The sequence below is a fragment of the Siphateles boraxobius genome, unplaced genomic scaffold, assembly GCF_051911475.1.
Source record: "Siphateles boraxobius isolate OS27281-9 unplaced genomic scaffold, OSU_SipBor_1 3, whole genome shotgun sequence".
In the NCBI taxonomy this organism is placed as follows: Eukaryota; Metazoa; Chordata; class Actinopteri; order Cypriniformes; family Leuciscidae; genus Siphateles; species Siphateles boraxobius.
Window position 1 is genome coordinate 6356138 of NW_027508919.1, and position 72089 is coordinate 6428226.

General features: G+C 39.3%; 1 long non-coding RNA gene and 1 pseudogene across 1 annotated transcript; one reads left to right on the forward strand and one right to left on the reverse strand.

The window, feature by feature from the left end:
* The first annotated feature begins 30598 nt into the window (after positions 1–30598).
* Positions 30599–49101, forward strand: LOC143757087 (uncharacterized). Its single transcript, XR_013210389.1, has 3 exons — positions 30599–30674; positions 36150–36220; positions 48999–49101. It is a non-coding gene; the product is annotated as an uncharacterized LOC143757087 (long non-coding RNA).
* Positions 38191–45497, reverse strand: LOC143756613 (uncharacterized; annotated as a pseudogene).
* Positions 49102–72089: the final 22988 nt, after the last annotated feature.

Sequence of the window (72089 nt, forward strand, 5' to 3'; positions counted from 1 at the left end):
TGAATCTTCACCTAACATTATAGCCCACCTAACACCTGGACTTTTGCCAATGGCAGTTTATTGATAGCCGTAGTTGTTCTGTCCAATCTATGTTTCTGCTTCATTCAAATTTTAAAAGAAATGTCTTTTAATTATATAGTATATTTTGTCTGTATATTGTTTTACAAAGTAAGGAAAATAATGTTTAAGTCAAGCTTTGATGCCTTTAACAAAATAACAATCACAGTCTCTTCCCCACAGTGAGGCATAAAGATACAGTTTATTAGGTAATTCAGCACTGTTTTTTTAATTATTATTTTAGTAGGCTATTGGATCGGATCGGTACTCGGTATCGGCCGATACTGAGTCGCAGGTATCGGAATCGCAAAAGAGGTGGATCGTGCCTCCCCTAATCACAGCATCTCTATAAGGTCCATTCAGTATTATTCATCTGCTTTATTGCATTGGCTTTATTGCTTATGTTTAGCTAGCTAAATAACATTATGTTGACAAATCAAAAACGATGTTGAATACATAAAAAACAAATGTTTAAGTTCGCAAGGCATAAAAACATGCACAAAATCAGTGAATGTAAAAAACATGTAGCACTGTGTCAGGAAAAATACTTAGCTAAATTAAGTGTATTTGTCTTTTACAGGCAGAGAATACTTCAATTTAAGTCTGAAGCCTGGTGAAGCGAGGAAGATGATGAGGACTGAAGAAGGTAATTATTCAAAAGATGGTTAAGCAGTCAGGTAAGTCCAAACACACGGTAGTGAGTGATGAGACCAGACAAAGGATGTGTGGAAACGGGTGAGTATTTAACAGAGTTAGTAATGAGCGTGAACAAGTGCAGCAGGTTATTATTTAGGTGAGATTTGACGAGTGGTTGGAGCTGTAGTGACTGGCACTGATGTTGTGACTAAATCCGTGACACATTGCTGCCCTATTCCATCAACTGGACCATAACGCTCATACTGGCTTCGGAATTTGGACCTTTGGGCTCATGGTGTAAGGACACTACATGAACTTCATCTCCAGATCTGCTCTGAGAGCATTCACTGTATCATTTAATAATAAACCTTATTTTATATAGAGCCTTTAAAGCAGCTTCTCAAGGCACTTTAAATAAAAATACAAAGAGAAAAATAAATAATAATAAAAAAGTAAAAAATACACAGGTAGAAATAGTACAAAGCGTACAAAAAACAAAAGAACACACTGGAATATAAAATAATAAAAAACCATTAGGAAAAAGCTAACCAAAAAATTGAGTTTTTAGGTTGCATTTAAAAATGCTTAGATTTTGTGCATCTTTAAAATGAGAAGGAAGTGCGTTCCAGAGTCTAGGAGCATAGGACGAGAAAGCCCTGTCCCCTACAGATCGCAAAAGTGTCTGTGGAAAAGCCAAAAGACCAGCTTGAGAGGAGTGGAAATGACGTTTAGGAATATATACAGTTAAGACCGCAGACAGATACTGAGGGGCCAGACCATGCAGTGCCTTATATGTGAGCATAAGGATTTTAAAATCAACGCAGAACTTGACCGGGAGCCAGACCAAGGAATTGGAGAAATGTGTTCATTTCTTTTTACTCCAGTCAGAATTTTGCACACATTGCAATTTGTCAAGTGAGTTTTAGGAACCCCAGCAAGAAGTGCTTTGCAGTAGTCAATGTGGGGGGGACCAAACCAAAAGTATTGATAAACCTTTCAGTCACAGGAAAGGATAGCATAGGGCGAAGTCTAACAATATTTTGGAGATGAAAAAAAAGGAATTCTTAACAGTATATTGCACATGTGGGTCAAAAGACAAACTCGAATCAAATATAACCCCTAAATCTTTTTATTTTGTTTGGAACTTCAAAACAGAGCCATCAACGTTTAACGTTAGTGAACCAGCTTTACGAAGCTGATGAGGAGAGCCAATAAGCAAGACCTCTGTCTTATCACTGTAAGACACAAAACATCTTTTATCTCAGAAATACAATGTGAGAGAAAATAAACATCCAAGTTTTGACCAGGCTTAGATTGAATAAAAATCTAGTATCATCTGCATAAAAGTGATAATTAAGCCCAAGTGATCTTAAGAGCAATCCAAGAGGAAATATATAAATGCTAAAAAGTAAGGGGCCTAAAATTGAGCCCTGAGGGACACCAGTATAGTGGCAGAGCCAATCTCAGACCTGAAACCACTGCTTTTTTTTACACATTTAAGAATATCATCAGATACACACAGAAGATCAAATGTCTTCACTGCAACCCACCAAAATAAACGTTTGTGACTGTATCATTTATGAATATAATTATATATTACTATTGTACAGTAGAATGTATTCCTCAAAGTATATAATAGCAACAATAATAATAATAGCTAATGTGCAGCACTTTGTTTGCCAAAAAATTAAAGGAATTGTTATTACATTTTAAACGATTAATTCAATTGCTAAATATTTATGCATTTACTTGATTAACACCGTTTTTGATAATAAATTTGTATTACATAATAAAACACAGAATCCAGAAAAATTTGAACAAAAAACACAATTTCTAGAAAAATAATAATAATAATAAAAACATTCCATAGGGCACTATTATTGTTAACATTTTAATTTCAAAAGTTGTATGAATTGAATTTCTTTTTTATTATTACAATTTAATTAAACCATTAAAACAGAAGAACGGATTTCATAGGATGCAGTAATTGAACCCTGGACATGCACGTGGTCTTCCAGCCTGTCCAGGTAGCAACATGAGAGTAGAAAGGTGACAGAAATAAACCAAACCACAGGCACACTGTAATTGGCTAGCTGAGACTGGTGAAAAGAGTCTTAAACAAAGGTGCTGTGACATTTAGAGGAGACCTTTGGTTACATTCAGCGCAATATTTTCAGCTGGAAAATGGACTCTGTGAAGTGGGAACAACAGACGGAATATTGAAATACAGACTGTAATGTGATGCCTCATTCGTGAGAGGCCTTTTACGTGGTGGGGAACACGAGTAATGCCGGTGCGCCATACAACACTGATTAAAGTCAAAGTGTCCATCGATGACTTCAAAGACACAGAGAGGGACAAGAACGAAGACTGAGTAATAGGAGCTGTACTACTGTACATCTGCCACGCCACCCCTAATGGCTCTAAGATTCCTTGTCATTTGGCTGCATAAAAACAACATCAACATTTTTCACAATTAATGCAGGACAGTTCTCAATATAGAAGGTAAACGGCGACAGCATGGCTGCGTTCGAGCCAAACAGAGTGAAAGATGCAGGGCGAGCGAAATGGAAAGCCTGTTGAAAGCCTCTCATGCTGGGGTGAATAAACACTCTCCCGCGTGCTCAGAGCCCTAAAGAGTCTGGTCCTATGAATAACCCATCTTGCTTCTTAGCTGCTCTGAAATTGCCTGGGATGAGCTAGTAGCATGTCTGTTTTTCTCAGGTCGGGTTTTCTATTTTGTCTTCTCCCAAAGGCACCTCGATGATCACGGCCGAAGAGACGCATCAAAAATTCCACCAACTCACACAGGGCCGTTGGCAGCAGGAGGGGAGATTCTTTTTCTCTTTAGAAATCCCTCGACCAGCAGCACACGCCTGCCTGAGTGCAGGATATGAAATGAAACAACCCACCACAGAAACATTGTACGGACCATTTCAACACAATATTCGCAATTCTACAAGCCTGCTGTGAAAACCTATGAGCTACAGCACCAAGGCCTCTAATGAAGAGGATGTGGACAGCCATTGTGATATTTTTCCATCAATCGCAACTCCAACGCTCTCTCTCCCCAATCTCTCGTTTCAACATCAGGACACAACAATAATAACCCACTATGGTCTAGAGCCAGTGTGAAAGAGTTTCAGGCCAGTTGACAGAATTGCATGTACATCCATCAATCTTGAACACCCATTTTTACACCTTGCAAATAAAAATAAAACATTTTAACAAAAAAAAAATTATAATTTTAGAGAACAAAAAAATTCAACATTTAATTTAATCAAATAGTTCTAGCAATTATAAAAACACATTGCTAAAGCAAAAATTTTATTTTTGTGAACTTCTGGACAGTGAGCACTAATTTTACTGGTTTATTGGATGCAAGATACGTGATCAATCCTGCTTCCAGAGATTTACATTTCTGCAAAGTTTAGATCCAACCTTAGTCCAACACACCTGAACCATGGAGGTCATTAAAAAAAAAAATACAGAAAATGTCAGAGTTTGTTGGAACTACATTTTGCAGAAAGATTATGCAGATCAGAAGGACTGAGATATTAAGATGTCCTGATAACAGAATATAGATGAATATATTGTACAATGATTTGGTTGTTTAGTATGTGGCGGAAGACAGAATTTGCTCGGATTTTAAACTGTTGTTTTTTGGGGGTTTTTTGTTACTGAAGTCAAACCTCTATCAGAGAGGTACAGGCAATTACAACAAAAGCTTCCATGCATAAAATCCTAGCTGGCTCTTATTGATAAATTTCCGAACACTTCCAAAGACTTTTCAAATTACCTCTCCCCTTATTAAAACTTCTCTCATACATTTTAATTTCAGTCAGAGTTCACTGAATGGGAGCCTATGCACTTGAGAGGATAGCGGATGCCCAAATGCACAGACAGGTTTCATTTATCTCTCACAGAGGAGATGGAAGGTGCTTCATTATACAGACAGAGAGAGAGAGAGAGAGAGAGAGAGAGAGAGAGAGAGAGAGAGGCTAACACACACATTTTGAAAGCCTAAATCCGCTCTCCCCCTCTCACAAGCCATTTCTCCCACCATGGATGAGTGCCATTCTCTTTCAACCCTCTGAAGGTCAGATAAAAACTGTTTTTGAAGAGCGGGAGACTGCAGAAATCTTCCTCAGAACATCCTCTAAGGGATAGGTTTCATTCCTAATCAAGTCGTAATGAGATCTTCTGTCTGAGGGAATAAATATTTTCCTCAAAACTAGGCCATTGCCCTCAGAACACATTTATTAAAGACATGGAGGATCTCAGAATGAGTGACATGCATAGCCAGGGGTGCGTTTCCCAAAAGCATTTCCATTCGCAATTTCCATTGAACTCTATTGGTAACGACGAAACTTGCGACCATAGTTGGCTTTGGGAAACGCACCACAGATTTGGTGGGGTTTTAGGGCCACATGAACCACATGATTCCCCTTGAACAGGTGGTTCTCAAACATTTCAGGCCAAGTATTAACTTCTATCCAATAAAAGCACCCAAGTACCACTAAAACACGCATCTAAAAGCACACATTTAGACATTTTGTAATCCAATTTAAAGAAGTTATATTGAGAGAGAACATTTATTTATATTGTGTTTAGATCACACACACACACACACACACACAAAAACACACACACACACACACACACACACACACACACACACACACACACACACACACATATATTTATATATATATATATATTAACAAATTTAAACAAAATAATTCAGTAAACAAAATTGCAGTAATTTCTTCTTTTAAATCTGCTACCATCTGTTTAAAAGTGTTTGAACTGCTGTCTGTGCTTGAAACTGAGTACTGAATCAGAGTCAAAAACAAACTACTCTATAAGCTTGCCTACAGAAATTCAAGTTCACATACTTCACATACCTCAGGCAAACAGAATATTTTGTCCATTTTGTTAATTGTCAATTTTTGAGAATGTTACCTATTTCAATTCTGTGTTCAAATGAGACTTTCAAATTGTAGTTAAATTGTAGTTTTATTTTGTAATCACATTCCAAATAAAAACAAATATTCATTTGAAAACAATAATACTCTGAATGAAATATGTTCTCATAATGCTCATTTTATGAAATCTTTCCGCAAACCATGGTTTGAAAACAACTGGTCTACACTTTTCAAGTGAATATTTATAAGCGGTTTTATGTGTATGCAAAGCAGGAAATGCAGACAAACGTCTTCCCCTGGCATCATCACCATCTTATAAATTAATTCAGAGCAACTCTGAACATATTTACATGAAAATGCATTTCCACAAAGGAGCATTTTAGGAGTGTGTAAGCTCCCCTTGTACGACTCTTCAGAGGCTCTTATTGTGTGATCATTTTTCATCAGAAAAAAAAGAGAAATTTAAGGCATGTTAAAATGCACCAAAGATTTTTTTTTTTTAAATCTGCAGATTAACTACAATTATATGAGGCTGTGATTTAAATATTTAGGGCTAAAAGGCTGCACAGATGATTCTTCTAAACTCTACAGAGTAACAAAGTATCATTATTGTGACAAATTAAGTCTAGAAATTAATGCGTGTGTGTGTGTGTGTGTGTGTGTGTGTGTGTGTGTGTGTGTGTGTGTGTGTGTGTGTGTGTGTGTGTGTGTGTGTGTGTGTGTGTGTGGTTGTGGTTGTGTGTGTGTGTGTGTGTGTGTGTGTGTGTGTGTGTGTGTGTGTGTGTGTGTGTGTGTGTGAGAGATAGAAAAGATTGGGCAGGGAGTCATGAATTAAAAATGACCCCTGTGAAATCTCAAACTAAATAAATATATAAACAAATGCATCTCACATAGTTCTTTCCCGTCAGCACTGGAGGCCGGCGGTGGTCCCGGGTCTTCCAACACGGGACGGGTTAAGTGATTCCAGCACCGTGCGGGTGCATGTCGAGAGCAAACCACTTCCTGCAAAGCAGAGAGAGGCAAAGCTCTGCGATAAGGGGGGGATAATAACTTGTGTGCATTGAGTCTAGGAGACAGACTGCCTCCTGTGCATCTGGGCAGGAAAAACAGGGATGAAAAGAGCAAACAAAAGCAGCTTTACTTTGATGTTGTCGCAGCATTCGGGCGAAATAAGTAACGTGTCACAAGAAGGGTAGTGTTTACCTGTGTGTTGGGACTCGTGTCACGGGTAATAAAGGAGATAATAAGAGATGCACAAGCTTCCAGAACAAATACAGCAGATGTGTTTTAGCAAGTAGCACCTGCTCGCAAAACAGCGTTGTACAAGTATGGTATACCATGAGTCATAGAGTGAATGACAACTGAATTTCCAAACCTTATTATGAATCCATCAAATGGTTTACTTCTCAAAGGACATGTTCACACCTTTGCTGCAGATGTTCTGTAACTACACCGCTGTGTTTAAAAGAAAACATAGCATGACTAACTAGAGACATTTTCAGTCAAACACAGGACCCAAAACAGATTGTGATTTGTTTTGTATACAGATCATTTGCAATTGAGGCTATTACCCTGCGAGCACTGTAGCGTTTATCTACTTAAGAGAGTTGCTCCCAATTTAAGCCGCTTTAACCTTGAAAGAATGTTTGATGCATCACATAGTTATTGGTAAAAACTAATTAAACATCAGTGTTGGTGGCCTTGCACACATTCTAGATGTGGCAGCTGTTTCAGAGGCATTACTTAACCTTCCTGCGTGTGAACGGTTATATTTTTATGTAATCTGTAATTCTTTATGTGAATGTAGTTCTTTCCCTCATAAAAATCATCAATACACATTTTTGTAATATTGTAATCCACTTTGTAGCTGGTTGGTTTGATTCATCACTCACTAACTCTATGTCGTTCTTAAGTTATACCTTAAGCTGTACCTTATCGTTAATATGTGTTTCCCGAAACGTTCTTAGTTAAGCATACCTTCTGTAAGTAATATGTTCATTGGGCTGGACCACTCTCAGCTATACCTTATCACTGTTGACAGTCTAGGAATATATTTCTGAAGTTGTAATTGTCACGGTTGATGAAATCGCTATTTCCTTCTTGTCTCGTGTATATGTTGTGGGTGTGTGTTTATGCGTGTGGGCGGCAGCGCTGATCACTACCTCTGATCTTCACCAGCTGCGGCTCATCAGCACGCCAGCTGTAGTCGATCAGCACGCCCTATTTAATCCCTCTGTTTTTACCTTGTCTTTGTCAGTTCGTTGTTGGATGTACCAGTGGTCCCGCCTGTCCCTTGTTCTCCGTGTTTCCGGATGTTCCAGTCCTGTTGGTTTTTCGCTCGTCTTGGCTCCCTGGTTGTCTCAGCGATTCCTCCATTCTTCCTGTCACTTGGATTCACCGCACGCTCTTCAATTCAACTCGTCTACCGTTTGTGGCGGACTCACCCACAGCGTCCCTGTGCTACCTTGTGCCTTCTACTAGAGACTTCCATTATCCTTCTGTGTTCCTTAATAAACCACTTTTACTTGCACTTGAATCCTTTGCCTATTTACCGTTACAGTAATAAAGTGTTCAATTAGGCTAATTCAAATGTTTTCATGCAAAGAATAAAATTGTCATTACACTGATTGTTGTTCGATTATAATTTTTTATTAATAATATTAGTCTATTTAAATGGAATGATTGTGCTGGAGAGTTTGGTCAAACTATGGCAGCGAAACAGCGAATAGTTGTGCTAAATGAAAGTCTGCGGAGCTATTTCACCCTCAAATGGCTCAGATGATATGGAGCATCTTTGGCGAGGCATAGGTCGACCTCCTAGCCTCAGAAGACAACGCTCATTGCCAAACATTTTTCTCCAAAGACAGGGACACGCTGGCCCAGAACTGGCCACGCCGCCTGCTGTACGCATTCCCGCCGGTCATGATGCTACCTTAGGTCATTGAACGGATCAGGGAGAGCAAGTGTGCAGTGCTCTTGATAGCCCCGCTCTGGAAGAACCAGTCATGGTTCTCCGAGTTGACTCAGCTGCTGGAATCAGCCCCATGGCCGATACCGCTGAGGAGAGACCTCCACATGGAGGCAAACGGGACGATCTGGCATCCCCATCCCGACCTGTGGGCCCTCCATGTATGGCCCATTAACGGGTATCCGGGAACCTTCCGGATAAGGTGCTAAATACCATTAATGAAGCGAGAGCACCTTCAAACAGGCGTCTTTATGGTCTAAAATGGTCAGTGTTCTGGAACCTGGACCCCTACTGATGTGAAGAAACAAGGTTACTTTCGTTTTTACAAGAGCTTTTGGACGTGGGTGGTACCCCTCCACGCTTAAAGTCGTGCGCTTCCTCAAGGGGGCCAGAAGGCTATATACCTATTTGGGACTTTTCCACTGTCCTGGAAGCCATGAAAGGGGCCTCTTTCGAGTCACTTCAGTCTGCTGGCCTGAAGCCGCTTTCACTCAAAACTGCCCTCTTGCTAGCATTAGCATCAGTCAAGCGAATGGGTGATTTGCAAGCAGTCCCAGTGAGCGCTTCCTGCCTTAAATGCAGGCCCAACGACTCCAGAGTCGTACTGAAGCCAAGGCACGGGTATGTTCCTAAAGTGCTCTCGACTCAGTTCAGAGCGCAGGTTATTTCGCTGTTAGCTCTTCCTTCGTCAGAAGACAAAGGAGACGCTAACCTTCTCTGTGCTGTGAGGGCTCTCAGAGTCTATTTGGAGTGTTCTGCCCCCTTCAGGCAGTCAGAACAGCTCTTCGTGTGCTTGGGAGGCCGCACCAGAGGTCGTGCGGTCACGAAGCAGAGACTGTCAAACTGGATAGTTGATGTTATCTCGCTGGCTTATGAGTCTAAGGGCCTCCGTTGTCCAATAGGCATCAAAGCTCATTCCACGAGAGGCATGGCCTCGTCGTGGGCATAGTCGAGTGGACCATCTTCAGTACCAATTGAAGATATTTGTGCGGCAACAGGCTGGGCCTCACCATCCACATTTATGAGGTTTTATAATATGGAAGTGCCCGCTTTGCAAGCGAGGGTTCTTTCTGTATGAATAAAGTGTTAAGTACATTTTCACAATTATAAGGCCCGACATCTGTCTGGTCCTGGATAAACATGAACTGTGGTTCGATATACCATAGGAAGGAGAAGGCCCATTCCTATTATTTTCCTATATAAGGCTCATTACTGATCTGGCCATATTAGGACTCTTAACTTTACTTTTCTACGTACGTACGATGTACACGTTTATTACTGAAATGCTGGAAAGTATTTACAAGAACAATATTTCATCACAGCTCCACCTCAGCAAACAAAAATGGGAAAGAGAAGAAAGCATGTTGTAAAGGTTCTTCCATAAAATTTTCAGCAGACATTCATGGAGTCAACAAAGTGTCGGTTTATTGACTGTAACACTAAAGTACTGACACACATTGAGCAAAGAAAGAAAGGGGAGAAAAAAATAACACTGATTAATTAGTGGGACATCAGCACATTACTGAGTTCTGGGTCTCAGATGTTTCTCAGGAATCCCTCACCAGAACTAACTAACTAAAGGAAGCCCTTTTAACACACCAGACCAAACCATTTTATAAATTACAGGGGTGTCACAAAATTCTAATTTTCTTACATCAAACACAAAAAGGGAAATATAAATACACAAACTCGAATAAACAAATCACCATAAAACAATAATAAAAATACACTTAAACATACACACATACAAAAACACATACTTTAAACACATTCAAATTAAACAGACGACCCCAACCCATATTGTCCACCAAAAACTACATTTCCCATAATTCCCCATCGGATATATAAAGGACACCAGGAAAGGCCGCACCCTTTTCAATTCCAAACCTTTGTTCCATGCTGCATTCCCAGATCCGGCGGAACCACGGGTAAGATATAAAAACAAACTTAAATAAAACATTAACCCCATATTTTGGTTGTGGTTTCATTTACTCTAGCGTGTACTCTAGAGATAAATGATTATTGACTTTGTGGCTCTATGAGATTTAAAACTCTAAAGAGACAACATAGCTTCTCCAGTTCCAAGGTTTGGGTAAATTATATTTAAAGAAACAAACTAATTATATAGATATTCATAGTAGACCAAAAACCCCATTAATTCCTTAGATCAAACGAAATATCAAATGTTGCATACAAAAAAAAAATTTAAAAGTAAACTAGAACCAATTCAAATGAAATGTGCCTTCAAGGGTGGCGTTAGCCATCACACATGTAAACATTTGAAATGGGCTGTTATTATGACAGCAATATATGATACAATTTTAAAATGTAGGCAAGCCTATAGGCTATAGTTTGGATTATTTTTTGTAATATCCCATAAGTCCTAATAAATGCAATTTCAACTATTTCTAAATGTGCTTCTTTTATAAAGAACACCGCTTTCTCACATAACGCAGTGAAGCAGCCCCTGCATAAGAGAATAATTGATTCTCGAGCCATCGACATCAATAAATTCAGCACCATCGCCACAGACAGCACCTGGTAACGTCGCATGTAAGAAGGTTTATCTTAAGCAGCTTCCTAAGGTATGGTTCAGGAAACACGTCTAAATGGTACACCTTTAGTTGAGTTATACCTTTATGGCTCGTTTCCACTGAGCGGTACGATACGGTACAGTTCGGTACGGTACGCAATTATTTCCGTTTCCACTGTCAAAAGTTGTGAATGGTACCAAAAAGCCGAACCGTACCACTTTTTGGGTACCCTTCCGTTTGGGTACCTAGCACAGTCGTACGGTTCTAAAGGGAGGAGCTAGACTCACTGCAGAACGCTGATTGGTTGACAGAGTATCGTCACTTGCGCGAGCTACAAGGGGAATGGCAACATAAGCGCCATTTTTTAATATACAGTGGAATATAATACTACGGTTATTCTTTCACGAAATGTAGTTTTAAGAGTTTTTGAGGTGAGAATGTAGTTGTTTAAAGCTCAAATCTGCGGTTTATTTATAATGATTTATGATAATTTGATCCATTCCAGGCGATCACCGGGCGCTCTGCGCTCATGTTCCCCACCTGGAACAGCCTTTCCTCGGCTAGTCGTTCTGACCTTTGCCGCTGACTCTGTAGTGGTAATTCGTCTTGTGTATATCTAACGGGTGATCTTTGGTCTCGTGAATCGATAATTCGTTCCCTGGCCAATCATTTTGGCTGAGGGCTAAGTGAAGTTTCATATATTTAGGCTATAACTTTTCCGTTGTAAAGTTAACGTTAGACTAGCGCTGAATTTGTATATTTGACTGAATTGTTTGCTTTATTTCTTATTGTATAGCTTCTTGTAACGTTACCTTTTACTTATACTTTTATAATGGCTATTATTGATAGAACTGAAATTTAACAAAAAGAGATAGGGTTGAGTTTTGTCATTTTTTTATTACAAGATTATCACTGTAATGTTGTTTATTGCAACATTTGTACAAATGCACATATTGCCTGGAATGTTTAATATTTTTTTTAAATTTAAACGAAAATATGCAGGGTTGTGTTTTATATTTCGTTTTGTTATAAATAGGCTAACGTTAAACATGTATATAATCAGGTCTATACATTGCCTGAACCACATTTGTGTGCCTATAATGTTTAAAATGTATTTAAATGAAAATGAAAAGAGGCAGAGTGGTGTTTTATAACATATTTCGTTTTATCGTTGCATAAAATGTACATGCAGAGCGAGCTGAGTGACGCTTTCACGAATGCACTGTTCCATTTGGAGAATTATCGGACTCGCGTCCTTGGGATCCTTCTGCTGAGAACTTTACATACTTGGTATTGAGAAATGCCTAATGTCGGCGCTTGTCGTCTTGTGACAAACATGCCGAGAAGCAAGGACAAGATCTTCTTCTTCGCGCGAAAATGACGATCGCTTCTTTCCGGCAAAGGCCACGCCTATCAAGTAGGGTACTGTTGGCGGTGGAAACGCTAGCTGGATCATGGTTTATTGACCCGAACCGTACTGTACCGTACCGTACTGCTCAGTGGAAACTAGCCATTAGAGTTTTCGTAGGGCGCTGAGAGGCAACGTTATCGTGAAACACAGCTCAGCTTTGAACAACTTAGAATTCCAGTGGAGAAAAGCATGTAGTTAATCATAACATTGTGATATACATCATGATATACATCATATACACACTTCACCCGCTAAATTTACCCAATTTTTCATATCAACAGAAAAAGACTAAGGTTGAGCTGAAAGAAAATACAATACACATGCAGAGACAGAACCTACACATTCATATACACACAACAATACAGATTTTCCAGACTAATTAGCATTTAGAGGACAAAAGTGCAAGGTTTTTATGCAGAAGTGGGTTTTTTCTGTGGATAAGTCTGGCTAATGTTAGGGACAAGAAGTTCAATGCACAGATAATGACTCTGTTCTTGTTTCAAAAGTACCTCTTGAAAAATAACCTTTATTTATGCATCCCACACACTGGTTTGTTCATGACATTTCTGCACACATTCATGTCATTTCTCCCTTGATTACTTTAAGGAGGTAACTAGTATTAGAACGAAACATTGCCCATCTACTTTTTCTCAGCAGCTTTGGTTCCAGAAGCATTTTTGCCATTCATTTCCCCATATGGATTTTAAGAAGGTTTCGGGAAACACAGCCCTGATTTTTAGAAGGCAGACTGAGATGGTGAACGAAAACAGTTTGTGTAACATTAGCAACAGATAATTAGCTGTTTGATAACACAGCCAAGCAAAAGGCTAATCATATTAATTACAGTTATGTGTCTGACGTTGTAGAGAGCAATACATAAAATGCATTAACATTCTGATACATCGATTTGTAGACGACCCTGTATAATTCACTCTTCCACTATTTCTGAATAAGTTTCTGGTTTAAATTTATATGGCTGAATTAAACCAGTATTTCCACTTGGCCAAATATAGTAAAGTTGACCAAGTGGATCAGCTATTCTGAGCTTGTGTGACTGAGTGGAGGCGGGAAGTGGGAAACTAATTGCACATAATAAATGAAACGAGTGTAGAGTTACATTCCAGCTTATGCCAACCTGTAAACATTTGAAATGGGCTGTTATTATGGCAGCAATATATCTTCCAGGTGATTCGTTCCATAATTCCACACAAAACTCAACATTCCAGAACCGTAAAGATCCCGGCTCCAGCTAGTATACAAAACGACTTTATGGCCCTGCAAGCTTCAAAGAGATGAGCCTAAATAGAGGAAGAACTGGTCAAAGTTAGTTTGTAAAAGAATGATTAGTTCAGAGATGGCACGGCTCGGAACCCACCAAGATAACGGCAGAGGTTGTTTGATCCCAAGACAAATAATTTAAAACAGACCTCCTTTTTAAGGAACTTTTGATGACCCCAGGGTGGAAATCTCTTAAAACCACAGAGACTGAGACTTTACATATAAAAATACACAAAATCATCCCAAAATAATTATTGACAGACTTCTAATCAAACATTGTTTAACTGCATAATCCTATATTGTATCTGCAACCTCTGTATGTGTCTATTATGCTTAGATCACATACAAGTCATGTAATTGTTATAACTATTAGATGTTTGAATGCAAGTGTGTCTTGTTTCCTATCAATACGATCATATGTTTCTTAATTCAGAAGATGTACTCTGCTAAAGCCGGAGAGTAAAGAGATCACAGATAACGCATGATTTACGATGAGAGGTGAAGAGAACACCACCTACCAAATAAAGACAGTGCCTAATTGGTCAGAACTCATCTAAGAGGCTGGACAAACAGCTGAGTTTAAAATCTTAGTACCCGAAAAGCCAGTGGAGTTTAGTTGAGATTTTGTTAAGTTGGGTTGAGGTTTAGTTTGTGAATTTGTTCGCTAGAGCATGACGAGTAACCGTACAGACGAGTAACCATGTAGACGAGCAGACAAAAGAACCCAAACCAAGATCAGAAGAACATGGGTTAAACAGCTTCATTCAAGCCATCTAACAACTATCGTCTCAATTTTCTTTGTCGTCTCACTTTTCTTTGATTCGACTGCAAAGCCCGCTTTCCAATTTCAAAGACTTTCATCCATCGTCAACACACCACGTGATTGGCTGCCCAGAGACATCTATTCAGGCACGAGGACCCACCAGTCAACGGACCCGGGGAAAACCCTTTGTGCATACCAGCCTCCTACAGTTCTGCAGCTCAAGACACAGTAGTCCAGCGCGGCGGCTACACATTTCCATGTTGTAAAATTTAAATAAGACAACATCTCTATTGCAAATGCAAACCCCTCCATCAACGTAACGTCATTGTCAAAGAGCTGTATGAACACAAATCGGATCTGAACAGTTGTGATACACAGTGTGGACATCATTTTAGATCAGATTCCAATTGGATACAAAGATAATAGGATTTGGACTGACAGTGTAAATGCAGTCATAAATAACTACTTTACGTCAACATTTTAGCCATAGTCAACGCTTCCTGTATTTATGGACGAGCCGCTAGATTTCATGTCATATTGAAGCCAAACGCTATCGATTCTCATGTGACGATGCTACTTTTTAAAATTACTCAGACAACAAGCCCAGGTAAGACACCGGAGAACAAGGAAATCAGTCAATCTGACTTAAATTTCAATCTTTTCTTCAGCATAACGTGAAATTTCAAAATAAATGTTGTTCTCTTTAGCACGGATTACATTAGGTATATTTTCTTGTTTCTTGCATTTAAAATCACCATCCACTATTGTAGCCTATGTTAAAGTTGCATAAGATTCTGCATAACATCACATTTTGTATTTCATGTAAGACATTTTTGTTAGAACAGCTTTATTATGTTGAGAATTGGTTAATTATTAGGCCTACAGCATTTTCATGTTGTTCAGGTCATGGATGAACTATTATGCACAATAACAGTAATTTCAATGCATTAGCATGTAAGAATTAGTTTGCATTAATTTGTAGGATAACTGCTTTACATTAGGATTCTGATCATCGTCTGTATCACCTGTGATTTTGAAGAAAATATTTTCCACAGTTTTAATATTTGCTCAAAACCCACTGAGATACAGGGCACGGTTTGAACTTCTGTTGTGGCTTCAACCATTCTGATCACAGCCTTGTGCCCATGTGGCAAATCTTTCAGACAGAGGGAGGTGTGCGATCAGAGCCCTGTTTCTTCGCCTTACACCCCAAACAGTGCAGGCTCTCCTATCTCAGCTGGATGTTTTCTCTTTTTGTCTGACTCTGATTTTGACCCTTACACAGGCAATCTTCTCCAGCTGGGACCCTCTGCTGTGCGTCCTAGGAGAGTGAGGTGTCTGTTTGTTTTGGGCCCGCTAAATTGTCGTCAGCATTCAGGGCTTTGGAGACTTGCTTTGCAGGTTCAAACATGGGACACTTGGACATCACTGATCAGAAGAACTGGTATGGTTTTTTTTAAGTTCTTGTTGTGGCTTTTTTTAATACATTTGACTGTATGAACATGCATTGTGTAATTTCTCCACCATCATCAAAGAACAAAGCTACAGTGGTGTTGTCTAGGCCTGTTGGTCCAATTGCACAAAATATTCGCAAGACTAAAGAACTTGTGACAATTTTTGACAGATTCTTGTTTTAATGCGACTAAAATGAATTTATAAAGTGTATGTTGCCATGTCATCATATAAAAAATGGTGTAAATAGCTTACTTCTTTGTGCATTAATATGGGATAGCAGAAAGTATCAACATCTTTATTAAAGAAAAAAAATGTATGTGTTCACTCTGTGACTCCCAAAACTTTAAGATAGGACATTAGCAATTCCTGGTGCAGTGAGATTTCCTGATCAGATTTTAGGACTATCTAATGAGACTTAATAACAGTAACAATCCTGAGCTTCAAGTATTTAATTAGATCATTCAACGTCCCCTAAAAAATTATCAAATATAATTAGTTATGCAATATAAATGCGAAGGACATGAAGGACCGAGTGGACTTTTGGTGGGCTTTGATGTGAGTTGTGTAAAGAGGACAGCATATACCTAGCTTGGTTAATCGTGCATTCAGTGGCACCGCTTGGGAAACTGGCAAGCCTCTCCTCTGTGAACACTCCCTGGGGTATCCTCTCGGCATGATGAAAGGGGAGCTGTCCAGAAGCAGACAGATGTCCGACCGAGTTTCTCAGCAAGGAATTGTTAGATAGCGCTCTCCGTTTAACATTTACATGGATCAAACGCAATCCAAAATGGTTTGCCAAAGTTCTGCTCTGCATCCCTTTGATGACTTCTTGTGGCTCACATCCAGTGAAAAACATCCAGGCATCGAAGTTCAAGGCTGAAACAGTGAGTTGTTCCGGTCTAGAAGTCAGCTTAATGAAATTAACATGGGAAACGGCTCTATTGAAATGAGTGGTTCTGAGGTAGAAAAAAAAGGGGGGGGGGGGGGGGGGGTTCTTGGAATGCCAGAACCAATTTACAATTAACAGATAAACAGCTTGATATAACAGAAAGCCCAGGATGTTTAGTTCATGTATTTTAGTGGATCTCACCTGGTTTTGTTTCAGAGCTTTTAAAGGGTTAGTTCACCCAAAAATGAAAATGATGTCATTAATGACTCACCCTCATGTCGCTCCAAGCCCGTAAGACCTCCGTTCATCTTCAGAACACAGTTCAAGATATTTTAGATTTAGTCCGAGAGCTTTCTGTCCCTCCATTGAAAATGTATGAACGGTATACTGTCCTTGTCCAGAAAGGAAATAAAGACATCATCAAAGTAGTCCATGTGACATCAGTGGGTTAGTTAGAATGTTTTGAAGAATCGGAAATACATTTTGGTCCAAAAATAACAAAAACTACGACTTTATTCAGCATTGTATTGTCTTCCGTTTCTGTTCGGGATCCGCGTTCACGAGTCCGCAGTGACGCTGATGACGTAAGATGCTGCTGACGTGTATCTGGTGCGTCCGTGTATTCGGGTTCAAATAAATATGGCTGGGCAAAAAAATGCAAGTCTTCCTCTGTGTGGAAATCCTTAGACATGTTTGTGAAGATTGTTTTGTTTCCAGCGTGCGTCTCCCTCAGACTGTAAACGAAGCTCGGGCGCACCAGACACACGTCAGCAGCGTCTTACGTCAGCAGCGTCACTGAACGCGGATCCCCAACAGAACCGGAAGACAATGCAATGCTGAATAAAGTCGTAGTTTTTGTTATTTTTGGACTAAAATAATAATAATAATAATAATAAATTTTATTTGTAATGCACTTTTCATTTGCGAACAAATCTCAAAGTGCTACAGCAAACCTATTTCAAAAGTAAAAACAGGGGCAAGAAAAGGAAAACGTAAAAACAGTTAAGTTCAGCATTAGTTGTAGCTATTTTTAAATAGAAAAGTCTTTAAGCCTTTTTTAAAATGGTCAACTGACTGTGGAACCCTCAGGTGGTCTGGCAATGAGTTCCACAGTTGCGGGGCAACAGAGGAGAAAGCACGGTCTCCCATGGTCCGGAGCTTGGTTCTGGGTGGACAGAGAAAATTACAATTTTGTGAGCGGAGGTTTCTGGTTGATGTTTGCTGGGTGAGAAGTTCCTTGAGGTATAGTGGTGCATTGCCATAGATGCATTGGTGGGTGAGGAGAGTGATTTTGTAGTGAATCCTGGCGGAGATGGGAAGCCAGTGAAGTGCTTGAAGGATGGGTGTTATGTGTTCATATTTACGCACTCTCATCAGGATCCTAGCAGCACTGTTCTGTATGTGTTGGAGTTTCTGCAGACTCTTGCTAGAGATCCCATAGAGAAGTGCGTTGCAGTAGTCCAGCCTGGAGGAGACAAAGGCATGGACAAGTTTTGTGGCATCGGAAAGGGTGAGGGTAAAATGTATTTCCGATGCTTCAAAACATTCTAACTAACCCACTGATGTCACCTGGACTACTTTGATGATGTCTTTATTTCCTTTCTGGACAAGGACACTATACCGTTCATACATTTTCAATGGAGGGACAGAAAGCTCTCGGACTAAATCTAAAATATCTTAAACTGTGTTCTGAAGATGAACGGAGGTCTTACGGGCTTGGAGCGACATGAGGGTGAGTCATTAATGACATCATTTTCATTTTTGGGTGAACTAACCCTTTAAGTTAGACTTCAAGTGGCAACCCAGCACAGTTAGAGAGTTTTCAAACATTGAAATTTATTAAAACGATAACAGACAGCATAGGACCAAAATATGCAAAAATGTTTGGTTTTTAAATGTCATTTCATGCTCTTGTCAGCCAATACGTGCTGCCTTCCACAAGCAACAACATCTGATGTAAACAGGGAACTTCAGAACATTCTGATGAAACATAAGACTGCAAATCGAATCATCATTCATGTGGGGAAGAATGATATTCATAAAGAGCAGGCGGAACTTCTTAAAAAGGATTTCAATCAACTTTTTGAAACACTTAAAAGACTGAAAGTTCAGACATTCATCAGTGGACCACTCCCAGCAAGAGGAACAAACAGGTTTTCACGGTTGCTTGGGTTTAATACATGGCTGCAAAAAACCTGCAATATAAAAGGAGTGAACTTTATTGATAACTTCAATCTTTTCTGGAGTCAGAGGCAACTGTTTCAACAGGATGGCCACCACCCAAACAAACTTGGTTCAAGAGTGCTAAAGGACAATATCTACTTTTCCCTCCGTCATCCTTCTGCAATGTGTGCCAATCCACTCAACCTGAATGGCACACACACACCTGGATACAGTATGAATGACCACAGGATTTCACTTCAGCACCTGAATGGACATGCGGTTGACACATCACACAAGGACAGTGATAACACCACTCAGCCACAACAACCTCTGCTCACGGACACAATCTCAGCTGAGCCCTGCCCACAGAGCTCACCACAGACAGACTGTGACATACTAGCACTGCTCCAAGATACAGCACCCAAGGACGACTTTCTGGTAAACAGCCAGGGAAACCAGGACAGCATATTACAGCCTCCAATAACCCCAGAGCAACAACCCCTCTCACCGGAAACGTTATCCCTCTCTCCAGCATCTCCACTTCTGTGCTTCTCAGAGAAAATGGAACAACTGGTGCATTCTGGAACTAGACTAACCCACTCTTTTGCTGCGAGCCCCCAGATACCAACCAAAAAACGCCAGGCCCCACAACCACCAAAGCCTGCGGGCCCAGCTCGCCCTCTCCCTCCCCCTGTGAGAGCTCTTCGGCCTCTGCCACAGCGCCAGGGCCCACACCCTCCTCCAGCGGCTCGAGGTGAACCAAAAACAACTGATACCAGCTCTCAGTGATATGTGTCGGGTCCCCGCTATGATAACAATAACTCTCTCAAATGTTTACAGAACAAGCGGGAACACAGTGTGCCTGTATTTTTTTCTATTGCTGTTCGATTACATGATAGAAAGTCTAAGGCCTTCAAAAGCCGTACAGCAAACCCATCTAATCTGGTGCCTATTACACGACATACTAAGATTGCTGTGGGGACAAAAAGTAAGACTGTTAAGTTAGCACTTTTAAACATCCGCTCACTTAAAAATAAATCACTTTTAGTCAACGACTTAATAACCACATACAACCTGGATTTTATGTTGCTAAATGAAACTTGGCTAGAAGACAGCTGCAGTGCAACAGTCCTCAATGAAACAGCCCCTCCTAACTTTACTTTTATGAGTGTCTGCAGAGCTGTCAGAAGAGGCGGAGGTTTAGCTGCTCTTTATAAAGATGTCTATCAATGTAAGCAAATATCATTTGGGAATTACCCGTCTTTCGAATATCTGGGTATTGTGTTAAAAGGTGTTCCACGCATTTTACTTATCATTGTTTACAGGCCTCCAAAATACTCTCCAGCTTTTGCTGAGAACTTAACAGAACTGTTATCAAAAATTTCCTCAGAGTTTGACTGCTTTGCCATTGCTGGAGATTTTAACATTCACATAGATAATGCAGAAACCAATATGGCAAAAGAAATCAAAACTGTTTTAAAAACTTTTGATCTGACTCAGCATGTACATGGACCCACACATAATCGTGGACACACTCTAGATTTACTTATCAGTAAGGGTCTAAACATTTCATCAATTGTTATTAAGGATGTAGCACTGTCTGATCATTTTTGTATTTTCTTTGATATATTGATCTCTCCTGCCATTGAAGCTAGATCTGTGTCTGTCAAGAAGAGATGCTTAAATGAGAACACTAGTGTACTATTTATGAAGGCTATATCTTTAACACCAAGCATATCTGCTGACTCTGTTGATTTTCTCCTTGATTCTTTTAACTCAAAAGTTAAGAGTGTAATTGATGATATTGCTCCTGTGAAAGTCAGGAAGAAGAGTGGCAGACAAAAAGCACCTTGGAGAAACTCAACAGCAGTGCAAAATATGAAAAGACAATGGAGAAAAGCAGAACGCATGTGGCGGAAGACAAAACTTGTAGTCCATTATAACATCTACAAAGACAGCATCCATGCTTTCAATAAGGAACTAGGCAAAGCTAGACAGACTTTCTTCTCGAATATTATAAACAGCAATATAAACAACACGCGCACTCTTTTTGCTACTGTAGAGAGACTGACAAACCCCCCAAGCCAGATCCCCAATGAAATGCTCTCAGTGAGAAAGTGTAGTGAGTTTGCTTCTTTCTTCTCTGAGAAAATCAATAATATCAGAAAGGTGATCAGCTCATCCTTGAGTTGCGCTGGGGTCAGGCAGATCAGACAACAGCCTGAGAAAGTAGCCACTATGTCTGATTTCGAAGAAATTGATGGCAAAATTTTGGAAGAAACTGTACAGCACCTAAAAACATCAACCTGCGCCCTTGACGCACTTCCCACATCTTTTTTCAAAAATGTGTTACACAGCTTAGAAGCAGATCACCTAGAAGTGGTAAATGCCTCACTTCTCTCTGGGAGTTTTCCGACCTCCCTGAAAACTGCTGTTGTCAAGCCCCTCCTGAAAAAGAGCAATCTGGATAAGACCATATTAAACAACTATAGACCGATCTCAAATCTTCCTTTCATAGGCAAGATCATTGAAAAAGTTGTCTTCAATCAGCTGAACAAATTCTTAAGCTCGAATGGATACTTTGACCATTTTAAATCTGGTTTCCGACCGCACCACAGTACAGAGACCGCGCTCATAAAGATAATAAATGATATTGGCTTAAATACTGATACAGGCCAATTATCAGTGGTGGTACTACTCGACCTCAGTGCTGCATTTGACACTGTCGATCACAACATACTTCTTGTCAGGCTGGAAAACTGGGTCGGGCTTTCTGGGATAGTCCTAAAATGGTTCAGGTCATACTTAGGAGGCAGAGGTTATTATGTGAGTATAGGAGACCATAAGTCTGAGTGGACATCCATGACATGCGGAGTCCCTCAAGGCTCAATTCTTGCGCCACTCCTATTCAACCTGTACATGCTCCCAATGAGCCAAATAATGAGAAAGAACCAAATCGCTTACCATAGCTATGCAGACGACACACAGCTCTACTTATCCCTATCGCCTAACGATTACAGCTCCATTGACTCCCTTTGCCAATGCATTGATGAAGTAAACAATTGGATGTGCCAAAACTTTCTTCAGTTAAACAAAGACAAAACTGAAGTCATTGCATTTGGAAACAAAGATGAAGTTCTCAAGGTGAACGCATACCTTCAGTCTAGGGGTCAAACAACTAAAAATCCAGTCAGGAATGGTCAAACAACTAAAAATCCAGTCAGGAATCTGGGTGTGTCTCTAGAGTCAGACCTTAGTTTCAGTAGTCATGTCAAAGCAATAACTAAATCAGCATACTATCACCTGAAAAATATTGCAAGAATTAGATGCTTTGTTTCCAGTCAAGACTTAGAAAAACTTGTGCATGCTTTCATCACCAGTAGGGTGGATTATTGTAATAGGCCTTCTCACTGGCCTTCCCAAAAAGACCATAAGACAGTTGCAGCTCATACAGAACGCTGCTGCTAGGATTCTGAGAAGAACCAGAAAATATGAACACATCACACCAGTCCTCAGGTCTTTACACTGGCTGCCAGTTACATTTAGGATTGATTTTAAAGTATTATTACTGGTATATCAATCATTCAATGGCCTAGGACCTCAATACATTGCAGATATGCTCACTGAATATAAACCCAACAGATCACTCAGATCATTAGGATCACATCGGCTAGAAATACCAAGGGTTCACTCGAAGCATGGCGAGTCTGCTTTTAGCTACTATGCCAGCCGCAGCTGGAACCAGCTTCCAGAAGAGATCAGATGTGCTCCTGCAGTAGTCACATTCAAATCCACACTCAAAACACATCTGTTTAGCTGTACATTTACTGATGAGCACTGTGCCACTGTTCGTCCGACTGTTTGCACTGTATTTTATTTTATGTTTTAATTACTCTGATTTCATTTGATTATTTCTGTATTTTATCTTTTATTCTAAACTGTTTTAATTATTCTGATTTCTTTTGATTATTTTAATTTCTTCTATGTAAAGCACTTTGAATTACCATTGTGTATGAAATGTGCTATATAAATAAACTTGCCTTGCCTTGCCTTGCCAATACTTCCCTGCACAAAAATGAAGGATACATCTATGATGAATTATTAATAACAAAGGATATGGGAAATGGTTTCTATAAAGTTGATAAGCTTATTTATTTCACCATCATAAATATGCACAGTTATATATATATATGCTTGTCATGACAGAACAGACCTGCCCATTTTGGGGTTTTGACCCACCAGTTGAGAACCTCTGTTCTTCTAACAATAGAAGGACAACCCATGTCATCAGCTATCTGACAGAGTTCTCAGTTCCAACCAGGAATATTATTTTCACACAGACAGTATGATACTCACATATACACAGTAGCAACAAAGGCATAAGGTCTCCTCTTTGAGGATTGTGATTTTCTAGTCTGTTTCAGAGCATGCACCCAGAGGACAAGAAAGGTTGAAAGAGGCTATGGTTTTCTAGTAAACCGTTGTTGTTAACAGGATCTGAGAACTTGTGTTTTGTCTGAAGGTTATGTGAGGAGATGCACAATTAAAATGCACATTTGAAATTCTTTTTGAGCTGACGGGGACTTTAATCATTCATTGAATTTTAGTAAGTCTGCGCAGGAAATGAATTCAACATCATTGTGCAAGTATGAGCTTGTCAAAAGTAAACATTTTCCCTTAATATCCCACCAATGCTAAAAGGCTTTTGGTAACCCACGGAAACCGATCTCCTCCTTGACAACTGGAATAAATGGTTCAGGATTCCAAGGGGTTTTCTTTTATTTCCTCTGCTCTCAGGTGCCAAGGGACTAGGAAATTGGGGTCAACATGTATTACCACCCCTCGAGCAAGTACTTTAAGAAAAGTGTATTATTTAGGAACACTACAGCAGGGCTCTGAACCAGTTTTCTTAATCTCTAGCTCTGAGGTTACCAGTTCATTAGTCTCTAGAGATTTGAACAGCAGCATTTTCTGCCCTTTAGCTTCGATTCTAAATTATTAGTTCAGATAATTCACTTACCCATACTTAAGCGCTATGTACTGTCTGTTTACCCTCCTCCTTTTGCCTGACTTCCCATGATGGTCTCTTGAAGTATATCTTCGTCTTTATTGCAGCGTACATGATTAGCTGAACAGACTGTACTGAGCCAACAGCGAACTTTTGACCTGCAGATAATGTGCTATATGTGTACCGCACACTTCCTGTAGCGTACAAATAATTAAAGCAGTTGTCAAGACTGATGCAGGCATAGGATGTGTAAACTATACCAGATAATTAGAATACTGGTGCTTTGGGCGAATATAGCCACACTAATTAAATGCAGTGTTATCAGTTGGAAAAGGAAGGAGGGTCCCTTTAGGGACAATTAAGAAAATGAATAGAAACTGGCTGTGAAATGTCACAGATATTGAACATATACAATCATAAAAAGTAAAAAATAAAATAACCAGCCTTATTGCAGGAATATGAATGAGAAGAGGTAGGTGAAAAAAGGTTTGGCAGAGAATGTGTTTTGTACTTAATTATGTGCTTGTGTCTCATTAAATTGCTCTTCTTTGTCTTTTTTGATATTCTAAATCCCAAGGGCCTTTCCAGACTCCAGATCAGGGAAGCTGGAGAAATTAACCTCACTTTCCCAGAGGAAAGTGTCCTCAGGGATGTCATCTGTTCAGTAAGTACTAAAAGCAAACAGCCGCACAGAGGCATGTACATAAACACACACATACATATTCCTAGGAGGCTAATTGCATAGGTTAAGAAACTGTCGTCGCTAAGATACACACTATTATATAACATAAAAGCTCATTTCAATATGGGAAAGCGAGCAGCAGCTTGTCTGTGCTGATGAATATTATCATAAATGTAAATGTTTGATTGGCAGAGGAAATATAGATTTGAAGTTGAGTAGCAATGCCAGTGAATTAAAATGCAAAATAGACTTTTTGATGATGTTTAGTTCTTAGTCCAAGCTATTTCTGTTTGACAATTGAACACAATAATTTGATCCAGTAATTGACAAGTTACAGTCTTCTATAAAATTAACTATGCCTGAAATTGTTGCACAGATGTCTACTGTTTGATCTTTGACTTCAGGTTTTAAGTTTATCTGTGTCTTTCTGACTGAACAACTTTTTCTGAGCAAAGTGCTTGTTTTCAACACACCTAATGCTTCCCAAAAAAACATTTTTTGCCGTGGACTGTAAAACTGTCAAATGAAATTGAAAACTTAATTGACTAGGCTTTCCTCAGGCTTCCTAGTGAAATTTATCTTTGTCCACAACTGATGTATTTGAAGTGAAAATTGCTGTGACCTCTGTGCATACTAATGGCGTGCGCGCTTTGTCTTTCAGAGGGTGAGAGTGCCAGATGGGATGATGCTGGGATAACATGTTTAAACTCATAATTTTGATGCACTATCAGCTAAAGTGCCCAGTCAATCTCTTTTGTTGTTTTTTTGTAGATATGTATACTTACGCTAAATTATGATGTTATTGTATATTAAAATGGTTATGTATTGTTGTAATTACAAACTCACTGGTAGGTAGCGCATATAGTTTTACCATTTAGCTACTGCACTTTGATATTCTTTTTGTTATTTCCCTATGGCAGTTAATTAATCAGAGGTCTCGCACACTTACAAAACATAGCTTACTTCCGCATCGATAGTGACTCTTCAGAATACTTGGCTCCATTAATAAACGTCTCCATTCAAATTGAAGCATCAGAGTTTTGGGTGAATAGACTTTCGATGGAGGGAAAGAAATCTCTCAGATTTCATTAAAAAAAAATCTTGTTTTGTGTTTGGAGAGTGTGTAATTGTTGACAGATTTTTCATTTATTTCAAAAATGAAAATTCTGTCATCATTTACTAACCTTCCTAACCTGTATCTCTTTTGTAATGAAAGTCAACCGTTCTTCAACAGCCCAATGTTCTTCAAAACACATTTGTTGTGTGTTCTACAGAAGAAAAAGTGTCATAATTCAATTAATTCCAAACCTTTTTCTCCCTTTGACACCACTCTATCTTCTACGTTTATTGATAAAGAGATAATGCATTAAAAGCAGTGATATTATGTCAATGTAACTGCTGCTACTTTAGCTGCCGCTCTCCAAATCTTTCATGAAAGTTTTATTTAGCATCTTATTTCTAATCTAATGTAGAACAGATGGAGTGATGGGCACTTTGACTTCAGCACAGGTGTGGGAGGAGGTACACTATTCATTACAGGATAATGTGTCTACTGCGAACTTACGAGTGTGATCCAGATTCATTTGAAAGTTTCCCGGAAACAAACGTGCCATTCCTCGTGCTACATACTGCATCACTGCGCAAGCATCTCCATGGTAACAGGCATGCTATACTTCTCTTCTCTTCTCTTCTCTTCTCTTCTCTTCTCTTCTCTTCTCTTCTCTTCTCTTCTCTTTTCTTCTCTTCATCTGGCAGTTCAAGGTTGGGGGATATAGGGAGGTGAGAAAAAAGACAAAATGCTCTTAAATCTGTTGTTAGGGGCAACTGCTCATGACTGCACAGCTGACAAAGCAGGATGCAGAAATGTCTCATTTAAATATGGCTGAGTACATATTCTGTTGATTTAATCATGTTCAATAAAACTGAAGGTAACACTTTAGTTTAGGGCCCAATTCTCTCTTAACTAGTTGCTTATTAACATGCATATTACTAGGATGTTGGCTATTTATTTGTACTATTAATGCCTTATTCTACATCCCTAATCATACCCAATACCTTAACTTAACAACTACCTTACTAACTAATAATAAGCTGTAATTAGGAGTTATTGAGGCAAAAGTCATAGTTAATAGGTAGTAGTGAGAATTGGACCCTAATCTAAAGTGTGACCAACTGAAAATCATTTGTAGGTCTTTTGTCTACAAATTGATTACCTTTTAGATCAATTAACCATAGAAATATTTTGTTGTTGCACTGGGACAGGACAATTTTGCAGTGGATAATTGTAAACAGATGTTTAGGAAAGTGCTGATGTATTTTTATCTGCCATCTAACATCTGAAGGGTCTAAAAAACCAGAGTAATTCACTACTCTTCCTAGTTTTTAAATACCTAGAGCATTTTTTCTCAAGCCCAGTTTAATTTCTGACCCTGCATGTACCAGTTTTAAATGTGTGCACATTAAAGATCTGAGCGTATGTTAAAGTTAAAGTATGTTAACATGCCTGTAATATTCTGTTAACCTCTCCGTCTGTGCTGTCATCAAAGCTGTTCTTACTCTGAGGACTCATAATAACAGAGAGAGTTGAGGTTGAAGTGAATGGTCAACCTTGACGGTGACCCCTTTCTCCAACACTCTGTCTGTAGTCCTGTAAAATAGACTCACATTCTCTGTGTGTCTCTCTGGGAGGAAGCATCTCTAAACCATTAGAGGAAAAAGCCATATAAACTTCTGGAGGCCCTTCACTTCTTCATTTATATTTATGTAGCGACAAACATTTTATTTATGCATTTCCTCTGTATAATATACATATGCAGGAAGGCACCATAATGTTCGTAAGCTTTGATCAGCAAGTTAAAAAAAATGACTCGTGTGACAGCACATCTAGCTAAATCATAAAGCAGAGCTGCACTCTTACAGCATAAACAATTGATTGGCACATAAAACAGTACATTAAGTGAAATGTGCACAATCCAAAAACTTGTAGATCATCACAGAGCAACTTCACAATGGGGTTTTGATATGCTCTGAACATTAAAATGTGACATTAGGATATAAAGTTCTCACTGAGGTATAAAGAGAGCATAACTGCACTGATCTTTCATAAAAGCCGTCTCATTTGACAAACTCTTCCAGCTGAAACAATGAACTGTTGTCTGTATATTGCCTGTGTGGGTTCAACCAAGAGTCTTATGACAGTCACAACCCTCAGATATCGCCAGTGTTGGGAGTAACGCGTTACAAAAGTAATCCATTACAGTAACATATTACTTTTTGCTGTAACGCAGTAGTGTAAGGCATTACTTATCAATTTTCAGTAATATTTTACTCGGTACATGTTCAGTAAGGCTTGCGTTACAACAGACTTTTAGTTTTAATTGTAAAACAAACAACAACAAAAAAACAGCAAGACCGCGAGACATTAACGAATGAAAAATGCAAGTAGGCTAAATTACCTGTTCGTGGTCAGTCAATAGCCGCGTGTGGTGTCCAAGTCTGTAAATAAAGACTAAATGGTAGCGTCTGATATATTTATATAGCGATTTATTTTTTACAGAAGTGCCGTGAGGTAGCCTATGATTTCTTCTTCTGTGCTCGCCAGTGGAAAAGCAGCTAATGGTAAAGATGGCATGAAGAAGATTATACATTCGCGAGATGGACGTACGCGCATTAAGCTATTCGTTCTGTGTTTTCTTTCTAAACAGTTAGGCTATGTTTATGTGGTATTTTTCATGTTTTCATCACGCAATCATGTTTTTGATGCGGTGTGACGCGTTCATGTAAGGGCGGCGGCGCTGCCGATAAAGCACCGAAAAGCTGTCACAAAGAACCGGCAAAAGCAATGATTATGAATATGTCAAATATAGCAAGGAGACATTTTAACTGTCTATTAATAAAGTCAAGAAGAAGTTGACGATGCTGACTCGCGATCTTCGCAGTAGGCTATGTGAATGCACCAGAGAGAAATGCACATTTCATTTCATAAGCAGAGAGCAGTCTGTTTTCTTTCGTTTTGAATTGTTCTGTTTACAAGTAGACATTTCAATATAGATATATTTTTCAAGTCCGTGAATAGGCTATACTTATACCCTGAGTTTCGGTTCATTTATGAGACGCGCTCCAGTTCACGCGCTTAAATCCAGGCAATTGGTTGATGAAACATTGGTTAAAATTAAGATACAATTAATACAAAACGAAATTCACTTTAAAGAAAGGCTTTGTGTGTGTAAGGTCTCTGTGAAAGTTTTAAAGCAGTCTTTTAGTGCCGCTTCAGAGCGGTCGCGTCCGTAACGGAGAACTGTCACGTCTATAACATTGTTTTTTCCTCATAAATGGGAACACGAAAAATAAAATAACATGAATATTTTATGTTCTGTGGAGAGCCAACCCTTCTTCTTTCGATTTGCGCAGTGTAATTCACAGAATAAAAAAAAAAAAAATAATAATCGTTGCCTCCTAAAAGTTAAAGATTTTTTTCTCACGCATGACTGTCTATTTCCATAATATTAAATATAAAACGCATGTGTAGACTGATATTTTTCTAATGTCTGGACTCCTTTCAGGGAGGAGCCTATGGATAAACAGACGTTTCAATATTTTGGTATTAATGCATTTTCTGAGAATTTATATTTCAAGTTTTGACTGCAAATGTCATGTCCATAAAGCTGGAATAATAATTTATATTATTATAAATAATTTATCCTCAACTAGTTTTGTGGTGTATGTCTACGTATTTTATAATGTTAAGTTAACTTCAGATAATACTAATAGTAATTTAAAGATGTGGTAGCATTGGATCTGGACGGGAAGGATAACGCTGGGAGTTGGAAGGGGTGTGTCGCGATTCTGCAGGTTCGTGGATCTGAGTGTCGCGTTTCGGTTTCATAGGATATGGCATATCCTTACAGCCTTATTTTAGAATGTTAAGTTCTACTCCTGTATTGTTATTTTGGTGAAAGTAACTCAAAAGTAATACAGGAGTAATGTAACGCATTACAATTCTGAGACAGTAATATTGTAAGGTAATGAATTACTTTTAAATAACAGTAACAAGTAATATATAATGTATTACAGTTTGGAAGTAACTTGCACAACACTGGATATCGCCAATAAAAATATCTGCAAAGAGGTTTTCCTGAGCAGTCAGTGATTAAAGATGACCTTTCTACAGCACAAAGGATAAAGCAATCTAACCTAAACTAATTTTCTGTCATGTTTTGTTCTTTTATGTTGTCTTGTTGCATTTTATAAGCAAAAAGAGCCATTTTCCTTTGGCTGTCATGAACAGTGACTAAGCTTAACAGCCATGGATTGCCCTAAATTAAATGAATCATGTCCGAGCTGTGGTCATGTGACATCATCATGCACTCTCTACAGTTATAAATGTCTCTGTCTCATCATATAATTCACATATATACATTTAAAGGGGATGTTAAACATGATGTCCTTGAGAAAGGTCACGTACCTCAGTGTGTATATATTGTACATTCCTACTGGTGTCTCTGTGATTTAGTGTGAAAGGTGCTCTTGTATAGACTCGTCGGGGAAACAAGGTGATGAAAGGGAGGTTCCTTTAACTGTGATTAGTAGCAGGGCTAGATTGCTTCAATTAGCGTGTAATCGTCTCTGGCATTAGAGGTGAATGGCCTGACGCCTGAACGATTCTCAAATACCATCACCCTCCATCCCCTTCTGAATATCAATGATTATCCTCATGGTCATGGTCCTCACTCCTCCAGTGTCTTCCTGCGGGATATTTCTGTCCTTTTTGATGGAAGGATCATATCTTTGCATGTCACTTACATCATTTCACTTGTGTCATTTGCAGAGTTGTTTCAATGCTGCCCTTCAAGATCACTTCTGATTCATCAAAGACGGATGTCAGCTTTTTCACAATTTAAAGGTCAGCAAACTGCACATGACTCCTGGATTCTGCACCAGAAAGAACAGTAATATGGGACATAGGGTGAAAAAAAGTTTGAATCACCGGTAATCGGTAATCGGTACACATTACATACCGAACGATTCGTTGGACCATTTTTCCTGCCGACCAAAATCCATGGAAGTTTGGCTGAAATAGTAAAATAGTTTCAAGTACATCACACATCTTTTTCCAGCACTTCAAAACTCAAATATTATCATATTTAAATGTTATTTTTAATGTGATGACCAAAATATTATGTTCACCCTTCAAAGTTTACCCCCATTTATAAAACTAAAAGTTTAAAGATGTAGGAAAACTCACATTTATTTAAAAAATATTTTTCTTTATTGTATCGTATCACTGTTTCGTATCAAACAGAACTGTGAATTTTGTGAACCGTAACAGCCCTAATATATATATATATATATATATATATATATATATATATATATATATATATATATTACAATTTAGATGATGCATTACATTTACATATACATTTAGCATTGACATTTATATCATAATCTCATAAATTTGGGGAAATCATGCTTTGATACACAATTATCTCAGAGCATAGGTGTAGTTGTCCAATTGGAGATCTTTGATGGAGCCATAAGATATAATAGATATAAACACTCTTAAGTAATCAACGCATTCTCATCCCAAGGCGTCATTTTATTCACACTTTTGACCATGCTTCCAAATCCGACGGACATGGCACCCTTTAGCATCAGGTAGATGACGCCTATCCTCGCGCGTCATCTACCGCCTTTAGCGTCAGTTAGATGACGCTTCCGTTTTTAGCGTCAGTTACATGACGCTTCCGGAATGGGTAGGTTTAGGTCTTGGGTAGGGTTAGCGTCTCATATTAACGCTAAAGGGTGCCTTGTGCGTCGGATGTTGAAGCATGGTCAACAGCGTCAGTTAGATGACGCCTTGGGATGAGAATGGGCTGAAGTAATTTATTCCAGCATATTCTAATAAACTGAATTTAGTGTCTTATTTTAGAGGAGTTATACATGTACATTATATACACATAGGGTTTCTTAGTGAACATGGTTTGGATTCAGTGTGTCAGATTGGCCCTAATCAAAATTAGAATTACCTACTCAGAGTCAGATCTGTCAGCATCTCTGATGGTTGTAACTCGCCTCTTTGGTCTTCCTCAAAGCTTTTTAATTGCTCTCTCTCTACTCATATGACCCCTTATCTTCCTCTCGTGAATCTTTCCATTTTTGTTCTATTTTGCTAAAGCCAAGATTCTAATAATAAAACTCTTAAATAATGCAAAAAAAAAGTACTTATTTAAAGTTGCCACTCTTTGTCAAGATTACAGCTGAATAAATATACAAATACAGAATTTATTTTATACAAAATGAATTAAGCATTTAAAGTTTTATTTTTTTATTTTAAGATCATAAGAAACACAAATTCAGTCAAGTGTGTCCAGACTTGACTGGTGCTCAAAAGCATTTCCATTTCTCATTTCAGTAAGCTGAAAAACATAATACTGTAACATTTATGGTAATAAGATAGTTTGACAATAACATCTGTGTAGCTCTTTAATTTTAAAAGCAGACAGCAAGTCTTTGGAGACGGGAAGCGTCTTAGTTTAATTGCTTGTTCGCTGTCAGAGTACTTCTGTTATGTTGTACAGCAAACACTTGTGGCTTCATTGTAATGTGGTGCTAGGTCCAGCTTTATCTTTATATGTTTGATCTCTGCGCTCCAAGCGTCTTAGAACCATGATTAAATCTCAGCACAGATTAAGATGCACACTGCGACGATAACTGTAAATTATTATTTTACTTCCCAGTTATTAAAACCCAGCTGTGCGGCCTATGTATTACTCAGGGAGTCAATGGTTTTTGATTAGAGTCTGGTGAGTGATGGATGACTTCAGCACTGATGAGGTCTATTACTTTCACATGACTTTGTATCTCCCCATGGTCAGTTGCTGTGTGGTAAAGTTGTTCTGATATATATCTCTGTTTTTATGAGGATGAACACAGGCGAATGGAACCCAGCTACAGCCTCTGAAGTACCATGACGAATCTGAAATAAATCCAGCTGTATGGCAGTTAAAAGCCTTCATTTTCTCTCTTATACTTTTCTCACGATACTTTTTTCCACAGAATCCTCCCTTGCATTACTTTGACCTTTTTGTAGTTATTTTCTGTTTGTCTTGTTGTTTGTAGACATTGGGATTTTTGGTGTGTGCTCAGTTCTTTGTTCCTGCTGAGCTTAACATTAGTCTAGTATCTTCAAACTCATGTATTATATCTTTCCACGCAAACTTGAGATAATCCTATAATCCCTGTTCATTGAATACTCTCATCTCATCACGTCTACTGTGTGAAGTGTAGTAGATGCCAACACTTGTTTGCTTGTATCTTTTGTGTCTCTTATTGAGTCACTTCAAATGGCTGGAAACAGTCTAAGACATATACATATTTATATTTCGTATTGGCCATTATACTGTATGTAATTGCTTTTTTTTTCTTGTATATTACTGGCATTTTGGTTACTTCATGGGAGAAATGGTCCACACATGTGCTGCCACATGGAAGTCAGTGGAGAAAGAAAAAAACATTTTTACCTGCTTTTGGCGCTTGACTGTTTCTTTTGGACCCTGGTTATTAGTGTGAGCCTACTTATCAATTAACATTTTTTGAGAATGCACAAGTATAGTGTGGACTATATGGACATAATGTAAATTGGTTTGAAGGTTTAACGTATCAATTCCTGCCAAGGACTGTGGGTTAAGCACAAATAGTAAGGTGTTGTAATATACTGTGCTATTAATTTACAGTACCGTTAAAAAACTCTGGCACTTAAATGGCAGTAAAATTGTATAATTGAAATGATTGCTTTAAATTGAAATAGTTAACTTGTAAATTTAAAATCAGTTTCTTATGTTGTAAAGTTTACACGTTTTTCACTACATTAGAATAAAAGGTTTCATAAAGAGCAGTTGTTTAGGGGTTTCCGTCATGGGATAATTTTATGGATTTAGATTTATCTAATTACTCTTGCTTCAATTTGTTTTTAATTTTATCCATCCATTTTTAAATTTGTAATCATCCTCGACCTAACCACAGACTCTACTGTTCACTAACCCCTGCATAACTGAAACAGAAACCATATAAATCCCAAAATAACAGAAGATTACACACTAACACATCTCCCTATATTAATATTGTGCAATCCCCCACTAAATAACACTTAATTTCATTGTTTATTTCCCTTATGCAGTCTGACGCAAATGCTGGGAATTAGAACTCTGCTTCACTCATTCAATTTAAGTTCGGCTTAATATAATCAGTTATTGAGTTCACTTTTACCTTTTAAGTAGAATAAACTTTCAACTTTTAATATTTGCGTGAAATAAATGCATTTCATTTGGTTAATTTCACTGTTTGGGTTTACAGTTCATGAAGTAAAAGCAAAACTCCAGTTTTGATATCATGGGCTTTCTAACTATGACCTGACATTAAACTTTTCAAACAATAACATATTGCAAAAAGTGCCTAAAATCATAATAGTGCATACAGAAAATGTGTGATTAAATAATATCTTTCATTTAAATTCAAGTGTTGTGATAAGTGGATAAAATAGCAATGAATCATGAGAAGCACTTCAAATAATTTTGAAAAAGCTAGGGAGAGATGGAAATTACAATTCATCATCAGTTCCCTAATATCGCCTTCGATTAATTGCGTCCTCATATGCCACCACCTGAAAATACACCTCCGCGTTGGCCCTACCACCCAACCTCCTGATGTGGAGTCAGAGAGGAAGAGAAGTAAAGGTGAAATAAATATGTTCTACCTAATCCAAATAAATGTAAATAACAGTCAAGCGTAAGTTTTTGTTCCTTTTCCACTTCATTTACTCTGAAGGGAAATGATGAATATTAAATGTGTTTACTTTGTCTCTCCTCTGTTAGGAAGAGCCCGGGCATAATGACACTGCCCAGATTGGGTGGCGTTATTAATTCCACACACAAAAGCAATCCATCAATGTTCTTCGAATCTCTCGAAGCCGCGATCCAGAGAGTGTTAATTGTGAAACACGCTGGGGAAGGAAGGGAAATGGATTCAACAATGCTGGATTGGTTTTGACACAGTACGTTTTTATTCCTCGGATCACTAGGGGGAATGATACAGTTGTTAATGATCCAATTAATCATCGTCTAATCATTGCAAACTGATGGAATGCAAGGCATTTTAAAATGAAATGAATGTTTATCGAATTATAATTGCAACCAACTGTAAAAGCTTTCGTCAGGCAGTTTACCAGGTGTGTTCAAAAGGTTGTGAAATGCATCTTTAAGTTTACCCAGTTAACTTAAATTTTCTGTCACTATTTACTCACCCTCATTCTTTCCATATAACAGCAACTGATAGTGACCATCTCTGTCAAGCTCCAAAAAGTAACAGATGACGAATGCACTACATTTCAACAGTTTGACAGAGATGGTCAATATGAATTACTGTTGTATGAAAGGAATAAGTGAAAATTCTTTAAACCTGTCCACCTTTGAAAAATATTGTGGATTTTGAACAACACGAGGGTGAGTACAAATTATTGCTTTTAAAAGAAGTTTTTAGAGTGTCTTAAAGCTTAATATCAGGCATAAGATGAATGTTCCCTATAGAGTCCAACCTTTCTTATCCTGATCAGTGGTGGCTGGTGGGTTTTAAAATAGAGGAGGCACACAAGATGTTAGCCATCTGATTTTTTAACTGCTTTAAAATGGCTTTTTTAGTCACTTATAGACAGAATATTTATAGAAAACGACATACATCAAGACAATATAATATAAGTTCACTCACCTAGTCTTAGACTATCACTTAGAGCGAAAATCCATTCTTCTGTCCTTTTAAATATCCGTGTTAAAAGAGCTTGTTCGGCCGTTTAGCGAAGCTGGTTGCTGTAGCCTATATCCAAATTAGGCACGGGGTCCTCCTTCATTTTTAATTTGTAGCTGTTGTTTGAATGGTAGTTTAGTAAATGTGTTTGCGATCAAATATTCAATATCTCTACTCTCCATAGTTACATCAACGGTAGCAGTTCAAACTAATATAACGTAATTTACGTCTTGTCGATGATTGGTTGATATACCAAGGGAGCCAAGTCTCCTCTGCTGTTACATTTCTCAACTTCCTAATTGCTGAAAGTGAAATACTCTAGGGTGATTGGCAATTTTTTTTTTTTTTTTTTTTACGGAGGCACAAGTCTCCAGCTTATGGATTGAGCTCCCCTCCCCTTCTCTATCCCCTCAGACTCATGTTTCGCAGATTCGGCACATTTGGGGAAGAGGCTTGTGGTGGTTACACTTACATTGGTGAAATTAAAAACAAGAAATTCAAATTCTGAGACACAAAATGAATAACTGGGAATTTTATTAACATTAAATCGTCCTTCTCCCATTTTCACCTCAATTTTTAGTAGGCTGTTCCTCCCTTGCCTCCCCTGACGAGCCGCCACTGATCTTGATCAAGTAGATGGAAACTCCTCAGGTAGGCTTCAAACATCTATATCTATAAGCAGAAATGTACAAGGCATGCACTAGCTCAAAAATACATTAATTAACCGGGATAGAAGCTTTTGAAGCTTTCTATAAGCTGCGCAGGCTAAGACATGTTAACACTAGAAAGCCAAAGTGTCTTTTCTTTCGCCGATGTTTATCCATGAGATTCAACAGAACTTGAACTTGTGACTGTAAACACAACACAACTACTAAATATTAAACTGCATGAATTGCAACCAACATGATCATTATCACTTGTTATTCGAAGCATTTTAATAAAATGAATATTTATCTGGGTTGTGCACCATTAAAAATTATATTAAGAGTGTCTTAAAATCAATTCAATCGCTAGTTTTGAATTGAGGTAGCAAATAGGGTGCAGTATTGCAATTTGATTGTAATCTAAAATAAAATGAATTGAAATTCAAATAAATTCACATAACTGTCATTGAGTAGAAAGGCAGGTTTGTTGAAACAGTTAAAAGTTTTAAAGTTAGATAGATAGATAGATAGATAGATAGATAGATAGATAGATAGATAGATAGATAGATAGATAGATAGATAGATAGATAGATAGATAGATAGATAGATGTTTCTGATTCTGAATAACTTGTTATTACTTTAATACACATTGAGTCAGTCAGTCTATTGAACGATTCTCTATACTTAACCTATGTTTTATAATTATTATCATTACTATTTATACCTAATATGACTTAGACACCATAAAGGGGTTTATTAAAAGAACATTTAATCAGTCTGGGATGGAAAGTTTAAACCATTATTCTCATTTACTGCCTTTTAGATGTAATCTATCATACTGTACATGTTTACCTTTGACATTCTTTTAATGATCTTAAGAGTACTATAATACCATTTTGTGCTTGAGAATATAGTCATTGTATGAGTATTAATGCGTTATCTCTCTAGGCAGCTCATTTAAAATGAATGAACGCAAGCCTTGGGCAGAGATGGGCCTGTATAAACACCAGGAGCTCGTTAAAACTCAATTGTTTTGTAATGTGCACCTGTCTAAAAGAGTAAAGAGGTACAGATGTGGAGATGGACCGATCTAGGATCAGAGGTTACAGGCGTAATGTTCTTTAAATTTAAATAATTTACCATGAACCATTTCAGCAGTGAATGCCCTTTCCATTAGCTCGATTTTGTGGAAATTGAATAAAACCAGGAATACAATCACTTACCTATGAAATGGACAGATAGCATGTCAAGTCATCCTCATTTATATAGCGCTTTTAACAATGTAGATTGTTTCGAAAGCAGCTTTACAGAGATAAACATATAATTTAAGGTAACAGAGATTTGTTTGGTTTTATAGTGGTTCTTGAAAAATGTTTTTTCCAGCTAAAGTTAGTTTTGATTGATTCACTTCCGTCTTAATGATCATTTGTTATTAAATTAGGGGCCGCTAAGACGACACCGTTCTCTCTAAACAGACTTTAAACGTGAACCTGTGATAGACGCTGATGGCGTTCACATGCGCATTAAGAATTGATTCTATTGTTATGTGCGTTTGAATATATGTGTGCAGGTTTGTAATTCCTTATAAACCATGCCTAAACAAACTACTTGTCTTGTCTATAAATTTTGATTCAGAATTTTATTTTATCTTATCACTTTGGGTAGGTACGCGAACCAAAAAATTCCACAACGCTTTATCTGTAGAGTGGTATAGGGAACCTCCATAGGGAGAGGCTAGTTGGCACTTCAGCACTGCATTGTCATCAGGTCCAGGCGAAAGTCCTTCGTCAGATCTGGAAACGGCCTGGATCCGGCAGGCTGCGGGAAAACCTCGGGATAAACAAAGACACTAAAATTAGCGTAGATGCCATTCTTCTTATGATGTAACGAGTACATCAGGATTTAAGGGAAGTGTTCCCAGTTCCGGCTGACCTAATCTAAGCAGCCTAATATTGAATTATAGAAGTCTATAGAGTGTTATGTGAATGCTAGGTCAAAGAGATGTGTTTTTAGTCTAGCTTTGAACTGACAGACTGTGTCTGCTTCCCGGACAATGTTAGGAAGATTGTTCCAAAGTTTTGGTGCTAAATAGGAAAAGGATCTACCGCCAGCAGTCGATTTAGATATTCTAGGTATTATCAACTGGCCGGAGTTTTGAGATCGCAATGGACGTGAAGGACTATAATGCGTTAAGAGCTCGCTCAAGTACTGGGGAGCTAAACCATTTAGTGCTTTGTAAGTAATCAGCAATATTTTAAAATTTATACCATGTTTAATAGGGAGCCAATGCAGTGTTGACAGAACCGGGCTAATATGGTCGTGCTTCCTGGTTCTGGTAAGAACTCTAGCGGCTGCGTTTTGAACTAGCTGTAGTTTGTTTATTAAGCGTGCAGGGCAACCACCCAGTAGAGCATTACAATAATCTAGCCTTGATGTCATGAACGCATGAACTAGTTGTTCCGCATTTGTCAATGAGAGCATATGACGTAATTTAGATATATTTTTAAGATGGAAAAATGCGGTTTTACAGACACTAGACACATGACTTTCAAATGAAAGATTGGTATCAAAGAGCACACCCAGGTTCCTAACTGACGACGAAGACTTAACAGAGCAGCCATCAAGTGCTAGACGGTATTCTAGGTTATTACGTGTGGAAGTTTTTTGTCCAATAATTAGAATCTCTGTTTTTTCAGAATTTAGTAGTAGGAAATTACTAGTCATCCAATTTTTGATATCAACTATGCATTCCGATAATTTTGTGAATTGGTGAGTTTCGTTAGGTTTGGAAGAAATATAGAGTTGAGTTTCATCAGCATAACAGTGAAAGCTAATTCCATGTTTCCTAATGATATCTCCTAAAGGTAGCATGTACAGAGTGAACAGCAGCGGTCCTAGTACTGAGCCTTGTGGTACGCCATACTGAACTTGTGATCGATAAGACATCTCTTCATTTACTGCTACAAACTGATAGCGGTCAGATAAATATGATTTAAACCATGCTAATGCAATTCCACTAATGCCAACATAGTTTTCTAGTCTATTTAAGAGAATGTTGTGGTCAATGGTGTCAAATGCAGCACTAAGATCAAGTAACACTAATAGAGAGATACAACCACGATCGGATGATAAGAGCAAATCATTTGTGACTCTAATGAGAGCTGTCTCAGTGCTATGGTGCGGTCTAAATCCTGACTGGAAATCCTCGCAGATAGCATTTCTTTCAAGAAAGGAACACAGTTGTGAGGATACTGCCTTTTCTAGTATCTTTGACAGAAAAGGTAGATTTGAGATCGGTCTGTAATTGACTAATTCTGTAGGATCAAGTTGCGTTTTTTTAACAAGCGGTTTAATCATAGCCAGCTTAAAGGTTTTTGGTACGTATCCTAGAGACAAAGACGAATTAATGATGTTAAGAAGAGGATCTATGACTTCTGGAAGCATCTCTTTCAGTAGTTTAGTCGGTATAGGGTCTAACATACATGTTGTCGATTTAGATGAATTAACGAGTTTGCAAAATTCTTCCTCTCCTATGGCAACAAATGAATCAAATTTTACCTCAGGGAGACTATAATGCACTCCCTGATGTGATGCTGTAGTAGACGGTTGCATAGTTATAATTTTGTCCCTAATATTATCAATCTTATAAGTGAAGAAGTTCATAAAGTCATTACTGCTGTGTTTCTTGGAAACTTCTGGGCTTGAAGCTTTCTTTTTCGTTAGTGTGGCCACTTTTTCAAATCAATACCTTGGATTATGTTTATTTTCTTTTAATAGGGTTGAAAAATAAGCAGATCTAGCAGCTTTTAAAGCTTCTCTGTAAGCAATCGAGCTCTCCTTCCATGAAATCCAAAATACCTCTAGTTTTGTTTTCTTCCAGTTGCGCTCCATTTTTCTGGCTGCTCTCTTAAGGGCCCGGGTGTGCTCGTTGTACCACAGCGTTGGACTATTTTCTTTAATCTTCTTTAAGCGCAACGGAGCAACTGTGTCTAAAGTGCTGGAAAGGAGAGAGTTAAAAGTTTATTTTGCAATATCAAGTTCTTCTAAGCTATCTGGGATGCTGAGACGATGAAACTGATTAGGAAGATTATTGATAAAGCAATCTTTAGTGGCAGAAGTGATAGGTCTAACATACTTGTAACACGGAGTTGGCTTTGCAGCCTTGGCTAAATGTAATTTACATGAGACTAGATAATGATCTGAGATGTCGTCGCTCTGCTGCAGAATTTCAACAGCATCAATATTGATTCCATGTGATAATATTAGATCTAGAGTATGATTACGACAATGAGTAGGTCCTGACACGTGTTGTCTAACTCCAATAGAGTTAAGAATGTCTTTAAATGCCACTCCCATTGCATCTTTTCCATTATCTACATGTATATTAAAATCACCAACAATTAGCACTTTATCTGCAGTCAATACTAATTCTGATAGAAAGTCAGCAAATTCTTTGATAAAATCTTTATGGTGCCCTGGTGGCCTGTATAAAGTATCGTTTACATTATATATTTTTACATTAACCACCAACACTTCAAAAGAAGTATATTTAAAACTAGATTTTTTAGTGGTTTTGAAAATATTACTGTAGTGAACCTCAGCGTGGGTGTAGGAAGAAGAAGACAGGGTCGGCGGAATTGGGACTCGCACTTTATTTAGCAACAAAAATAAAGTAAACAAAAAAGGTGCGCTCTTGCGCCTTCACCGTAGTGAAACTCTACAGCAATGTCCAAACACTCTTCTCTCGTGGAAACAACTCAGTCCGTTTGCCAGTGTGCTCTGTTGCAGTCGCGTGCGAGTCCCAGGCCTCTCTCACTCCTCTCTCATTCCCGGCAGCTTATATGCGGTCTCCACGCCAATCACTGCAATCAGACACAGGTGTTCATCATCTGCACTTGACCCACTTACTCACCGCACAGCTCGCTGACTCGTCTCTCACTACAGACTTCGCAAAACCACGCCCCCCTCGCCACATACCCCCACCGCCCGACTCAGGCCGGGGAGCCGTCCGGCCTGTAGCCTCCCCCTCCTCCCTCCCCCTCCTGGAGAGGAAGTCAGCCACAGCCATCTGTGCACCCGGCCTGTGGACCACCTGGAATTTAAAAGGCTGTAAAGCTAGATACCAACGGGTGATCCGCGTGTTAGTATCCTTCATGTGGTGGAGCCACTGCAGGGGAGCGTGGTCCGAACAGAGGGTGAACTCCCGCCCCAGGAGGTAGTAGCGGAGGGTGAGAACAGCCCACCTGATGGCTAAACATTCTTTTTCGATGGTGCTGTACATCGTCTCTCTCTTAGAGAGCTTCCGACTGATGTACAGCACTGGCCGCTCTTCACCCTCCACCTCCTGGGACAGGACCGCGCCCAGCCCCCTGTCCGATGCGTCCGTCTGTAGGATGAAAGGGAGAGAGAAGTCAGGAGCATGTAAAAGCGGCCCGCCACACAGAGCAGCCTTTATCTGGGTGAAAGCCTGCTGACACTGCTCCGTCCACTGGACCGTATCTGGTGCTTCCTTTTTAGTTAGATCAGTCAGCGGGCTAGCGAGGTCCGAATAATTAGGTACAAACCTCCTGTAATATCCCGCTAGCCCCAGGAACTGTCAAACCTCCTTTTTGGTCTTAGGCCTCGGACAGGTCGCAACCGCTGCCGTGTTATCAATTTGGGGACGAACCTGTCCGTGACCCAAGTGGAAGCCCAGATACCTTACTTCCACACGCCCAACCACACACTTCTTTGGGTTGGCCGTGAGCCCAGCGCTTCTCAGCGTCTTCAGGACAGCCCGCAAATGCTGCATATGACGCTGCCAATCGTTACTATAGATGATAATATCATCCAAGTAGGCAGCGGCATATGCAGCATGCGGCCGGAGAATTTTGTCCATCAGACGCTGAAAAGTCGCCGGAGCCCCGAACAAGCCGAAAAGAAGGGTGACAAATTGGTGTAATCCAAACGGCGTTGTAAAAGCTGACTTTTCTTTGGACATGGGAGACATGGGGATCTGCCAATAACCCTTTGTTAAGTCCAGTGTCGAATAAAAACGAGCAGTACCCAGCCGATCAAGCAATTCGTCAACCCTCGGCATTGGATAAGCATCAAACTTAGACACCGCGTTTACCCTTCTATAGTCCACACAGAAGCGGACCGAGCCGTCGGTTTTAGGAGCTAAAACTATCGGGCTCGCCCAGTCACTGCTGGACTCTTCTATTACCCCCATATCCAGCATAGCCTCTAATTCGTTCTGAACTACCTTTTTTTTGTGTTCAGGTAAACGATACGGGCGGCAGCGCACCACCACCCCCGGATCCGTCTCAATGTGGTGCTGAATGAGGTCCGTTCGACCAGGCAGGGGAGAGAACACATCAGCAAATTCAGCTTGTAAATTTTTTATGTCAGTGAGCTGAGAGGGTGAGAGGTGATCTCCGCCAAGAGCCAGCGCGAGAGATTGTGGTTTTGTGTTCGCTTCTGGCCCGAGATCCTCCTCTCCGCTCACTACCGTCGCCAGCATCACTGACTCTGCCTCAACCCACTTTTTGAGGAGGTTGAGGTGATAAATTTGATGTGCCCCGCCCCTATCTGTTCGAACTACCTCATAGTTGAGATTGTTAACCCGCCGTGTGACCTCAAAGGGTCCTTGCCACTTTGCGAGTAATTTAGAGCTAGAAGTAGGGAGTAATACAAGCACCTTATCTCCCGGTGCAAATTGCCGAAGTCTAGTCCCCCTGTTGTACAGCTGGCTCTGTCTGTCCTGGGCCCGTAACAAATTCTCCATTGATAGCCGCCCCAAAGTGTGGAATTTTGTTCTCAGGTCCAAGACATACTGAATTTCGTTCTTACTAGCGGACGGTCCGTCCTCCCAAGTTTCTCTAAGAACGTCTAACACCCCGCGGGGCTGACGCCCATAGAGAAGCTCGAAGGGGGAAAACCCCGTGGAGGCTTGGGGAACCTCGCGTACAGCGAACAAGAGGGGTTCTAGCCACTTATCCCAATTTTTGGCGTCTTCGTGAACGAACTTTCGAATCATGGACTTCAAAGTGCGATTAAACCGTTCCACTAATCCGTCTGTCTGTGGGTGGTAGACGCTAGTGCGAATCGATTTAATGCCCAATAATTCATAGAGTTCGCGAATAGTTCGTGACATAAACGCCGTGCCCTGATCGGTGAGAATCTCCTTGGGGATTCCCACCCGGGAGATTAACGCAAAGAGCGCGCTCGCAACACTTTTAGCAGAAATGTTACGGAGCGGGACTGCTTCAGGATACCGCGTTGCGTAATCCACCAGGACTAACGCAAAGCGGTGCCCACGTGCTGACCGTTCCAATGGCCCGATGAGGTCCATACCAATTCGTTCGAAGGGGACCTGCATTAGCGGAAGGGGGCACAATGGTGCTTTTGGATTGGCCGGTGGATTCACCAACTGACATTCACGACAAGACGCGCACCACTTGCGCACATTCTCGTGAATGTCCGGCCAGAAGAACCGGGCCATGAGACGGTTTAGTGTCGCCGTTTGACCTAAATGCCCGGCCATTGGATTACAGTGAGCCGCCTGAAAAAGCATTTCCCGGGGGCTTTTAGGAACTAACAACTGCGTTGTATCCTCTTTTGACTGGGTGTCTTGGGTCACCCGATACAACTTATCTTTTAAAATAGCAAAATAGGGATAAGAGAGCGGTTGGTCTGGGTGGAGTACCTGGCCGTTGATAGAACGGATCTGATTAAACGCATGTTTTAACGTCTCGTCCTGGGACTGCTCCAGGGGAAAATCATCGCGCTCTGTGAGGATAGTTCTCTCCAGAGTACTCCGTTCCCCTGCAGCAGATGCCAGAGGTCCCGGCTCAGCATCTCCCACCTAAACAACCGCTGTCTTTCCCTTGCTTTTCTTTTCCCAAGAGGCATCCGCACATAAAGACCCCAATAATTTACTAAAAGCAGGCAAATTCGTTCCCAGAATTAGCGGATGCCGGAGGTGCGGGTTAACTGCTACCTCTATGCTATGCTTTTGTCCACTAAATTGAATTACCACAGGCATTATAGGATAACTTACCACCACCCCGTGCACACACCGCACCTTAACCATGCGGCTGTTATCCAATGCCCCAGGTTGAATCAGGCTTTGATGAATGGAGGTTTGGTTGCAGCCTGAATCCACCAAAGCCTGATAAGTACCCCCCTTGATACAGGCCAGCTTGATCGGGGGCAGCCTGTGGCGTGTCGGGAACCCGGATCAGCGTCCCCACCTCCATCACCGGACACCGGTCAATAAAGTGTCCCGGGTCCCCGCAGCACCAACAGGCCGGCCCAGGCCTCCCCGCCGCCCCAGTGGCGGGAAGCGGGTCAAGGGATTGGCGTGGAGAGCGCAGGGCTGCCGGAATCGGGGTGGAGTGGTCGACGGACACAAGCCCCCTGGGTGGGGCCCTGAATGCGGGGACAGGCTCCGCCGGAGCCCCCGTTTTCCACCTCGGCGCCGGCCGGGGCATCAGCCCCCCACGAGACCTGGGAAGGGGGACAGGTTTGGGGAGAGAAGGGGACGAGAGAGAGAGAGAGGGAGAGAGAGAGACAGATGGAAGGGGCTCGCCGACCCCTGGGCACGCCACCATGTGATCCTCCGCCAGGTGGATGGCCTGGTCCAGCGACGTCGGGCGGTGGCACTGGACCCACTGGCCGGTCTTCTTGGGCAGTTTGGAGATGAATTGTTCCAGTACCACCTTGTTGATCACGTCCTCGACGTCTCCTCCGTCGGCCATCAGCCATCTGCGGCAAGAGTCCCGGAGCTGTTGCGCCATAACGAAGGGTCGGCCGGACTCTTCAAGGGTCAGGGACCTGAACCGCTGGCGATGTTGTTCAGGGGTCCGGCCAACCCGCTGAAGAATGGCGCGCCTCAGGTCTTCATAGACCAGGAGATTCTGGACTGGCAGTTGGTGGGCGGCTATCTGCGACTCTCCCGATAGCAGTGGAATGAGTCGCATGGGCCAGTCCGCTCGGGGCCATCCCCGGGCCTCGGCCGACCTCTCAAAAAGGTCCAGGAATGCCTCCGGATCATCCTGGGGTCCCATCTTATTGAGAGGCAGGGGCGGGGCCGAGGCCGTAGCTGAATCGGGGACGGCCCGAATCTTCCGGTCGACCCAGCTCCGGAACAGCTCGCGGTCTTCTTGCTGGCCTTGGAGAAGCATTTGGAACCGCTGGTCTTGCTCCTCCTTTACGGCCAGCAGGGCGTGGTGTTGTTCCCTGTGAAGACCCGCGAGCGTTTGAATGAGGTCCGCAAATGGCGTTCCTGGCGGGGTCTGCATGGCGGCGGCAGTCTTCTTCTTCCCGGGTTTCGGCACCAGTGTAGTGAACCTCAGCGTGGGTGTAGGAGGAAGAAGACAGGGTCGCGGAATTGGGACTCGCACTTTATTTAGCAACAAAAATAAAGTAAACAAAAAAGGTGCGCTCGTGCGCCTTCACCGTAGTGAAACTCTACAGCAATGTCCAAACACTCTTCTCTCGTGGAAACAACTCAGTCCGTTTGCCAGTGTGCTCTGTTGCAGTCGCGTGCGAGTCCCAGGCCTCTCTCACTCCTCTCTCATTCCCGGCAGCTTATATGCGGTCTCCACGCCAATCACTGCAATCAGACACAGGTGTTCATCATCTGCACTTGACCCACTTACTCACCGCACAGCTCGCTGACTCGTCTCTCACTACAGACTTCGCAAAACCACGCCCCCCTCGCCACAATTACTATAAATTACAGCAACACCTCCCCCTTTGCCTTTCAGGTGAGGTTCATGTTTATAATAGTAATCATGGGGGGTGGACTTTCCAAATTCGGGGAACAGACACAGTCTCTATATGAGGATATCTAGGTGAAAGAGGCTCTATGTGATGGGATTTATCTGACCTTGGTGACGCGAGGCCGCTAGCAGACGGTCGGTTTAGCCAGTTTGTCTGCTTCCTGACCTGACCTGATGTGTGAGCACCATGTGTGTGAGCTATTATGTGAACCAGTAATAAATATATTTGCATTCAGGTATGAATTACAAGGTTGTATAAGCATGGTCTGTATAAGCATGGTTTTCTTGTATTTTGCATATCAACAAAGGAAAAACATGCACATTTAAATTGCACACACGTGTATCTATAAATAAATCTAAGTCTCAGCGTTTCTAATTCATATGTTATGGCTTAACATTATGCAAATGTCTATTCACCCACACTTATTTACACTAAATCAACATGTCATTTTTCTGTCAGGGTACAGCTCAAAGTTACTCATGCACAGAGACAAAAAAAATACTTTTATATATCTTGTTCCATGTCGAATGAGTAACACCCAGCAGAGCAAAGGATGTGTCACAAAGCTCACCTATGTGTCTTTCTGTAGCCTGAGCTTGACGAATGCACACATGTAAAATATATTTTTAAATCGAAACATCACTCTACAACATCTACAACACGGTTCCTGTCAAATTAAGTCCCACTGCATATTCCATATACATATACATGTAAGTTTACATGATTGTATTCTTTTTTTAATCTTTCTGTAGTTTTTCAACCTTGTGTTGTTCCTCTTCAGCTATAATTCTGCTTTGGCAGCCAGTGGAGTCTGCAAGTTACCATGGAAACCTATGTTTTATCATAGTTGAGTCGTCAAACAGAGCCGCCTACATGAGTCTGGAGAACATTGCTGTGTTACAGTCCTGTGAGTGAACCGCCGTATCCCATGATCACATGAAATTGAAAATTCTTTCATCATTTTACTCACCATTATGTTGTTCCAGACCAATATGTATGGGGTTAGAATTGTTGCATTATTCCAAATAAATAGATTGAGATTCAAAAACAAATGTAAAGAGATTCACAAAAATTTATCAAATTCACAAATAAATAGATAAAGATCCACAAATAAATGTAAATGGTTTCACAACAAATTATAAAACTCACAAATAAATATAAAAAAATATAAAATATATATATATATTTTTTTTTTTTTACAAATGTGTTTTATATCACAAACACAACCCTGCCTGGGATTTCTTTATGAACCGCTTTCTGTGCATTTGTAAATCGCTGCACGCATTTGTGAATTGCTTCTTGTGCATTTGTAAATCCCCTCACACATTTGTGGATTTTGAAACACTTTAGCGTCGACGTACAGACAAATCCACAAATAAGTGGACTACACCCACCGTTTACTCAAGCCAATCAGATAACGGCCACATAGAGCAATCTATTTATTTGTAATAATGCAACAATTCTGGCCCCATAAATATGACTTACTTTTTTCGACAGAACACAAAATTCGGTCCCTAATGTTTTTTGAAATATCTTCATTTGTTTTCCGCAGATTAAAATAAGTCAGGTTTAGAATTAAATAAGATTATAGGACATCAGAATTGTCATTTTTTGGTGAACTATAATTTTAAGCATCACATTAGCTCTTACCACACGAGCTGTTATCTGACTGTGATAATGCAATCATGAGGTGCATCAGACATCAGAGCATTATTGTACTATTTACATATTCATGCATATATGTGTCGAGACCGTTTTTCATTTGCTCGTTCAGTACATAATGAATGCAACGTGAGCGGAAATTAATAAATCCGGACACAACTGTAGCCAACACGACTGCGTTTTGTGGATGGCAATATTGATCTGATTTTACCACATAAGGAGGCTTGGATCGAGTTAGTAAAAATCTGGTTTGTTTATTGATCTGGTGTGTTTATTCTACAAACAACTAAGCAGATTTTGGTAGGATATATAAAAAAAAATTGGGTTGTTTGTGGCCTGTCTGCAAATGAAGAGTTCAGACGAAAAAGCCTCTAAGTGCCATCTGAAATTTTAATTTTTTATTAAGCTTGTATATTTAAGTTCAGTAATTACACTTAAATGACAAATAATGGGTAATTTTCATTGTTAGTTAAATAATTAACTTAAATATACAAGCTTGATAAAAATGATCATTCTAGAATAAATTTTCAGATGGCACTTAGAGGCTTTTGCATCTGAACTTTTCAAATACTCCATCTTTTGTTACAAAAAATATAATCTGTGATAATTTACTCACGCTCATGTCATTTCAAAACCCATTTGACTTTCTTTTCTCCGTAGAAGGTTAATTTATGAAGACGGTGTTGGTTGCGATTTTCCATGCAGTTACAATGAATGACAATTGAAGCTTTAAAACGTCAAAAAAGACACAAAAACACCATAAACTATAATAAAAGTGTTCCGTATGACCGTGTATCCTATATTTCAAATGTTCTGAATCCATACTATAGCACTAAATAGAAATTCACTCTGTTTCACCTAGGGCCAAACAACTGGAGATTTCTAGCTTCGCTATTAAGACCTACTTCAAGACTACTGCAATTATATTGTCTTACCTTTAGACAGTTTTATGTTTAATAAATCTTGACATATACCGACAGTGGTATATGTAATATAAAAGGTACACCAAGGACATATTTTCTTATCTCCTTGAAAACAGTTTGCTTTAAGATGTTTTTCAGCCTGACATTCTCTGCATCTTATTGCTCAAAGTGTACAGTATTTTTGAAAATAAACAGGATCTAATCAGAACAGCTCTGCAGGAAAACATGATCAGAAACTGAACTGAAATGTTCAACTGCTCGCAATGCTTCTTGGAAGATGTTCAAGGTGTGAAAGAAGTCATCTGGACAGATACTATGATATATGGAGGGAATGATCGTTATTCATTGTGGTGGTGAAGAAGGTCTATGTAATTTGTTTGATATTTTGACTCCGCTATAAGACAGCAAATGACAGTTTCTTTTTTCCTACAGTCAACTGAAGTTGTCCCCAATACAGATCACCATCAATTCAACAACATACAACATCGTTCGCCCATGACACATCAAGGATTCATGCATCATGCAACAGAAGTCTTTTGAGGTAAACGTTTAGTTCAAAATACTACGAATTCCCCTGAGCAAAGTGCTAAAATCATGAAACTGTGACAGAAAAATATGGCTTTCAGCAGGTCAGTGACCCAGAGCTCGAGATTTGACAGGAAACGACTCGTCGCCCTTGTCACAGTGAGGACGGCGGATGACTTTAAGAGCCTGTGACATGTTTTCTGAAGATAACTGCCCCGATGAGAACTTGCTGTTTGTACAGGAACTAGAAGGTGTTTTAGGCAGTGCCCTTTTATTGCGATTGGCAAGATGATTTATGCCCATTGATGTGGGATTTAATGACTCTGTGCTGCCAAGTGTGTCAAAGGGCACTTTAACCAGTATTATGGATTAAAAAGGTATGAATTGTAATGCAGTACATCTGACTTTTTTATATTTCATTACTATATTTCTCTCCTACTCAGGAGCACAGAGCAGTTTATATGAGTTATCCCACATCTTTGAAGCTCTGCTAACACAATTTAATATTCTTTTGGATGTCGAATCTAATAACAACGTCATTTAGAGTGGGATATTTTCTCTTTACTGCTCTGGTTACCTGCCACCCATCTGACAATTGCATCAGGAAGAAAGATTTACGCAAGGAAATGTATTGATGGATTTTAGTTAAAAAGCAAGAGAAGATTAAGTCTCCAAAGATAAATGCTAGCAAGAGACAAACTAATAATTACATGTCAACGTGGACATGTTTGAGTTTGACGTGATTTATTTTAGCACTTGTAGTTTGTTTACTGAGTGAGAAAGCAGACCTGTCGTTTTTCATACGGCCAGCAAACACATGATTAGTACATACATTAAACTCCACATGCGAGAGGAAGCACTTAAGCCTTGATGCCATAGACTAACGATGCTTAACCCTGGGGTTAACATCATTTTAAACCCCAGGCAAAGGCCATTTTAAATGCTGCATTAAGCAACGTTCCACACTTGTAATAATTCAAGGGGTTTAGCACCTCTTTTAACCCTGAATTAGAAACCTGTTTGCTTTGCTAGCCCAAACTGCGGTGCCAAATATATTCAGTATGAATCAAGCTGGAGGTAGAATCTAACAGAAAGATGTTAAGCAACAGACAACCAAACAAACTGCTTCAGTGCTTACCTTAATACATATATATGCAATGCTGTTAAGGTAACAGTAGAGTATTGTAGAAGTGCACTATTCAAAGTCATGAATAGTGCACTTTCAAAAAGGGGGTTATTGAGATAAAGGGAGTAGTATTTGGCTTATCATGCAATATCAACCCATCTGCCTCTTTAAGGTGACCCTCATCAAACAAAAACAAAACAATAATTGTGAAACTTTTAAATGGGGAAAATATTCCGCCTGTAAGTGTACCTTGTGTGTAAAAAACAGAGCAAGCCTACACAACATTCCCTAGCGTTATATTTTAGGGCTATATATATAGATGGATAGAAAGCAGACTGCACCAGTTATCGTGCAGAATGTACATTTACACTCGAGTCAACATATAGTTATCTTGTTTATATTGTTTCACGTGTTCATGTTGAGAAAAAAAGAATATCCACATGCTCGGTTGAAAGTTGGCTCCTCAGTCTGATATGGCCAGTTGCAGAGAAAATGCACTCCGCTGACAGACGTTGCAGGGACGCACATAACTGTATGCTAAGCGAAGTTTCTTTTAGCGCTTTGTTTTCTGTTCCTAAACCTGTCTCCCACGACAAATCTTAAAGGAAGCATATGTCTCGAGATCATTTTGCTATCGGATAAGTTATCTTTTCGTCTCACTCTGGGGTACAGCGCTTACCTGCGGTCGTGAATGCAGTGATGCACAGCTTTCTTTCCTAATTTGACTGGTGTTTGAATTTCATGTGATTTCATGGTGTGTACTGGTGATATTTATGATGACAAATGTTTCCAGACGATATGTTGATCCATTTGATCAAAAGTAATTTCATTTTGTAAGGTCATTTAGTAAAATCATTTTGATCAAAGTGATTCCAAACTTCGCTGCGCTGACGACAAAATTCTGTGGTCAAAACCATTCAAATCGTTATCAAGCTCCACAGCGCCAACCAATGCATTTAGTTAAAACTGTGAGTTTTAGTTTGCATGCTTAGATTTCACTGCATTCATGGCCAGCAAAGCAACATAGTATTTTTAATTTTCAAATAATAATTAAAGATCGAATATTCGACTATTCCGTGGACACCCCTTTTTAAAAACGATCTCATCAGTAACATGGCGTGCAAATTGTGAATTGATTTTCATCCTATTGTTTTTTGTAGTGTGTATGGCAATACCTTGCCTGTTGGTAGGACTCTTCTCTTAATTTGACCCACTGTGGAGAAAGGCCTCAGCTTGTGTAGCATCTGTTTTGAGAGCCGCAGCAGGGAAGCATCTAAAACGCAAGGTTCACTTCATCCGAGAAAGTCGCATGGCCCTCAGAATGCGTCCTTAATGTGATCACACACTGTTACCTCAGTCTCCTCTGTTTCCCCAGCAGGGCTTCTGCTTTGTTTTACCACAATTTCACTTTAACCCAACGTACTGAGCCCAGCTCCCTTTGAATTAACTCTCCGCTTTACTGCTTGCCATCAGGAAACAATGCACCCCTTCGTGTGGGCTCTTCAGGCAGCGAGACTGAGCCTGAGATGCTGCTGTGGAGAACTGACAGAAGCCGGAATACCGCAGTGCTTTCTGCGTAAATACAGCGGAGATCATAGTGTCCCAGATACTGTCAAGCTTCTCCACTTAGCTGGGTCAAGTGATGGTCAATGAGTATGGGAAAGATCTTCTTGAGGGTTCTCATGACCTGCCGTTTGAAGAATGAGACTGATGTTATGCTAATGTACATCTGGAGATCTGATTTTGTTTTCTTTTTTTTCCTGACTAGGGGGATGATGTGTAACTCTGGAAAGCCTTAGAGTTTTCGATTATTGTTGCAGCTTTAAATGATATTGCAGCTTTAAATCAAGGCAATTTTTTTCAAGTGGTGTTTGAGCTATTCTCTAATCTCAGGATATCTCCGTCTGACGGGCTGCTGTCTCGCTGTGTTAATATACTCTGGCTCCATAGAGCAATTCACACTGCACAACAAATTCAATTTTTTTCTCCCTTGTTCTTCATCTCATTATATGGTGGCAAAGCAATTAAAATGCCATTTTACCAGCTGAGTAGTAAATTGTCTCTTACCTCCTAAAACATAGGCTTCATTTAGTAACAGCTCCCGAGGTTTCCAAGTATAGTCTTATCTACAAAACTGTGATTGAATTAAGATGTTTTGTTGTCTCTACTGGGACTAGTGAGTCAAGATTTGGTTAGCATGGCCCTGTTTACCCCTGCTGGCGGATGTTGTAACAACAGCATTCTGCAGGCAATATAATATAATATAATATAATATAATATTTATTTATTTTTAGTATTTACCAGTGATGTTATTTTGGGGCTTAGTCGCTAATGAAGGGCTTGAGACTATGCATGTTTTTTGATTCAATTAATGTTGTCATGATGTGATTTTCTTGTGGCTTTAGACTGACCAATTGAATTGATTGATTGATTGATTGATTGATTGAGTGATTGATTGATTGATTGATTGATGCACAGGATAGTAATAAAAGCTTTGAGGCAGTGAGTGTTCTTTCTTGAATCATCCAATAAGCGTTGTAATATTATTTACCTGCGGCTTAATGTCACTTATTATAGACCTGATGGCTGGGGTGGCTAAAAACATAGTGGTGTTACAATCAGGATATTGAATATACTGCAATCCAATTAAGTAATCAATGGTTTAATCCAATTTGGTTCTAACCTCTGACTGATCAACTGTCTCCTCCATCATTGATGAAGTATTGATGCTGTAATAGTGACTGCCATCCTGTACTATCCAGTCGACTGAAACTTTTTTTGACACTTTTAGCCCATCTGTGTTATAAATAAGCACATCATCAGTAAACATGAAAAGTGAAATGCTTGCCTGGGCCGCAGATAGTTAAGCATATGGTAATTGTTTTGTGTGAAACTGTGGTACGGGGCAGTGCGTTTTAATGACACCCCTCTAATGTGACACACTTCACTGAGTGTCCCAATAATGAGGCCATCACTCCCCTTCTTTAGCTAATGCTGACAGAGAGTTATAGAGTACATATGCTTGCTCACTGGCAGAATCTTTTAGAGTTAAAATAATGTCTGACGGGTTAAATGAATGAGATGAAGTGTCTGGAAAACCTGAAGGCAAACAACTGTTTATTAGAGGATAAATAACCCCCAGAAGCAATTGTTCCGCTTCAGTTTTCTATCTTTCAGTCAGGCAATCAGAATAGATGGACAGCAGGTTATTCTGGACAAAAACCAGAGAGGGAAAAAAAGGAGAGAAATGTTGAAGGCTTCAGCTTTTTTCCTGGTGAATAAAATCACCAGCCTGAACAGCAGTAAATCTAAAACTGACACAAAGTCACAGAGCGACTCCGTTATAGATCGGATAGAATGTATTAAGCTAACTGCAATATTTCATACTAAAGGTGCTGTGTAGTTTGTGTCAAGCCAGCAGATTCATCCTTTACTGAACTGAGAAAAAACGGCATATGGCTGAAGTTGCTTTTTAATATGAGGATAATGATAGATAGTTTTATTTAGCATCACATGGGTTTAGCTAGCACTCATCTTTCTGTGATAATTGGATGTAAAATACTTAATTACTTAAATGTACTTAATTACTTCAGTATTATTTTATAGAACCTTTGGTTACCACCCCAGATCTTTAACTACTAGGTTACACAATTCCACCAGTGATAACATTTATAAAGTCAAAGAGCAGGATTTACATTTATATAAGACCTTTTTTAGTGTCAGACCAATTTTAATTACAAGATTGTATTCACACTATGAGATGTGTGGTAAACTATTCGTTCTGACCTTTGCTCAATAGAGACACCCAGAATAAATGTGAACATTTGGCATTTTGTATTAAAAATCGATTATGACTATAAACTTTTCAAGATCTTGCATTGCAATCTATAAAACATGATATTGCTTAGCATTGTGTCCAGTTTATGCTAACTCTGATTTACATGCACTTACAGTAAAGTTGTTTGTTGAAGTATCTGCCAAGAACTATTTCAATGTATAAATGCACATTTGCAGAGTATGAATTATAAAGTAAACAATTAAACAAAAAAAGAAAGGGCAAATAGCTTTCTGCTGGGTAATTAATAGGCTGCTTGTGACTGGTTTAAAATAATTTAATTTGGGATCTCAGATGTGAGCAGTCATGTTGACAGGAAGTACAATTGAACAAGTTTAATATATACCAATGGAAAAAAAAGGTTAAAACTTAAAGGGGACCTATTATGACACCTTTTACAAGATTTAATATGCCTCAGGTGTCCCCAGAATACGTCTGTGACATTTTTAGCTCAAATTACCCCACAGATTATTTATTATAGCAAGCTGTAAATGTCCCTTTTTTGGTGAACGCAAAAACATGCTGGTTTTGAGTGCATTTTTAAATGCAAATGAGCTGTTGCTCCCCACACCGATTTGCAGCTCGTCCCTCGGATACTCCCGTCAACAACAAACAAAACAAATGTTTGTCTTTAATTATCATCTGTATCGCGGTTCATCGTGGACATCGCGTGTCATATCAGTTTAAACTTCTGATATGTGGTTTTCTGAGCACACACATCTGAAGCAAGCACAGAGAAAGTTGGCTGTTTTATAGTGCATGTCGCGTGAGCACTAAAAGTTCTCTTTTGTGTCTTATTGCTCTTAAACTGTCAAATACACACAATGTCACATAAACAGCCGGTTATGTCTGTAAACAACTGGGAAAGAAATGTTAAATAATGTTTCATTAACAAAGTTTGGTAGGAACACGTTCAATTGATCTGTCCAATCATCCAATAACATGTCAATCCAATCAGCAATTAACTCGTCTATCCAATCAACATTAGAGTAGGCCTATATATACACAGTCGACTCGCCTAAGTTGCTCGAAGGTTTTCAGCATCCCTTCACCATCCCGACCCCTCACTCTTGACTGGTTCCTACAACAGCCAGGAATAAGAGGGGTTCGAGCCAAAATACTGAGCTCGGGTGAACTCGTGAATGTAAATCAAACAATAGAAGAAAATCCTTCACTGTTCATGACTGAAAAACTTTAGTAGATTTAAGAATAATACATTTATTTATTTGAATGCTGCTGCTAAATGTTCTAGCGATAAACATGGCTGATGATGTCCCGATCACTCAGGGGAGGAGCTGAGCTAATAGGGCCAATTCCGTCGTCAGTCGTGGACAGGGCCTGTTACATTGTGACATCACACAGTGTATAGCATTCCTGAACAGGTCATTTTCAGACACTGGCTGTATCCTAATTCAGAGGCTGCGTCCTTCAAATCACACAGACTTCGAGGTCCACACCTTTGAAGGCCACTAAGTTCAGACCGAGCGTTGTTAAATGTGACAGTCTAGCCTACAAAGGATTGCCGTTGACAAGCAGAAGTATTGAAAGTTATATTCAACTGTCTGAAAGCAAAAAAGGTTCAGAACCTGTCTGAATATGTTCACGTTGGTCCATTTCTGTGCATTTAAAGGGTAGAAACTATATAAAATTGGATTTTTGTAAGATACAAGTCAACATTTGAACTGCTTTATATACAACTTTTTATTTTTTCATTTGTATCATTAGATATTCAAATAAGTTGAAATCAAATACTTACATTTAAAGCTAAGGGCCCTATCATATACCCGACGCAATGCACCTCAAGTGATTTTTGCTAGTGACCGACATAGTTATCATTTTCACATCCTGCACCACGTTGTTTAAATAGTTTGAGCCTATTTATGTGCCCATTGGCATGCTGGTCTGAAAACAAGGTGTGTACAGGTGCATTGTTGGCGCCAGTGGCGTGCACAGGGGGGGCCGGGGCGCATTGCTATTTTGAGGCAACTGATATAGACTTTTTTTTACCAACAAAAACCTGGTCTAAAGTCAATGGTGCAATATTTTTTGTGTTATTTAAAGAGTCCACAACGCATGTACACTCTGCTTATTACACCCACAGGGATGCGCAGCATGTCACAAGTGACTGTCATAAGGTGTCGAAGGTGGGTCTAGAACCCGGGTCTCCCGTTCAGAGAAAGCTATTTCTCTACCTCTGGTCTACCGATGAATCCACTGTCAAGTGCCTTGTTGATATATTCTTCCATAGATGCTCTCTCAGGGGCAGACAGAGAAAATAGTCTCCCTCGGGGTGAGCAAGTTCCAGGGTGCAGTTCAATAGCGCAGTCATAGGGTCTATGGGGTGGAAGAGAAGCAGCACGTTCCTTGCTGAACACTTCACAGAGGTCTGCATACTCCTGGGGGACACGGGTTGACTCGGGAGAGGCAGCAAGATCACTGGAAGCCACTTGACTCAGCCCAGAAATAGCCAGCATCTCTGTGGATGGGACTGATGACTCAGGTATTGTAGGGAAGGTCGTCTGTGGCTCAGGAGAATGACAGAGAGACAAGCCAGACACACAGCAGTTAGGCCCCCACTCGCTTATTTGGTTGGAAGACCAATCAATTTGTGGATTATGCAAAACTAGCCAAGGATACCCAAGGATCAAAGGGAATTCGGGAGAATTGATTAAAAAGAACTGTATCACTTCTCTATGAGAACCCACTTGAAAGTGGAGGAATGTGGTGCACTGGCTTACCTGGCCAGAACCTAGGGGCCTCCCATCCAATGCAGTAACAGTCAGAGGATCATGGAGAGTGATGGGCTGAATCTTTAACTGTGAGGCCAGTGTAAAGTCCATGAAATTCCCTGCAGCACCAGAGTCTATGAAAGCCATGAGCTCATGAAGTTCATTGCCCCAGGAGAGTTTGACATCAATGGAAAGACCCCAAGCTGCTGGTCGGGGGTAAGTGATTACTCTTGTCCCAGGCCCCCTCTTCTTGGGCGAGAGCTGCCTTTTCCCACCAGTTCAGGACAGTTGGCTCGGAAGTGACCTGACTCACCGCAATACAGGCAGCACTTATCTCTCATCCGTCTCTCCCTCTCCGCCTTTGACAACCGGGTTCTCCCCAGCTGCATAGGCTCCTCAGAACAGCCGATCAGTGAGGAAGGCTCCATAGAACCAGTGGAGATGTTAAACTCAGGCAGTCGAGTCTCACGGCGACGTTCACCTTGTCGATCCCGGATGCGGTTGTCCAGTCTGATGGCAACATCGATCAGAGACTCCAAGTCAGGGGCTGGGTCTCTGTATGCCAACTCATCCTTTAATTCATGTGATAGGGCACGATGGAATGCAGCTTTGAGGGCTCGCTGATCCCACTCACTCTCTGCAACTAGGGTGCGGAACTCGATAGCAAACTCTGCAACACTGCGTCTTCCTTGTGTGAGTTGAAGCAGTCGATGATCAACCTCTGCTCCACTAACAGGGTGGTGGAATACCTTCCTCATCTCTGATATGAAGAGGTCGCTGCTGGTAGTGAGAGGAGACTGCCACTCCCATAGAGCTGTAGCCCAATCTAACGCATTTCCTACGAGAAGGGTTGTCATATATGCCACTCTGCTGCTCCCTGTAGGGAAACTGTTAGGCTGCAATTGGAAAGCAAGAGTACACTGTGTTATAAATCCTCTACACCTCTCTGGGTTCCCATCATACCTCTCAGGGGCTGGAAGTCTAGGCTCAAGTAGGAGACCTGCTGGTGGACCTGGCTGAGGAGTACCTTGGGATTGAGCTGGTAGGACTGGAGCAGCTTGAGATATGGACTGGGTTGAAGGAACTGGAGCAGCTTGAGATATGGACTGGGTTGAAGGAACTGGAGAGGCTTGAGATATAGACTGATGTCTTAGACGCTGGAGAATCTCATTTAGAATCTGTTCATGCTTGTTAATGGCTGAAGCTTGGCTAGAGAGCTCAGAGAGGATGCGTTCCACGTTGGAGGGAGGAGTATGTTCTTCTACTGGGTCTACTTCCATGGTTCAGTCTTGCTGTCACAAGTGACTGTCATAAGGTGTCGAAGGTGGGTCTAGAACCCGGGTCTCCCGGTCAGAGAAAGCTATTTCTCTACCTCTGGTCTACTGGGAAGACAGTTTGTAGGAGACCCATGTGCAGAAGTAGGAGGCTCAGATAACTCAAAAGCAGGTAGTCTTTACTTGATCACAGTTCTCAAATACAAACAAAAGAGCAGTCATAGCTTTACAAAACAAAACAAAGTAAGCCCAATGGCAACATAGAAACAGTACTTAACTCTTCAAGAACTCAGGATATCCATTGATGGTAGGCTCAAGACTGAACACAGCTCAAAGAAAACTGCCAACTTAAAAAGGGCAAAATACAGGTGGAACACATTAACTTGATTAGCAGCCATAACTAAAGAGTTCACAGCAGGTGGTGCCGGCTAGTGGCTGGGAGAATAATTGCAGGAAGGAGCAGTCAGCTCTCCCTAGTGGCTTGGAGTGTCATTGCAAGAGGGATCAGACAGTGCTCCCTAGTGGCTTGGAGAGTCATTGCAGGACGAGTCTTACACAGCAGCACACAAATATTAAAAATAAAAGGATTTCAATGTAAAAGATTAATATTGTGTAGATAAAGATATGTTAGAATCCTGCCTGTCCCGTAGATGCGACCATTTTTCCCGTCGTTAAACTAGCAAAAGTGGATTCGGACACGCCCTAAGTGCAATTGTGCCCTGCGCTTTAGACCATAGATCGTTAAAATAGGGCCCTTAAAGTGTAGTCAGGCAATTTCTCTAAAAAAAAATCCTGTTGTTACCGGCACGCTATGAATTCTGTGGTATGGTAGGCTGCGAAGGATCAATCTGTTGTAACCTTCATTGCCCGGGAAACGGAAATTGGGACAGCCTTCATCGTGCCACAATGAATTTATTATATAAAACCAACTAAATTATTTGTTGCTTGTAATTTTTACAGAATTTATGTCAATTTAAGTGTTATTGTGCTATATTTAAAATAAATGCCTCTTGGTCATGCATTTGTAAGTGTTTCTTAAGTGTCCAAATATGTTTTGGATCTACTGTACTGCAATGGTGGTTGGCAAGTACTTGCATGCATATTGAAATGTGTTAGACTGAATGACGCTTTTAAATCCTAGTCAATCTGTGCCATCAGAGAGAAAAAAGGTTATTAGTCCTGTGATTTTCAATCAGTGACACTCCTTGCAGTGCAGTATCAGACTTTGATTAGAACGTGCTGTGAAGAGCTCACTGTCACTAGTGCTTTGAAATAAAGTGGGAATTTAGATCAGATTGCATCATTTTCTGAAAACTAGTCAAATCTTTCCACTGTTTTAAGGACTTCCACTTTTAGAGAAGTGGGATTTGACTAGGCTGAAAGCTATAAATTAATAAACAAATAAATAAAAATTATTTAAATTCTATCATAATTCTACTGCTAATTTTGGTGGAGATGCAAAAATAATTGCTTGGTGAATTTTTTCAAAATAGTATAACAACACTGTAAATTATGCATTGATAGTATCCATTCATAGTCTGCATTAATTTAATGGCTGGTTCATAAAAGGAACTGTGCAATTCGGGTAACACTAATGCATGCCAATAATAATAATAAATGTGGTGGATGCAGCAAATTACAAAGATTTGATATACTTTACCGGGGCTAATGTAATCCCAACACAAATGGATTAAGTAAACTTCCATTTTAAATATATTTAAGTGGAGTCAACACAATGAAATTAAGTTAGGAAAAAATGTATAGCAATTGTGTTGCTTTAGCTCATTCAGTACACAAAGTCTTGGTGGGTATTCGCTTAAACAAGGTTATGTCTTAAGTAGGCTAATTTGAACAAGCAGCAAAAAAAATTACGAATAACTGCTGCCATAATCACAAGAAAATGAAATCAAATTTTCAAATATGTTTTTTTTGTGAATAAGGCGTGATCTATATTATAAAAGGAACTTTTTGGCGGTGGCACCAGCTCGCGCCCTTCATCGCTGCTCGCAGCTATATTTATACATATACATATATATATATATATATATATATATATATATATATATATATATATATACAAATGGTTTATCTAAACCCCCTCCCCCCTCTCACATACACACACACACACACACACACACACACACACACACACACACACAGAGGCACAGACACACAGAGAGAGATAATTACCACATTCAAACCAAAAAAAAACTGGGTAAAACTAACCCCCCCCCCATCCCCCCCCACCCCCACTTTTGTCAAAAGAATTTAGAAAGTTACACACTTCCTGCTGCCAGTTGGTGGCGCTATAACTTTGACTCAAAATAGTCGCATCCATGTGATCGGCCTCTTACCACGAACACACTGCTGAAGTTTCATCAAGATCAGTTAATGTATGCAGAAGTTATAAGACTTTTTGTTCGCCATAAATTTGTTTCCTTGCCACGGCCAAACCGTTCGACATATCAAAAATCCGTCCGCAATTTAGCATCCTCGATGTCTTGACTTCATGCACACAGAGTTTGCTGATGATCGGATGCAATCTCTAGGAGAAGTGTTTCAAATTCCAAAGCATGCGTTTTCCAAACAACCCTAAATAACCAACTTCCTGTTGGGCTGACGTAAAACTTAGAGCACGAAAGTTGTTTGGCCCGATGAGATCTATATGTGTACGGAGTTTCAGATTATTAAATGCAAGCGTGTTTGATATATGGACAAGTGTTCAAACCCCATTCCAGGGGGCGCTGTCGAGCCCCCCTGCCACGCCCGGGTACCAGCTTCAGGCCGGCCCTGATGGCCGCGGGTTCTGACCCGTGTGCAAAGTTTCAAGAGTTTTCGAGCACGTTAAGGGCCCCAAAAGGTAGTAAAAGAAGAAGAAGAAGAAGAAGAAGAAGAAGAAGATAAAAATTCTTGTTACTGAGCTTGCTGCAATGCATTCTGTTATTGCTTTCTTTGTGAAGGATTCATCCAATGCATACCTTTGAATTTGTAATAAAAACAATAGGGCTCTGCGCCCTTTCAGGGCTTGGGCCCTAATAAAATTCATTATTTAAAGCTTTCTGGATGGTTGGCAGGTGGTCTAACAATGGTGAGCATGAAGATGTGAGCTCCAATTTGTCAATTAAGGGAAATGGAAAAGACAAAACTGAAAATTAGATTTCTCTCTTGTAAAAAAATAATCATAATAAATAAAATAATATAAAATAATGCACCCCAATATTAAAAATTGTACATTTAATGTGCATTATGCTGTTCAGTTTTAGCACTATGATATTCGGTTAAACTACTCATGGATAAAATGTAATAAAATATCCCCGTTAGTATTTTGCATTATTCTGCGTAATTAAGACATTTCAAATGTGTGCAAGCGAGAGTGGAGGAGAGGAGATAAGACTGGAAGTTCTTAAGATGAGGCAGAATCTCTGAAAGGTATTCTCCATGTGTAGATAAACATTAATCAATACAAATTACTCCAGAGGTCTCTGGTGTGATTTTGTCTTTGAAAAAATATGAAAGGGTGAAAAACAATAGGAAGGAGACATTCTCCGCTGATTCAGTTCAGTAGGCCTCCATTCATCCTCCTGTTCAATTGACTTAATGTGCTTTTCAGAACATCACTGCATGTTCCCTTCAAAATGGTTTAATAAACATAACAAAGCACATCCTTTTGATGTTGCTGTCCTCCAGGACAGCGGGACTGAATGGGACATGCTGTAAAGTCAGAACTAAGTGGCCTCCCAGGAATGCCTTGCAGAAGGTTTGGGGCGGAAGTAAGCTCGCTGAATGGGATCAGTCGGAAACTATTTCCAGATCAGGCAATGTGATAAACTGATGTATACCCAAAGGTTGCCATTATACAGTTAGATCAGGAAATGTAGTAAACTGCTTTATCCCGAAGGCTAACTGCCGTTCCTAGATCAGAGAGCACAGTGAGCAGGTTTTATCCCAAGAGGTTACATCTGTACTTAGAATGGGGAACACAACTGATGGCTTTATCTTGAGAGATTCCACTGTGAACACAATGGTCTGTTTATCCCAAAGGAGATACTCCTGTTGTGAGATTGGGCAACATAAAGAACTGCGTTACTTTAAAAGGATTTTAAAGTTCTTAGATCAGTGAACACAGCCAATGATTTATCTCTGGAGGTAAATGCCATCATCGTATTCCCTCTTTGCTGGTGCTCTCAAATCTGGAGAGTAAATCTCCTTTTGGTCCAATTGCTACATGGACATAAGGGTCCAGAGCCAATTCACCTCTGAGGCATGTTATCAGTCCAGACCATCTAAATTTCACAGTTCAACATATAAAACTCCCGGCTTCTTCAAATCCACAGCCACCCTGATGGGTCAAATTAAGCCAAATCCTCCCAGAAATGTAGCCTGCTGCTTCTACATGTTCCCCTGGGCAACGATGGTCCCTGTGCCAGAAACTACATGATGAATTTAGGCCCAGACTTCCCTCTAATGGCTGGATAGAACGGCTAAATGTGCAGGGAAGTGGTACAGCAACGCTCTCACTCTCCATGCCAAGCTACGAACATTTCCACAGCACCTCCGAAGGTCAAACTTAAACAGAGGCTATTAAATCACCTACTTTACATAAGACACTTCTCATCCTTTCATTACCACTGGACACTTCAATATCCTGAATGTTAGAATTTACTAAATGGCTAATTATGACTGTTGAACATTTAGGATCTTTTGCCGTTTCTTTTGAACTAAAAGGAACTGTGAGATTCATCTTGAGCTATTTTACTGGTACAGTACAATTATTGTTAGTAAGGATGACTGTAATACCTGGAGAGGCTATCTGTTAGCATTCACATTCATGGGGGTTGCTAGAAATGCCATTGCAAAATATTGTAGCAATAATGTTTATTATATGCAGCTAGAATGTGTATGTTGTAATGTTTAATATTTGAAATAGCACAATAAATGCATTAAACATCTTACATTTTGGGATTTAAGACAAGTGATAATCTATCCTAAATTTAGAATGATATGATTTCTAAGATTTAAAAAAAGAAGAATTTAGATTTAAATTTAAAAAAGAAGAAAATAGACTGGTAAAACATCTACTAAAAAATAATGAAAAATGTATGATTTAAATGTGGCTTGCAAAACTTTTTATTTAATCAGACAAGGCTAATTTTTGATTGGCCATCAATGGAGAAAGATGCTTTTTGCACCCAGTTGATGCCATGCTAACCAGCAAAACCTTGACCTCTTGATTGAAAGGACAGACAGCGATAAACCATGCAAATTCAAAATAAAATCTAACCTTCCATCCCACGGGTTGATTTTGTTTGTTTACAGGTGATTTCTGTCTGGCACTGTTTTCAGCATAGACTCTCGCTCGGGCAATTATGAAAGATTAATGGTATCTGTAATGTTATTTCAACAAGTCCTCAGATGAGGTATTTGGGTTGGTAAACAGCCTATTCTTTAATCTTGTAGGTTCTTGTAAATATGAGCTCCAACAAAACATGATCGATTGTTAAACAGGTTGAGTAGCCATGCACATAACAAATGGTATAATTAGCATAATATGACATTCGGAACAATTTCTCTGCTCTATATTCCAAATGTTTTCACCTAACTTGATATGTAATATACTGTGGAAAGGGGGCATTGGCTGTTGAACCTCTTTCTATTCTGTACTTAGGCTCTGTATGATTTATAGAACACAGTGGTGGTGAGACAAACCAGTTTCTTTGGTGCTTTTCCCATTCTTGTCTGGGTGTCTTTTGCTTGTCAACACGGTTGCAAAGAGGACACATGCATAAAACATTATACCTCCTGACCACTGCGTCATCTACTGGATTGTAAGTTATCCCTCAAAGAAGGCCATGAAACGAAAAATACATAAACAGAAACTGTTTGCAAATTTTATTTAAGACGCCCTATATCTTTTGTTCTTGATCAGTCAAATTTTGCCTGTTGTCTGTTCAGTAAAGATGTCATTTTGACTGGTAGATGAATGTCAAATGTTCTCCTCTTCACCATCAGCAAGTGTTAAGTGTAACCATAACACCCTCTCTTTCAATAGGCTTAATGCCGAACATCACATGAACAGACAGGAAAACTGGTTTCATTGCATCCGCTTGTCAGAGAAAGTGTTAACAGCAGTATGAACTGATGATGATAGCTATGGATTTTTAAATTAACTTTTGAATGGTGCACTTTCTGCAGCATGCGTTGTGCTCTGAATCTCCAAGTAACATGAGAAAGAGCATGCTAAGATGGTCTTTTCAGCAGGGTTGTGCACACATCTAGTTTCTTTAACCCAAGGGTAATTTAGTTCATCGTATATTCAACAATATTCCCCGTAACGCCCAAAAGTACTTTATCTTATATAATAAAGCATGTTCATGTTTTATTTCACCAAAATGGCCCTGCAGTGTCATATTGTATAAAACATGATTTACACATATGAATAAGTCACATGTTGTACTTCTGAGAGAAAGGGTGATGCACTGTGGGTGTTTTAGGTTTCCCCTCTGACAGCTCAAGGGGCATCGAGAGCCTGTTAGGCAGCAGTGGACTGAATAAAACATGCTTTGTGGCAGAGAGTGATTGTTTTCACTGTAATATTGATTTGATTGAGCCCGGAGATGTCATTTACTGGTGAAATTCTGAGTGAGGGTTCTGTTGCGCAATGGAAACACGACACTGAACAGCTTTGAGATGCAACGGCGAATCGAGGATGTGATTTGATAAGACTAAGATGTGATGAAGTGGAGTATCTTGTGAATCAAGAGAACCCCAGTGGCTACAAGCATCTATGTGACTTCACGTACCCTAGTTCCCTCTGTAATTTAACAAGGACAACATCATGAAGAAAACAATGGTGAATAAGCACATTGTTATTAGCTCTCTTCCAAAAACTAGAGAACTGCCATTCTGCCTACATAGGCATCTGGTTCCAAACTGTCATGGAACCTCATGAGTTACTTATTTGCCATGCAAAAATAATTTATATTTATATTGCGCCTTTTCAGAACTCAAATACTCAGTTCAAAAACCTTCAATTACATTTTACAAATTACAAATGCATAAATGTGGTAGGAAAATAAAAACAAACAAACAAACAAAAAAACTCCACAAAGGAGACTCATGTAGCATGTTACTTAATAATCAAATTCCATAGCACAGACATAATTACAAATTAATAAATATTTGTACTCTTCAGAATATATTAGAACATACATTTCTAAATACATACATTTTATTTTATACATTTCACCATATCCACCCTTGGGATATGTGTGTGTGTGTGTGTGTGTGTGTGTGTGTGTGTGTGTGTGTGTGTGTGTGTGTGTGTGTGTGTGTGTGTGTGTGTGTGTGTGTGTGTGTGTGTGTGTGTGTGTGTGTGTGTGTGTGTGTGTGTGTGTGTGTGTGTGTGTGTGTGTGTGTGTGTTTGTTTTACTGAGCTTGCTGCAATGCATTCTGTTATTGCTTTCTTTGTGAAGGGTTCATCCAATGCATGCCGTTGAATTTGGATAAAAAATGAGGTATCTTAAAAGACTTCATTTTATATTGGCTACCTTTCTGAAAAAAATTCACGTCACTTATAATGACTAAAATGCTCACGACAGGCAGCTAAATGTCTTTTAAAACAGACAAATTATTTGTGTGCGATCATATGATAGGATATCTCACAATCTGAATTTCATACAGTAGGCTTACAGTTAGCAAGCATGTTGTGGCAGCTCTCATACTTAGTAGAATAACATGTACAACATCATAGCATTAGGGATCCTAGTTCAAATACATGCTGTGACATATTGTGCGTCATAAACAACACAGTTAAAGTAAGATCACACGATGCTGTGAAAAAAAGAGGGAAACACGCTCAAGCAGTGATAAATCTTTCTGGGAAGTCATTCCACTTTTAGGAGAATTTTTCGCTGTTGAATGTTTACTTAGCATGTATCAGAGAAGATGATCAAAGAAAGTTGCAGTAGAAGCTGTAAATTATAGACACATGCAAGACCTATATCCATGCTCTAAACCAAGCTCTGAGTATTATGAAGATGTAAATCATTAATCTTGTTTGTTGCAAAGAAGTTTAGAATTGACCTGCCAAGCATAGGGGTGAGCGGGGCACAACCTAACACTTTTTGACTTTCTCAGTTTGTATAAATCAATCCCGATCTCACGGCAATTCGTACGAATTTTACGAGGTGGCTAATTTGTACGAATTCATACGACCTCACTCGTACAAATTAGTATGATTTTTGCTAAATTGTACATATTTTACGAGTTGCTCAATTCGTATGAATTTGTACGAATGAACTACCCCTGACCCCGCCCCTAAATCTACCCATCACGTGGGTTCAGACAAATCGTACAAATTCGTACGAGTGAGGTCGTACGAATTCATACGAATTAGCCACTTTTTAATCACTCCTACAAATTCGTAAGAATTGGTCGTGAGATAGCGTCACTTGGGGTTCAGAGTATTTATTTTTTCCCACATTAATTTCACATGTCTAGCACAATTATGTGGATTTGTTTCATTAATACAGTGTATACTTTTTTCTAGAATGGAATGTGACAACATGCCATGTGAGGGGCACATAACATGGCCATATGACAGCTTAGGATGTAATCTAATCTAATAAAAAATATATATATACAAGACAAAATAAAATATTTTGTCAATACAATAAAATGAATCACTTTTTCATATAAAATAATGGCCTTTTTTAATAATGACAACACACTGCAAAACACTGCTATACAGCATAGTTCAAAACATAATACTAATTAATAATTTCTGAACATTGACTCTCGGTCTTTATTTACCTTTATTCAACTGTTAAATAACAGAATGGAGATTAAAATAATTTCAGATTTGTCTTAGATTTGTTTTAAATAAACACAAACAGAGATGACAAATTAACATAAGTAAGCAATATACTTTTGCATGGTTACATAAATGATTTCTGAATTCTGGCACATTTATTTCTCAATATAATGTTGATATGGCAACTAGTAAATACAAGATTTGTCATGCTAGCATGTGTGAAAGTAGCCCATTTAAAATACTACAACTAGCCCTGTGTTAAGTTGTGCATGCTCAACCCTACACTACAAGAAGCACATTGGCCAGTGATGTTTTAAGACTGCAGTAGGAAGCTCCTGATCTGAACAAATTTTCAGCATGTTGCAGAATCAAATAAATGACAAATCTAGTCGACTAGTAGTCAGGTGCGCACTGCCACTGTCCCAACCAGTTACAGAGCAACAATGAGCAACTGCCGAATGGGAGCTTGATCTTGCACCACCTCAACACGACATTAAGTCTGATTAAACTAAACATTTTTGAACAGGGATACAGACTTTTTAAGATATACAGACTTTTTAAAGACATTTACATTCAATATTTTTATATAAAACATCACAGCAGTCATTTATTACTAAATATAAGAATCAATGTCAGTGTTTTCTACACCGCTTTTTAATATTAATCACCATTGCAAAAGAAATCTTGAAAAGAAGTTGTGATTGTAAATCTGCAGTTTGCATCCAATGTGACAATAAAACAAGACTGTGAAATAATGGGAAGAAAGTGTACCCCAATTCAGAAACAAATGTCTCCTGATGCCAGTTCTCATAATGTATACATAAAAGCAATATCACACTTGTAACTGTAGGTAATCCATATCGCACAGCTGTGATATTACGTTTATACAACAGTTCGACTGCGTAAGTGTGTAAATAAATAAGAAACAACCTTTGTGTGGAACTACTTCCTTCTGCCACGGATTCAAATCTCAAGTTGACAGCTTAACAGTTGAGCCGTTCTGGCGGTCTGGAGTTTACATCTCTGAAAACAACTAAACAAATTGTCAAATGCGCGCTGTTTATGTATAAGTCTCATATTTGAAACTCAAAAAAACTCCTTGTACTATTTGTAAATGTATGGTGTTTGCTCATCTCCCATGACACTCACTGTGAGAGAAATGCTGCAAATGCAAATGCTACGGACTAATTATTTTGCCCTTTTTATCATATTTCATTGCTCTGATAACAGGAAAAAAGGTATAAGAGGACACACCTGGTCGTTATCACAGCATCGTAGAATCATAATGAACCATGATTACATTGCATGAGAGTGAATGATTGTCACCATGACAACAGCTTTAAGACTGACAGCTACCTAAATGATACCATCCAGCGTGGTAGGTTTTCTTGTGTGGCTAAGGTGGCCCTGTTGCACCCAGTGAATTAAATGGCTGCCAGTCATCACTAACATTCATTTGTCTATCCAAACAGTTGTAGACTTCAGGCATCGGGGAAATGAGCAGCTGATGATGAGGTCAGTGAATCAACACAAAGATGCCACATTATGTGTGAGTGCCAGATTAGCATCGAGACCAAAGTCTCAGTCATTGTGTCAGATGACAAGTCAATTAGTCATCTGAGCAAGCCTGACGGTTTTTACCCATCCCAGCAAGGGTCAAAACCAGTTCAGATTTGAACAGTTCAGTCATGTATAGAGAGGCCAAAAGTGGTCAAGTCCACTCTCCAGTCCCTGAGGAGCTGCCCCACTATGACCCGTGATGACTGGTCCTTCCCCAGCAGTGTTTAGTTAACAAAATAAAGGGCTTCGGAGAGAACCTCTCTCACTCTCTGTCTATAGATCAACAGTGTCTTCTTCCACACCCAGAATGCAATCTGTCAAAGGCCCTTTGTCCCAATCAGTGGCAAATCAGTGGCAACGTGAGTGTTTCTACCATGCATAATAATGTTCCATTTATTTTGGCTGAAACAGATGTCCCGGAGAAATACCAGCAGATTGCAGATTGTCACGGAGAACATTGTGAAGGTAATAACCTTGTTCTCCTCTAACTGGGTACGGCTCCCTTTCCCCTTTAGTTAGAAATCACACGAGTGGAACAATGTCTCATGTTCTGGCAATGCTTTGATATTTTGGCCTCAGCAGAAATTGGTTGCATTAACAGCCTGCCTGAAAACAGAAAAATGTATGTCTTATTCAGTGTGCAAATTATAGGATAACTTTCAGAGTAGGCTGAGTGCCCGCAATCATTTTGAAAGCACACTAAAACTTTTGCTATATATTTCTGGTATGCAAATCAAAATGTTTATATTCATTTAACATTCAGCTCCTTTTTAAGGAATGTCAACAAAATAAACATGACAATTACATTTTCAAAATTTGTGTGTGATATTCACTTTCACTTGCTTTTTACTGAAAACGAAATTTACAATAAATTTACAAAAAATTAAACGTTACAATAAAGTTCTATAAACTTAAAGTTAGTTAACTAAAATTAACCAACAACAAGTAATTAATTCTCGGAGTGTTCGGCATAGTAATGGTTATGACAATGTTGATTTGTTTGGTCTTGGCAGAATAGATCTGCTACGCTTCTGCTGTTGGTTATTGCTGCTGCTGTTTCTGTTGGTTATTGCTGCTGCTGTTTCTGTTGGTTATTGCTGCTGCTGCTGCTGCTGCAGATCAAACATGGGCCTTGCTACTGCCAATACATACACGACATGCTGCTGTGATCATGTAAGACATGCTGCTGCTGTACAATATAGCGTACATTAAGTACCCATAGCAGATCTATACAGGTGGAGCTGGGGAAGGTGGAGGGTTTCTGAAAGCGTGCTGCACTGCTAAGGCAAATGTTAATGTTTGAAGGTTGAGCAGGGAGCTCATTGGCTACTGATATAGCAGGAACCAATCAGCTGTACCCTATAGAGAATGATGTGATTGCAAGCAGGGTGATTTAAGGACCTATTAGCTTGCGTCATCTAGAGTTTCATGACAGAGCTTTGTATTTGTTACAGGATTTATTCATCTCTGTTACAATGATAAATACAACTATTCATTTTTAGTTCATGTCAGCTCAGGTCCGTTAAATAATATATATAGGTACAACTTTTGATTTTAATAATGTATCAGTAAATGTTATAAATAATTATTTGTTACACTTTTTTTGAGTCCGCTTTAGACATTTTAGTAGAATAGGTTTACATGTACTATCAGAGTTACTAATAGTCAGTAAAATGTCTGCTGACCATCAAAATAAACTGTCAGGAGATGTTAAGTCTATTCATACTCAACTAATACTACTACTAATGAGAGTTAGCTAATGTAGGTGCAGCCTTACTTGTAGTCAAAATAATGTCTAAAGTGGACCATCAAAAGAAAGTGGTCCCAAGTTATTTTTCATTTTTTAGTTCATAATGTGGTAACACTTTACAATAAAGTTAATTAGTTAACATTAGTTAATGTATTAACTAACATGAACTAACCATGAGCAATCCATTTGTTTATCTTTTTTAATGTTAGTTAATAAAAATACAACTGTTCATCGTTAGTTCATGTTAGTCACAGTATATTAACTAATGTTAACAAGATTTTAATAAAGTATTAGTAAATATTGATATTAACATTAACAAAGATTAATAAATGATGTATACATGCAGTTCATTATTAGTTCATGCTTAATAATGTAGTTAACTAATGTTAACTAACGAACCTTATTGTAAAGTGTTACCAATAATGTTAACAAACTGAACCTTATTATAAAGCGTTGCCAGTTTCATTATACAAAGCCTGCATATTATTTTACTTGTGTCAAATGCCTTTTTGGGTTTGATTTAAGCAACAAAAAAAACAAAAAAGAAAAAAAAAAAAAAATATATATATATATATATATATATATATATATATATATATATATATATATATTCTCAATAATTTACTGATAAATGAATACTGTGCTAATGACTTTGTGTGACACTTGTGCTGGCACATTAATGTTATAGATATATAGTTTTAGTAAATGTCTAATAAGTCTATAAATAATAAGAACATTTATGTTTTTTTTAACATGTTCTATCTCATTGTAAAAAAACAATGCATCATATTGTTGCAATGGTTACCTCAGAAAAAAATGATAAATGTTCACATCTATACAATGCAGGTGAAAATATGTAGATTAAATTGTAGCCAAATGTATGTGGTTAGTTTAAATTTTGTATTGTATTATATATAAAAAATATTATGTACATTTAGGACCCCCTCATGTTTTTTTTTTAAATTTACTTTGGTAGAGTTCAAATCTTAATTACGGCAGTCAGACCTCTCTTAACACCCTCTTTCTATCCATTTGTACAGTTTACAAACGGGCACCCGTTTAAAAGCAGTACCTTGAAAGACAGTAAGAAGAATGGTCTGGAATGTAGAGTTCTATGAAAGGATATTGAAGGTCATTATCAGGAAGAACTTGAGCTGTGTGATATTACATCTTACTGGCATTCAGGGCTCTGCTTGAAGAAAAATATGCTGCATGGTGATAAGGAGGACATTGTTTTATATTAATGGAATCCTTTTGCACTTGCACTAAATTCAGACCGAAGTGAGTGCACTTACATGTAATTCTCACAAGTCTTCCTTTGCCTGTGTTCCATATATAACAGCGAGATAATGACATACTGTACTGTCGCCATTCAGGTATATATTGTGTGGGCGTTTAACCTCCACTCAGATAACTTTATCTTTTCACACACTTGCTGTAGGTTGGTGAAGTGTCATAATAAATTGTGGAGCTTTTCATAGTACAGAATGAAATAATACTTGGAAAAAGGTCATGTTAATCAATTAAGAGTCATTGCTGTGTAGCACACGTTTTGTATTGTCATAGCTAAATATAAATTATTAGAATATTTTATAGTCATGTTTTTTACATGTTTTGTTTTTATCTCATCTAGACCAGAGGTATTCAATTTGAATTGCCCAAATATTATGATCCTATGGACGCTTGTTTCAGACACACACATAAAAAAAGAAAAGACAATTGTGTCTTTATATCTCACAATTCTCAGGGGAAAAAAGTCAGAATCGCCAGATACAAACCCGGAATAATAAAGTTGCGAGATACACATAAACACACAATTGCGAGTTATAAAGTCCAAATTTATTGAGAGATATAAACAACGCAATTGTGAGACAAAAAGTCAGAATTGTAAAATAAAAAGTCACAATTACTT